At 33.3% G+C, this 72,089-nt stretch overlaps 1 protein-coding gene and 1 non-coding gene across 2 annotated transcripts; both read left to right on the top strand.

The window, feature by feature from the left end:
- Positions 1 to 56,460: 56,460 nt before the first annotated feature.
- TRNAG-GCC (transfer RNA glycine (anticodon GCC)) lies at positions 56,461 to 56,531 on the top strand. Its single transcript has one exon. It is a non-coding gene; the product is annotated as a tRNA-Gly (tRNA).
- Positions 56,532 to 56,969: 438 nt separating this feature from the next.
- On the top strand, positions 56,970 to 61,367 carry LOC148302901 (vitamin K epoxide reductase complex subunit 1-like protein 1). Its single transcript, XM_088270869.1, has 4 exons — positions 56,970 to 57,095; positions 57,341 to 57,556; positions 59,039 to 59,148; positions 60,465 to 61,367. The coding sequence occupies exons 2-4, from the start codon at positions 57,351 to 57,353 to the stop codon at positions 60,680 to 60,682; spliced, it is 534 nt and encodes a 177-aa protein (XP_088126995.1). The 5' UTR covers positions 56,970 to 57,095; positions 57,341 to 57,350; the 3' UTR covers positions 60,683 to 61,367.
- Positions 61,368 to 72,089: the final 10,722 nt, after the last annotated feature.

Genomic DNA, 72,089 nt, shown 5'->3' with positions numbered 1-72,089 from the left:
TCCACGTCAAAACTCTGTTTTTCTCACATTACGTCAGGCGAACTCGACGGAACAATAAATTACTAGCGACGTGACTGACAGATCGTCGGACTTTTCAATCCGGTCATTGTTCAAATGACCGGACAACATGTAAAGGGGTTACGAATGTTAATCGGTTATAAAAGTCACGCGTATTAGTGGGATTGGCACATTGTTGTGCGGGTCGTTCGTTTGTAATACGGGCGCATACCTTTAGTTTTCACGCCTGACGAGCGTTACAGTGCCACCGCTTCTGGGGGTAGTCAATTAATGAAAATACCGAAGCTTTTGTTCCGCTGGCATTGTTGTAAATTCAATATGTTTATCGAATAATAAACACATCAAGTGCTACCCAAACACGGTTAATGTGGTTTGAAAATTCATACGTTGAAACGGACAAATAAAATAAAAATAACAGGTATGTAGGCAGTACATCTAAAAAAAATGAAAAATCATGTTCAGTTTTGAAAAATTAATTAAAAAATCATAGTGAAGGAATAAAAAATATATGCAAGTTTGGGTATTTAAAGGGCTAATGACGTGTCATAGGCTGGTTAAGAGACGCCTTTACACACGTGTTAGATTCACCTATCTTCCCACGATTGACAACCACAATATCCAAATTTTTGTAACCCCTACATATATGATCAACCTAATGACACAGTACATATGAGTTCACAACAGCAATCTATGTTAGTTTCAGAAAGCTTTTATTTAGCAGAGACCCTTTATTTTTATTTTTTTCAATATTCTTTTTCATCTATGACGAGATGTCCAAAAATTCAATAATAACCCCATGTTTACGAAGTAGAGAAAACCCAGATTTGTGAACAAGTATTTGGACACACTCAAAATGTTTACAGTAAAAAATATTCAAATAACAATATTTTACATTTCGGAGGGCATAACGTTCAAGCGATAAATTAAAAACACAATACATATTGGTATTCTAGAGAAAAAAATATATAAAAAGGATTCGGTTTACATAATAAGTAAAATAATCCGAATATAAATAAACTACTAGTTTCATGTATGCAATCGGTCAGTGCAACATATTAAATAATATTATGAGGCGTATTTTCGGACCGTCGACTTTATTCTTAGTTGCAAACATCTTAATCATCCGAACTAATGTTAACAAATTGAGCTTTTCCAGCCGCGAACATAAAATAAATTTCAATAATGATTGAACTGGCACAACGCCAGACGAGCGTTGGCAATGCCACGGGCACTGGGATCTACATATCTTAAAGAGTTACCATTGTACGCAGGTGAGATGTAGTTTTAGGCACTGTATATCGATTCTTCAATAAATCATTATTATTAATAAATCAGTTATTATACAGACCTGAATGATGGAAGTTTAACTTCTGAAACATGTAGTCTATAATAATACTCAAGTGGTAAAAAACGAAGTGTTTTCTTTAATCATTTCAATAAATCACATGGCGCATGAGAACAAAATGGTTAGCAAACACGGACCTAACTAACTAACTAACCATCCCGCCGCTTCCCCGCAGGGGTAGGCAGAGAGAATAGAACGCCACACCACTCTGTCCTTGCAAACATTCTTCGCCTCTCCCACGTTCATGCATCTCCTCATACATACCCACCGATTGTTACGACTCCTAACCTGACCACTTTCAAGTATTTGGCATACCTGATCGTGCCATGTTTTTCTCGGTGTTCCTCTGCTCCTTTTTCCAATTACAGTCGCCTCAAACACGGACCTTACTCGCTATAGTAAAATTCAGTTAGCATCCGGCAGCGCTGACAGCTGGACGTCAGTTCACGCCCATTTTATTTAGTTTTTTTTTTAGTAAATTGAAAAATATAAAAATATTTTTAACCCCTTTTCCTTTAAACAACTCTTTTCTTTTCAAAACCATATATTTATGTTGATAGAAAAACTTATTTTTTCAACATAAAAACGGTGTTTTAAGAAGAAAAAAATTAAGTCAAATATTTCCTGGGTTTAAAGAACGAAACATTGAGTTGCGATTTATCGCATACGGAGCTTTAAGAATTTTTTGACCGATAAACATTTTTTTGACCATGTAAATGTAGAAAGAAAGTGGGAGAGGATTTAAAAATTACATCGAATATTATTAGGGCATAGAAATACTAATTATTAATACGTGCTTTTACATTTTTTAAAGGTATTTTCTATTGCCCGCCAGACAGTAAACAAAGCACCTACCCACCAACGGACGGCGAATGGTGACGTCACCGGCCTCGAGTGACGCCGGACATTTCCGACCTGCCCGAACCGAAACGAAATGGAAAATGTATTTTCACGAAAATATATTATTTATTTTCCGATGTTGCCGCCGCCAGTAGCGCCGAGGCGCTAAAACAGCGTCGCCGTTGGACCCGTGACAGTTTAATCGGTATTCTAATGCCGAGCGGACGAATGGCGTGATTAATGATGCCATGAATTGTGACAAAAATTAAGTGTTTGGTTACGCCTGACTAGAATAAATTGTCGAGTAATCAGGTCGTAAATACTTGGCGATATTGAAAAATTAAGGTTACTTGTGAAACAAACTACTGGCTAATATCGTAAAACCGTTATAACGTTATATGCTGATGTTGAAATTAGGAAGGTGTAATGTTAAATTCTAATTACACTGATAGTCAAGGCACATGTATACATGTATTTAAACTCATTAAAGTGGTATATTCAAGTGTTTAATTTTAATAAAATAAACATGTTTTTAAACATTAGGTGGAGACTGACCGGAGCCGTTTGGTCGTAACGTTACACGTTACGATGCGAGCATTCCGTATGGTCTTTACAGCGATCCGAGCGCTCCATCCATAGTTTCGGATGCTCGCCCCGAGCGATGTTACGACGTTACGTTACGACGAAATGCCCCGGTCAGACACCACCTTTAGATTTAGTATGTTAAATACAAATGATAATCAGCGATATAGTGTAAATAAATTAATCATCATTAAAAGTAAACGTCAAAGGTTTGAAACGGTTCAATTACACTAATAATAAACAAGTCAGATAAATTTATACCGTTAAAAATATTTTCAGACGATGAAAATAAATTAAATATATTAAGTGATAAGAAAAACTTTATTATTAAAATCAATAGGTATTTTTGTTAATTAATATATACAATTAAGTAAGATAATATACATACCAAATTTCTGCTACGGAAATCTCTTGAATCATCGTGTGAATTGCTATACGGATAAAAGAATCCGTTACCATTTATATAAAAAAGCGATATTATCAAATTGATTTCTCATCACGATGTTAACAAATATGATCGCCAGATAAACATTGTGGCTTCATAAAAAAATGCCACGTCACAATTCCACGAATAACAACTTCCCATTTAAAGGCTGATGCTTTTCGATACTCTTGAAAAGGCACAGTTAACTAGAAAACCGGCATGAGGATAATGTGAATTCAGCGGCGATATTCCTCAGTTAAAGTTCACTAGAGATTAAACAAGCCGAGGCGAGTGGATACACGCAACTCGTCCCGAGGCAGAAATAACTACCAGGAGACCAAATAGACGAGTCGGTAGCCGGAAGATTACAGTCCGCCGGCCGTACACTGTACCTACACGACTTATGATATTGTTTGACAGTGGTGACGGGGCGGGAAATTGATCTACATTCTTTGCCTCGGTGACAAATGACCACTTCATGTTGTGCTCCATAATACAATGGAGGCCGGCTAACCTTAGAGAATACTTATGTACCTACCTGTTATAATATTCTGACAGAATTTCAAAAAAATTCTGAAACCGAGTGATTAAGTGTAAATACACGAGTATATTTAAAAAACCGGTCAAATAAATTATCTGGTCAAATTATAAGCTTAATAATAAAAATGAAAATGGTATTTTCTGGCGTTTCTCATGTGTGTGATTATAATCCGGGATTCGGATCTCACATACTAATATAAGAGTTTCTGCTTAATAAAAAGCTTCTTTACATCTCACCGATAGATGTCTCTAGTGAAGTTTTAGTGATTCATGAATAAGGTTTCTAAATTGGTTCATATATACAGAACTTCCAAGAATTTGAGTAGTGTGGTTGTCAATAATGGGTAGAATTGGTGAATGTTACACGTGTGTAAAGTGATCACTCAAACCAGCCTATGACGGTCGTAAGCCCCGTAAATGCCCAGACTTCCATATTCTTCTTCATCTTTGATGAGATGTCAAAAAATAATATTTAAAAAACCGATTGCACAAACACACACATTATACCGCATGTAATTAAAACATAATTTTACAGCATATTTATTGATATAAGTAGGTACATATTAACCAACTAAAATATATACATATTTATAAAAATATATATATATATATTTTGGGGTAAATTCATAACAACAATTTAGGCAGCAATCAAACTATTTATTCAACCAATAGAGCCACATAAAAATTTCTTGATCTTTTTTTCTAATGCTCCTAACCTTCACCATAAAGATGAAATTTATGTAGTGTAATAATGATATTTAATTCCTTTTTTATTGCACATGTAAACGGCGGGTTAAAACGAAATGATTCTATTAAATTATATTCATTAAAAAGTGTGCATAAATCTACCTAAATTATTATTTTTAATTTCATGAATTGTTTCGTTAAATATGTAACAAGTTTTATTATTCGTTTAATATTCCAAATAATGAAGCGTTAGTAGACGTATTGCGAAAACCTTTCCGAGAAAAACAAATTGAAGAGAAATTCTTGAGCATAATAAATTAAGTATATAAAGGTCTCCCGCCGGGGTTGACTCCTTACTCCTTAGTAATTGTACCAATACACATAAGCAGTACCGAAAGAGAACTTGCACTTATACTTTAATGCCAAAGTATACTCGCGTTCAAAGGTAAAACAAGACAAGTATTTTTATTACGGCATTCAACAAGAGAACACGATTAACTGAGATATGTATGTGTTTTAATACATTTCAAAACACGAACAAATTTCAAATAATACAAGCTGCACAGAGACACGCGGTATTCATGTCAAATCCTTATCCTCATATATTATTTTCTTGCCCAATGCTGAATACCATTGAATAGTTTATATTTATAAATTTCCTGATTATTATTATGGTCCCGTAACCCGTAAACCGTATATGGCGTAAATGGCTATGAATATACATAATTAAAAAAAAATTTCCTAAAACTCCCTTGTTTGAGGCAAGGCAAGTTAATTGATGAATACAGGATGTAAAAAATATATTTTAGAACCAGTCTGATGATGTCGGTAACGACGAAACCCGGTCGCTGGTCAAATAAAAAAGTGGAAAAGCTAAAAATATTGGTTTTAATCTAATAATAAATTAAAAATGCAATTCCATCACGAAGTATCAGTGGATAATATAAATCTATATTTTAGAATATTTTTTTTACAGCAATAGTAAATAAATATTTACTTGCCACATAAAATCGTATTTCAATATTGTGTTTAAGTTTGTACATATTATCGCTAAAGAGCTTTGTCGATAAGTCAAAACAGAAACATTTCGATCTTATATTACATATTTCGGTAAGAGCGTATTGTCTATTTATTGCTTTGTTTGACAAGTGTAAACAAATTTATAAATACAAGCGGTCTAGACTCAAGCTTTTATTTATATATACACATTCGAAAGACCGCCGAGGATGAAAAACCTAAAAATTAAATTCAGAATTTTAGGAAGAAAAGAAGTATTCAAAACATGAAAGCAAATTCGATACTCGAAATACGATAATTTATTACATTAATATTAATTTAAAAAAATATATATAATTTAAAAAAATTAAGGCACATATTTTTTTTTTAAATTAATAATAATAAAATAAAACCCTTATCCGCACCCCAATGGTGCATAGGGCACTGCTTCATATGAACACAGTGTTATCTTGATCGTTTACACACGAAGGAAAGGTGATCAGCCCTCCGCTTCAGGTACCAGTCCAGGGTAATATTAAATAAATATTACAGTGAAAAAATCACTTATATTTATTTGACCCCCCTGGGAATCGAACCCGGGACCTCCAGAACGGTAGCCGAGCGTGCTGACCATTACACTACAGAGGCGGACAAAAATACATAGTAAAATTCTTATTAATGTGTATGGATAATTCTAAGTACTAAAATAATGATTTCACGCTAAAAAAAGTGTAGGTATATAGTTTTAAAAAAAATGTAAAACTACAATAAAAAGAAGTAGGTAAATTCGGTAAACACAAAGTTGGTTTTACGTAAAATGGAGTAGTCCAAAACAAGACATGAGCGTAAAAGCTGTTCACAAACACATAATAGTAACATGAAAGTAGCTATTTACCAGGGGCATTACGCCACACAAAGCTCGCGCGGCTGATGGATTCGTTACAAAGTTACTCCGCAATACTCTTAGCGGATTTTATTACAAGCGGAATCTATTCGGAAATCGAAATTGTATTGTGAGAGGAATATTGCGCTACCTAGAAAACGAGCGGAGAAGTCATAGTATGTTACATTTTCAGATGTATACGTTTAGTGACGATTATTTCTAACTAACTAACTAACTAACCATCACGCCGCTTCCCCGCAGGGGTAGGCAGAGAGAATAGAGCGCCACACCACTCTGTCCTTGCAAACATTCTTCGCCTCTTCCACGTTCATGCATCTCCTCATACATACCCGCCGATTGTTACGACTCCTAACCTTACCACTTTCAAGTATTTGGCATACCTGATCGTGCCATGTTTTTCTCGGTCTTCCTCTGCTTCTTTTCCCGCTAACATTCGCCTCATAAATTTGTTTTACCGTTCTTTCCTCACTCATTCGTTCTACATGTCCAAACCATCTCAACACACCTTTCTTAATTTTATCAATAATGCTTATCTCAGCTTTGCATTCCTTCCTTATTTCACTATTCGCACATCTATCATACATCGTTTTGTTACACATTCTTCTGAGAGATCGCATTTCGACTGCATTTAGTCTACTTTCATCCTTCTTTTGCCAACTCCATGTTTCACTTCCATACATTAGAGTTGGAACCAGGACTCCGTTGTGCACTGCCAGTTTAGCTTCCGCTGATAGGTTTTTATTTGCTATAACTGATTTCAGTGCACCATTCACTTTGTTCCCAGCATTCACTCTCACTTTCTATGTCTTTATCAATCTTTCCATCCCTAGAAATCATACTACCCAAATACACGAAATCATCTACCTGATCCAAAATCTCTCCGTTTACCAATATTTCACATTCAGATCCAGAATCGAAATTGTATTGTGAGGAATATTGCGCTACCTAGAAAACGAGCGGGGAAGTCATAGTATGTTACATTTTCAGATATATACGTTTAGTGACGATTATTTCAAATCGTTAATTTGACATATTGAAGGAAAAGAAGACAAAAGAAAAAAATTGAAGCTACAAAAATAATCCCTACAGTTATTTTTGTAGCTTCAACTTGCTATTTGCTTCATTTTATTACTATTAGCTTTAAAAAAACAAGTCATTTTATTCGTACAAAGGAATATTTATAAATCCAAAGCTCGAAAGTTCAATACAGCAGTACAAAAATAAAAACAGTCAAAACCTACAAATATGGATCAAAATTTATAAGTTGTGACTGTTTTTACTTTTATACTATGGTATTTTCGAGCTGTGGGTTTAATAATATTTTTTACGAATAAGATGTGGTTATGTAAACTGAGTAAATTGTAAAGTTTGAATAAGTAACATTGAATGCGCCTTTGAGGTTGTATTTTACGAAAATGCGCTATTTAAACTATCCAAATATTAATATTATTATGTTTGATAATAAGACAAATGTTTTATTGCATGACAAGGGTTTGAAAATACTATTTCAAAGATTAACCGTCACAATTGAAATAATTTGACGTGCTGTATGGTTATTATGATCAAAGACAAGTTTTTGAGAGGGCCATATTTCCAATAGTTTTGTTTTATTACCAGAAGATGCGAAGTAGACATTAGTGCCCGGAGGCGGACGCTGCATTGTGTGCGGAGTGTGGTACTTCCCCAGAGGAGAGGAGGAGGGGAGGAGGGAGAAGGAACAGCGGAACAAAACACTAGGAGAACAGAACAGTCGCGGGGGACGCGGACGGGCGGAAATGGGAAAATAAAGGAAGTGAGCCGAGTTCAGAGAGACTCGGGGCTCGGAGACAGTACTCTAGCTCTAGGACTAATGGCCCGGGGATGGAACAACTACAATAAACACGACACAGCAAACTAAATACGGCTAACCGCTATTCAGACAATTACTAAAGCGTTCTTTGTAAATCATCTTTTTCCTAGCTTTTTGTAACGAAATACTTTACGTGTAATTCTTGTGAATTTGCAAGGTGAATTGTGTGGCTTTCAACATATTAGTCGATTGAAACTAGTATTTTATTTTTAAATTGAGCACACATCGCACAGTTAATCGCATTTCACGCATCATAAGTGTAAATAATCCACAAACAAATACAATATTGTTATACCTCTACACCAAAATCAAATCAAATGGAAAAAAAGTATTATGAGCAAAAGGAGTAAAATTATTAAACATTTTTTTTAAAAATATGATCGAAATGATTTTTTTTAAATATGTACGCTTTTGGTGAAATTACAAGTTCAATAAAAAAGCCCAACGAAATTGAGCCTATTTGAAAACATCCAATTAAATTCAATGTGTACATAAAATGTAATTCAATAGAATTATACACTACAGCAATTTTGCATATCCAATGGTAAAAATTTTAAAGTTCACAATTCATAAGTCGTTATCATATTGTTTCCCTCCTGACTTACTACCGGAACTGACATTTTTACAGGATTTCAGCTGTATTTCGATTATATCAGTGTTCATATGTTCTGTTCACTACATACCCGTATCATTCACTAAGTAATAGGTATCTAGTATTCAAGGTAGAGTTATATCTAAGATTTTTATTGAAATAAAAAACTCTTAATCTAAAAATAACAAATAAAATGAAACTTAAAATAACAAACATAATCAGACGCCCCAACACATAGTTTACATTTCAGATAAAATAATGGTAAAAACGGTAAACCGTATAAAAAACAGTCAGGAGAGCGATAATATTTATGGACGAGGAAAAATAAAGACGATATTGTGCACGTATCGATAGTCCTTCGTTGCTTATGGTAGTAATTAATTTATAAATATTACGGCACGTAAATTAAAAAACTCAATTCACACAAAAGACAATAAACGTTTCCTACCCAACAAACAATAACAAAATCAATGAACGTAATGGCAGAGTAGGTCTACGAATAATAATTTAATCACGCCTAGTTGAAACATAACGGTAAACAAAATTGCTCTTCTGAATGGATTCCTGCGGTAAAAATAAACATTTATGTATTTGAAACTTGCCGACCAGACGGAATGGAAAACTTTGGAAACTTCTTGTATGGAAAGGGGCGCAGAGCGCAGATGTTTTGTGGGAAATTGAGTAAAACAGCTTCGGCTCACTGTGTTAGAACACGCCATATAATATTACACAATTATCGTTATAGGGAGGGATCGCTTTTCCCCTGAGGCGGCAAGTGTAAAAAAGAAAACGTGTTCTAAAAACGAACAAACACATCAATGGTTAGAAAATATATTCATGTATAATAGGGAGATAGCTTTTGAATACACTGGTACACGTATTCACAAATCCAGTTAAAATTTAAACCTTTTAAATAAAAGTCAGTACACAGGAAAAGGGCTTAGGACTACGCCTACCTCTTGAATCCTACCCTCATCAACCGTTGCTCAGTATACTATGTGGTCAAAATTAGTGTAAACGCAGTCTATTTTGACATTTTTAACGACAAGAAGTTGACATTTGGACAGTCTACAATTTTTCGTACTATCTCTGTGGTCGCGTTGATTCAAGAAATGTCAGGTTGACAGTAAGCTTTAGTTGGAATATTATTTACTTATTAGTAAAAAAATCGTTAGACTATCTGATAATGGCAAAACACGCATTACCTTTTTTTTAATGGTTCAAAATTATGGCACAATATAACAAAGTGAAGGCGAGTGACTCGAAAGGGGTGCGTTAAAAAAATCTTACCATTGTTATATAATAGACCGATATGTATTGTCAAATAATTAAAAATGGTAATGAATGCATTTTCAAGGTGAAATAAAGTTATTCTCAAAAAAACGACAAGGTTCTGTTCAACCGTAAGATGTATTGTCGTTTAACAAACGTTCTACTTAGGTGTACTCCCTTATCATCGTCAAAGAGACACTGAATTAACCTGCGATTCATTTTTAAAGCTGGGGGGCATGATAAAACAGTCGCAAATGTGAGCGGTCATTTAGTGAAAAGTGGATGCATAAATAATAGTGTGCCGATGCCTCCATACCATTTAAAATAACATTATTATACGTGGCACTGGTGATAATGAGTTTTTTTCCATGCAAAAAAAACAACCGGGGGGAATTCCGCTGCCGCGCAGCGCAGGTAACAAGGCAGGTAGGATATAGGATAGGAAACGTAAGAATCCCCGATTCCCAACAGAAATTGCTACATCGCGTGCATTCCAAGGTATATTTGTTTGCATTGAGAAATTTTCTCCACTGTTGCGAACTTCTTTTTTAAAAATGCCAACACTTTTCAACTGTTGTGTATTTACTTGAAGTTCATGTTAGCCGATATACAGGAATTTCCGCAGGTAAATCTCTCTACGAAGAAAATGTATTCGTACGAAAATAATACAAACACCGTAAACTAAACCAATATTTGGATAAGCGTTAACAAATAATATAAGGAGAAACATGTTAGTATTTAAATTGTATTCCAGCAACTTAGTATGCTCTCAACATGCACATGTAATATGGTAATTATTACTTACTAACAGCATAAGATTCACATTATGCGAACAAATAAAAAAGTATTTTTATATGTTCATTGGAAAACGGTTTCCCGCTGGAATTATGAAAACGTTTTCAGTTAGCTAATATTGGAACGAACAAGTTTTCCGGTAAACATAACTCTCTAGACAAAGTTTTAAAAGAAAATCAGTTAAAGCTTTTATATCTAAGGGAATAAGTTACATGTAATGCAAATTTGAATAACTTCTCTGGCAGGGAAAGGGAAGCGCGATGGTAGAGCGAGATACCGTCACTTTATACGGAATGTTGAAAGGGGGTAAATGGTAAATACATCACTTAGCTGCTCCCCGTCAGACCTTTGTACATATTTCAGTAACATCAATTTCATATATAATATTATATTTCCACGGTTAAACAATAACAACATCTATCCAGAACAAAACGCAGCATTGCATCAAAAATCAATCCCGTATCCTTAATAAAATCCAGGCACTCACAGTGATTTTCAAATACTCTTTGATAATTATTATATGAGGTTTTCTGTTTTTCGAAAAGATTTCAAGGCTAACCGTTGAATTCTGTGGTGTCATAACTAGTTTAATATATTATAATGCATTCTCAAGAATAAGTAAAACAGCATAATAAAATAAATAAACGGATATATCATACGATTACAAATATTTATTGATATTTGAATTGCCTAAAATAATGGTGAGTTTGGGAGGTTTAAAAAAATGCTGTTCTGTATTTTGATGTAAATAACGATAAGTAGTATTACATAAATAAATAAATAAAAAAACCTGTACACTACTACTTTATTTAAATACATTTTTTTAATTAAAAGTGTTAAGGTTGATATATTTTAGCCTTGAACAAAATTATTTTTCGTCAATCAATCGTCGATATTTAAATCAGCTGTCAACGTTATTTGTGTTAATCATTCTCAAATAGGTCCAGTAAAAATTCAGAGAACTTTTTTTTTCAGGTATAAAAAACCGGTACAAATTTTGGCTATTCACTCCCGTAAAACAAGTCAGGTGACAATGATGTCGATGAAAATGAAACCGCAAACACTTTGCGAAGTTATTCCACAATCACAAGCGATATAGAAGTTGAAGCGACAGGCGGGGGAGGGCGGGGGGCGAGCGGGATGAATGAATTCATAATGGAACAAACAGTCTCACGAACAATGAACGGGCGGATTTGTTGAAAAACTTTATCCGGTACCCAGTTTCGGTGGTGCGGTGACAAAGTGTAGCCAATAATCCCGCTATTGTGCGCTCGTCCAAAATATAAACTTCCTTCATCAAACTATCACTGGCTCAGTAAATTATTTACTAACTACTCTCCAGTTGAAAAATCCACAGATTTATTATTTTGTAAAATAAACTATAAAAAGATTTTTTAAAATTAGATTTATCTCAGTCGTTGGAGAAAATGTCATCTAAAAAATAATTGTGCAATCAAATGTGCGACATAAATTCTCTAAAAAGTTTAGTTATTTTTAATGGTTATAAAAAAACATTTAAATGTCAAAAAAATAATTATTATGCAGCTAATGTGATACTTTGCAACTCTCAATTTATAGATACATAAAATAAATAATGAAATCAGAACACACACCACGAGTTCATTAAATAATGATGAAAAAAAATAGTTAATTTGATCAGAAATCAATGTTATTATCTCCGTTTCATTACGTAGCAAAAATAGGATAAAAAATAAAACTTAAAAAAATCGTTGAATAGAAGAGAATAAATGTAATAATGGTAATTAAAAAAAACTATAAATAGACAAGCCTTATCCCTGTACTGCTTAAAATTATTGAAGGTGGACCTCTTTCAATCCAAAAACCCAAAATTATAATTCATTCCGGCAATAAAAGTCAAAAGCTTGCTATCATTAGCTAGGAATTTTAAAAACTATTCAATAATTTCCGGGCAAGCAAAAAACCAATAAAGCCAATTCCCGTGAATATTTCAATCGGGTGGTAGCAAGCTGGGAAAGAACTTTTTGTTAGGTAGAAAAAAATACCATTGATTTGTATGTTGTTTTTTTATTATGTTTTTGAACGTGAAACTGAAACATGTTATCATAGGGTTTTAAAAACATTTATTAAACAAAATAACTTATTCAGCCAATTGCTAAGTGGATACATGAAAATCAAATTGAAAAATATTTTTACTATCAGCGAATGAATGTATATAGCTCAAATATTTTTATTGAATAATCTGCCCTTGCAAATATCAAGGAACTAACGAAGTGATATGATATCATTGAACAATCTCAAAGGGGGAAGTAATGTAAATAATGCGAATGGATTTGAATACGCTCCCGAGTCGGATGCATTTGTGTATATCAATATTGACGTAAGGTAAATGTTTCACACAATAGAGCCGGGTATGTGTTTAGTGTATATTGTGTACCAGCTGTTTAATTTGTCAATCTAGTATTTAAACAAGCTCGAGTGGTAAGGTATTACGGAAGCCGAGCATTTTATTATCAACAGCGTATTTGACTTTGAATTAAAAATATCACTGCACTAAAAAAATACTTTAAATACAAATTCATTCATTCGTTGGGAGGTAGAATAGTTGCTAAACAGTGAGTAAATATTGTTCTTTATTTATTTATTAAAAATTCATGTACAGAAAAGAAATAAGTACACTGGCGGCTTATCGCTAAAAAGCAATATCTTTCAACCAACCAAAAACAGACTAGTGATATTGGTCAAGCGTTGAGGGAAGGAGGTAGAGGAAAAACCAAGGGATGAAGTTTGATGGATAGTTAGTATTCTAATGATAGATAGTATCAAAAACGTACATTTATCTATATTTTAATTTATTTTTCAAATAATTTAATAAATGGAAGGTATTTTTTTCCCAATTTAAGAATTCTAGTTCAAGTGGGGTATAAAATTGAAAAAAATGTTTCACGTGATTTAACGATAAGATAATATTTTGAATGTAGGTACATACTTGCACAAATTCATGCGAAAACAAACACACCTTTATTATCTGTCTAAAATTTCACAACTTAAGCCGTTACAAATTCACTATTTTCTCAGAGAAATGAACTGTCAATTTAAAAAAAATATGAGCACACCCATGTAATTTTTTTTTATATTAAAATATTTTTACACTCTACAGCATTTTAATTTTATGATTATATTATAGTAAAACTATAAACTATGATATTACTAACTATGAGCGTTGTTACATAATGTTATTTTTATTTTAAATTTAAGTTTTGTTCGGTGCCCAAGTCCATTATCACATTGTCATCTAGCACTGACTATATCTAATATATAATAACTAAACTTTATTTTAAATAAATTCATGTCTGTCAGCATTACTGATAAGGATTACAGCCAGTATTTTCATAAGATTTTTATATTTATTAAAATATACATACATTGAAATCAATTTATAAATCTGTTAATGATTAAAAAATCAATAAAAATGTTATTTATAACAAATGTGTGGCACAAACAAACATAAGATTTTCTGAAATAATTAGTAGTACAAATAGTGAGGATTTATTACACATCTGATACTGGAACGAGTCTCGGCTCATTACAATATTACGTGTAGAGCATAAGAGACTTTATTAATCAAAGCATCGCCTTCGGGTTGAAACGCGTCGGCGGAATGAGCCGGGCGACGGGGACGCTGATGTCTCAGATTTATATCTGCACTGATTAATATAAACGAGAGGGGTTTAATGAATGCAACAAATCAACGACCTACAGTGCGTAGGAATGCCTCGAGTCAGCCGGGCATCCGAGCTCAGTTGGATGGATGCCGTACAAATTGACCGGATCGCCGATCCACCGCGTCGACCGTGCTTCCTTCTTGGCAATGCGTAATGTAATCTAAATTCATAATGCGGACTCGAAAAAAGCTGTTCTTCCGCATTATTTACGCTTGATAAAATAATTCAGCCTTTGCAGACTTTGTACGTAACGAGTTTAAGTATTATTTAATTTCAATTAACAGGTATACAAAAGTTCGACGAAGGTTAATAAATGGACGTTATTCAATTAAAAGTTGTAAAGGCAAATTTATCTTAAAGACGACTGCTAATTTCACGATTGACCATTCAAAGTGTTTAATCCAAAGTTGCGGACCGATCGTTGAATGGAAGTTCGCTAAAAGCTTTTCGTTTGAAGAAACGGATTAAAGATGTATCCCCGGGGGTGACCGAAGTACGGGGGTGAGGATATAGACGGAGGAATTCGGGGTAAATTAGAGCAATTACCAAACTTCCGAGTCACTTACATTAAAACTCTCGGCTGGGCATTGTTTTCGCCGGCAGAATTATTTCACGACCCATTTAAGCGAAGGGTAGAGATTAAACGGTAGCTAACAATGGGTGCTCGGAAACCGAATCGAAGATTTCGAGTCGACTTTACCTGCGCGATTCCTGAGAGCAGTCGAACATTGTTACTCGAAAAACTAAAAGAAGAGACCGATTTTTTTAGGAAATACATAAATAGCGTGATCGTAATAAACGATTGGAAAGTTTTTGAGAGAAGAGAAACTATGATAATAAAATCTGGACGACTCGACGGTCACAAAGTCATAATCCCATTAGGCGAATATGTCACAAATAGTTTTGTAGAGGTAAACGGGCCGTGCAGCGCGTGGGTAGCGGGTAGCGGGTAGAGAGAGCCAGCCAGGCTGGTGGGTGGCCCATAAATATTTGTACAAAGAGCCGCGCCCCCGGGGAGCAGACCCGCCCCGTCCTCCCCTCACAGTTAGGGCAAATGCATGGCGCCGTATATAATGCGTACTCGACATAGTAACGTTCCGATAGCTACACTGCAAGATAGGACTACAAAGACAAGAGTAATTTATCGATTAATAGAAAATGCAGCTTTATAAATATATAATGCTCAGAAGGATAGAGGATAGATGGACGAAAAAAGTGCTTGACCTATGGCCTATAACAAGACGCAGAAGCGTGGATAGGCCCAGACAAGATGATCCGATGACATTAAAAAGTGGTGGGCCTGCACTGGTAGAGAGTCGCGCCTAATGATAACTGTGGAAGTCCAAGAGGGAGGCCTTTGTTGTAGGTATACTGGACACAAGAAGAAGGCTAGTAAGTAATAAAGTAAGCAAGTAATACTCAGAAAAGCAACAATAAATACTTTAATAAATTAATTGCATATAAACATATTTTCCCAAGGACTATGTTGTAACGACAAAACCCTGTTCCCATCAATTGATTGAAAAGTAGTGGTATTTTTCAAAAATAATTATATGTTTCAGTATCTACTAGATATACTATTTGTAACGAAGCTTATAGAAACAAAAATATATACGCGGCAAGGGTTGCAACGTTCGTGTGAATATTCGACGGAATACACGTAAGAGGATTCGTCGAGTTGCGTTATTAAGGTAAAATGGGTTCAGCGGTGCGTAAGCTATAATCAAATCGGGCAGCTGTTGTGACTAACTCGACTGAGTTACACGAATGGATTATACGAAGCCGTGCACTTTATCGAAGATAACTCGTAAAATGAAATATGTAATATGCATCGTTATACGACACTGATCTTCGTTATAATAAATATAAAGATGAGATGAGGTGCATTAAAATCATTCTGAAGTAATTTCATATATAATAAGAACTCATGCGAGCAGAAGTACGTATAACGTAACATAATACATAAAAGCTCTAGCGTATAAATCTACAAATACTCTGTAATTTTATTCTCAAGCGTCTGCGTGTTATGAAAACTCTTGAACAGTTAGTGAATTTATTTATACCAAAAACTGATGCTTTTGTACTGTGTGAATTTATAAAACGCTTCGCCTAGGACTGGGAAAGCTTGTACTGGAATCACTTTGTATATTGGAATAATACGACGTGTACGAGCAATGGAATTGGAAAGATAGAGAAAAAAGTGGATATACATAGAGAAAAAAGTGGATATACATAGAGAAAAACGTACTGATATTTGTAAACGATTCAATGAAAGTATTATGTTCTTGAACACGCACTGCCATAAATAGAAAGCTTTAAACAAATATTATGGACATATAAATATCCTACCCAATACTCTGTTCTAACACAGATTATAATGTAGCAATAAATTATGCTTACATCGCGTTCATGTCTACGTAATAGTGAACATAACTTGTTACAATGAAAACGTGTCTCATTACTATTGTCGTAACTGGTTACATTATTATAACATGATAATGTAAGCACATATTATCCCCAAGATATAAATAATAACATTTATGATAACAATTGGTAAGTATTACGGATTATTTAGTTCAAAGACAAATCATAATCATTCGTCACCAAGGTATTTAAACAGGATAGCGAATTTGATGTCAATGACTCCATAAAGAAATTGTTAAATCACAAAAAAATAATCAAAATCATCAAGATCAGCGAAAATCACTCGAAAATTCCTTTTAATAATTATTCTGCTTCCGGAACAGATGACTCAGCCGATTCGATACTCCTTGGGTCGATAATCAGATAACTTGAGGGATTTCGTATTCCCTAAAACAGGTGGCTACCTGTTTAATAATTCCCCGAGGATTGTCAACACTTAAAGCACAATCTTTAATTAAGAAAAGTTATAGTAAAACTAACTAACTAACTAACCATCACGCCGCTTCCCCGCAGGGGTAGGCAGAGAGAATAGAACGCCACACCACTCTGTCTTTGCAAACATTCTTCGCCTCTTCCACGTTCATGCATTTCTTCACACATACCCGACGATTTTTACGACTCCTAACCTGACCACTGTTAAGTATTTGGCATACCTGATCGTGCCAAGTTTTTCTCGGTCTTCCTCTGCTTCTTTTAGAATTATATTAGCCTCATAAATTTGTTTTACCGTTCTTTCCTCACTCATAAAGTAGAAGTAAAAACAACAATACAATTTTAGTAATATAGCAGCGCTATATTACTAAATCCGAGTGTTGTAGTGGCTAGAAGTCGGCAACAAGTGCTAAATACACACGTCACATTATTAAAAAAAATGATATCAGCATCTACACGGCCTTGAAAATTAGAGAAATTTAAATATACCGACCATTTCTCGGCGGAATACCAAATACGCCAATTTGAGAATCAAATTGAAAGATTGTAGTTAAGAGTCAAGTATTTGGAAGACTAACATTTTATGCAGACGATAATAAACTTGTAATAAAACGCACTCGCCCCAATTCGTATCGCACAATGTGTTTCAGAGCGATTCTCCTCAACACGATGTATGGCCGAGAAAGGTTCAATATACATGATAACATACTTGTTATTTTAAAATAACTAAAATGTAAACACCGATAAGTTTAAATAAAATAAACAATCAACGCTAAATTGCCGTTTAGAAAATGAGTGTAATAAAAAAGCGAACACACCCACTTCCCACTTGTGAGCGATGGCGTGCGCCAGGCAATTAAATACTAACACTATACTATACGCTGTACACATTATCACCGTCGCTATATGTTACCATTCGGTAGTAGGAAATCAAATGATCGGATTGGAGTTTATAAACACCATACATGTAAACAGGTGTTCTCTCCTGTAAACGAGGTCACATTACACGGAGAGTAACACGGCGTTGATAAATAAACATTAATATTAATGCAAATACGGTTATCGCTTGTTTGGAAACGGTTGAGATAATTATTATGACATATCGTACAATGCCACTGAAATGAACGGTGAATAATTTGATAATTAATTTATTTATAAATTATGACGCGCTGTTATCTGCGGAGATAAATTTCAATATGTATCACTGACACAAAAGGCGTTGACATAAGCATTATTCAGGGTTCTGACAGATTACACGTAATAATATTCAAACCAGTTCAAAAATAGATACCGTCTCATTATCACTCCGATTTGTCAATGGAAAACAAATAATTATATACATATTTTTTAAACCAATGTTGATATCAACGAATTGTTTATTGCAAAAATACTATTTTCAGTAGACTGGAGTCGTAATACAATTCAAACAATTTAATTATTTATTCAATGTGATGTCATCCGTATCAATGACCACGGCCGAAATAAGTATAGTAGTAAATAGTCACGTGTATTGTGTTTTTTCATTGCCCATTCACAATGCGATGTTGAAAGGATGAATGAGTTGAATATTTCGAGTGACAAAAATAAGTTTTCGAAATAGAATATAATAATACCGTCCCAAGACTAAGCGTAAAAATTCTGGCGTCATGCCAGTGGGCGTGAGAAAGGGTATCCCGATCACCTTAGCATTTTCTTCCATCAACATAATATGGAGTACCAATTTCAGTGACAACCACATTTCGGATGAAAAATAGTATTTTATTTATTTATTTGATATGCCGTGCGCTACGATTAGCGGAAATAAATAAATATACACGAACGCATGTCCAATTAACACTAAAGACGCGCAGACTAATCGGCATTTGGCTAGAGAGCAAAACCAGAAGAGAAAAGGTTTATACCTGTGTTTTTTTCACATAAAGATATAACGTTTTACTGCTCCTTACCGTTATCCACATCAAATGGTGCATAGAGCACTGCTTTAAATTTATGCAATGTTAAGTTGATCAATAACTATATGAAGGGAAGGTGATCAATCGTGCGCTTCAGGTACCAGTCGAGGATTATATTAAATAAATATTAGAGTGAAAACACTGTTTTTTTTTTGCCTTTTTTAGAAGCTCGGGAATTAAACCCGGGCCCTTACCGTGATAGCCAAACGCGGTAAGTACTACACTGCAGAGGTGATAACATTATTTTTGTGAAATTATCATGAATTAAAATAAAATAATTACCACTAGCGAAGTCGGGCAGCAAATTTAAAATATGTTTAACACATAACTATCAGTGCCTTATCACAAATAACATTATTTAAATAACTTTTTAATAGCTTAAAATATACCAGAGTTAGCATTAAAAATGTCTTATACAAAGAATATCCTTATAATTTACTTGCTTAATACGACTGCTTTATTTCATTTAATATAAATCAAAGAATTTTTCTTATTTTAACAAATCTCTCCTACATAGAACATTTTCACATTACAAATCTACTTGCAAACTGACCAGCTGGCAAAGTATGAAGCTGTGCCAGTTATGTATGCCGCTATATCGACCGTTTGAAATAAAATTGTTACATTAATTTTACAATGCAGAAATTAAATGTTCGATTTCCTAGTTTAGTAAAAAATAAAATGCATTATATATGTTACAATACGCGGAGTAAGGCTTAATCGATTACCAAAGGAAGTATAAAGTCAAACACAAATTTTAATGCATTATATAAAACGCACATTCATCGTGTTTTCTTACTGGTGAATGAAACGAATGAAACGTACTCATCAAGTTGGAGATAACGTATCTATGATCAAATAAACATAATGGACTTGATTAGCTCAAGGTTCTGCGTTTGACAGAGCGCACAAGTGACTTGACACGTGGCCACACTCGGAGTGTATAATCCACTAGAGTCGCGAGTGGGTGTTGGCTTTTGGCTCAGAACGCCACCAGTGCTGTGGGCAGAAGTATCCGCGCACCGCGTGAGAACAAACGTAAATTAAAAATCACTCCTATGCACCTTCGGCGAATATCACCGGATGAGAACGTCGTTGGGTTTTTATTGGAAGGCTTAAGTATTGCGATCGCGACTGCGGATAATATTTTGACCAATATATATTTACCAGGTGGACTTTGAATGAGGAGTTTATTGAACTTCTGAATAAAAAAAAAAACTTTCAAACGAAAATCGTCTAGTTTTTAGGCATAAGAAAAAGACCAGAGGCTACGTTAGAAGTCTAAAAATAGTCCTAGTTTTAATTACATATTTCTATTTATATTTCAAATGATTTTCATTTTATTTTGTAATATTATTTAGTTATAATTAAAAAATGGCTTAGTATTGCACCCACCGTTTTCAAGCTGGAATAAAGATATTTTTATTACTATTACTTAATAATACTAAAATAATACTTTTAAATCAAAAACGTGGACAAGATTATTGATTGAAAACTATTGAAAAATCATTGTCTGTAAAAAAATCAAAATTGATTTGAATATAATTAAGTATACTTATGTATTAAATCGTTATGCTGAAACATATTTTTTACGTATATTTTCAGTACATTTCGCTCACAGTAACAATTCACACAATGCGTAAATTAAATAAAATTGTGTGTGTTTTTTTATAACGCTTCTGGTAAGTATAAATAAACTGGTGCATGTATAGTAATAATTGATCAGCTGGTATAAATTATCGGTTGTGTAAATCCAGTTTTGACAGCTGTCAGTAAAATGACACCGCTATTCCGGCAGCAAAAAACCATCAACTCCCCGCTAAGTCGCAATGCTTCGGTATTATGTTGAATTATTTTCATAATTATCTGTGTGTATAATATAATATGTGTATTTAAAAAACAACTTACATTAAACTGGTTTCTAGTTCACGATCAAACTGATGTCAAAAATATTCTTACCTGGAAGGAAAAAAACAATTAATTAATTATCGAAGTACATATGATATCATTTGTTACATTCAAAATGATTTATTTGTATGGATTTATCAGAATATCGTTTTGATTAAACAGTTGTACATATATTCATTTATTCTTCATTTATTTTTACTTTTCACATAAAAAAATTAAAACTTCTGGCGGTTTATTATTTATTATAACAATATATTTTTAATGAAACATAATCGTTAAAAATGTTGTAAATAAGTTGTTATTCATTATATGATAATTCATTAGAATAATAGATATTATTCACAAAAAGTGGGAAGATAACTTGCGTCGGGCAGTGGATCCGTGTTCGTGTCATTTTCATAATTTTCTCGGTTCGAACTACTTGATACCCTTTTTTAAAAATAATGAGGCGCTTAGACTTATATCGTAGTCATACAGGAGAAAGTGACCAAGTGCATTTTTTTACAAAAACGTGATCATTGACTATTTGATATCTTACTAGCTTAATATTGCCCTGAAAAAATCCAAAAGCGATTTTAATCTTGAAATTATAATCCATTGACTTGTTAAAAATGACTAACTGCAGTGATGTTTATTTTCTTGCCAAGCAAAAGTTACTTAAATGCCCCCCTGAACGTTTTGTTAGTTGGTCACTTTCTCCTGTACGACTACGATATTTGTGTATAAAAAATATTTGTGTGTTAAAGGGCTAAATTATTAGTTAATTATTTTTACTTTAAAAATATCTTTGAAAAAATATTTTATAAAACATTTCAAAAGCAAACGTATCAATAAGTGATTCCTAAAGACTTGAGAAATATTTTCCTGATTTATCGTATTCAAATGTTTTTGACAAGCTTTCCTTCAATTGTTGAGATCTGAAGCCTTAAGAAGAAGAAACCGGGATATACATAGTTGAGGACGATATTCATTAATTTAGAATCATTTTCGTACGAAATTTTACCCACCTAATTTTACTCGCCGATAAAACGTTTTCATAAACGGTAAATAAGATCAAGTAACATAAATTTCTGCTCGGGACAAAACCAAGATCACTTACTTATAATCTGTTTTGTCGGGGCTTTGTGCAAAATCGGTTTCCCGCCAGATTATCGGGTTCCCAGCGCCGATAGAACAGGGTGTTTCATAAATATCTGCAGGCTAGACGCGGCCGTGGCGGAGCTCAAAGTTCATAACACTGTTTGCGCGTTACAATATAAAACCTGTCGGGCGCGACGAGGGGGCGGGCGGACGGCGTACCCTCGCGGAATTATAGGAATGCCGGCCCGGGCGCAAGGCGGGAGACGAGAAATTTGTGTCATCGAATTACGGCTGTCCAAACTTAAAACACAGTAAGGGACATTTTTTCAATAGTGAGTTTTTTTTTGCATTTTTGGACTAAGTAGAATCTACTTAGTCCAAAAATGCAAAAAAAACGTACTACAAAAAAATGTCCCTTACTGTGTTTTGAGTTTGGACAGCCGATTACTCCTGAATGTAAAGAATTTTGCACCATCTCGATAAATAAAGGATTCATAATGTACACTATCAATTCACTTCAAATCCCCAAAGCACTGATGGTATTATGTATTTATAATAAAATTTATGTTTTGCACTGACATTTCTTGGTGGAACTGCAATTTATATAATAAAATGTCGGATTGTGGTCCCGTGGTTAGTGTCGCGGACCAGTTTCTGGGTTCGAACCCACTTTACCACAATTTTATACCTATTTTTAATGAGCCGCTCAGGCTGACAGAAATAGTATGAAATGGAAGTATTTTTGTGAATAATAAAAACAAAAAAAGTATATAGTTCTGTACAACATAAATTTTATTTGACCAGTGACCGGGTTTTGTTGTCACCAACATCATCAGACTGGAAATTTGTTGTAATGTTTAATATTTTAAATAAAAAAAAGCTAATATTACGGTTTTCAACCCCTGCCTTGTTGTGTATAGAATTTTATCTTGCCTCATACCAGTTTGATGATACACCTCACACCACTGGTCAAAAAAACTATATATTTCGTTATCTTTAACATTATATTAAAATATCCATCACAAACATGCACTGTCGCACTTTAACCTGAAACATCTATAATTCTCCATTTTATATTTTTACTAACAAAGCAAATAATATGTGTTAACAATTATTAAAATAAATAAATAAACAAACAAACAAAGACGTAAGACAGATGAATTGGTAAGAGCCGTGGTGTATAGGCTTTCATAGATCATTTGTAATTGGACATAATATAGCTTTTTCAATATCTTAAGTACGAAGAGAGGAATGACGTGTAATGTCAGATGTACGAGTATATTTTTAGTTTTTCTTGCTATCGTCTCTCCTGACTAACTATCGTAACTGACATTTTATATAATTTTCTAAGCGTGCACGTGCTTCAATAAGAATAATTTTGAATCATTGATACAGCGCTATTTCCGTAAAATATTGACTCAAAGGCGATTTTCGCAGTAATTACGTAATAAGCTTCATAACATTATATTTCACAGTTAAACAGGTATCGAATTTATCTGTTTGATAAAATAATAATAAAAAGAAATTCAATGATAAATTTTGCTTTGCTACAATATATCGTGAAAATGGACCATTTAAAAATTACATCACTCCAGAGCGCATAGTTTAAAAATAATACGATTATTAAACCAACGGTAAAAAAACGGTCTTATGCATTTTTTGTGGGAAGGTAGATACGACAGTTAGTCAGGAGAGCGACGCTAATGACCACTAATGACTACGGCTAGATTTCACTTTCAATTTCACGAGCACAAATCAGATGAGATTTAATTTCAAACATCCAAATGCCTCTGTCTACGAGTCAGCGAGGTCACATCGTAATACTACATCTCGAAATGAGAAACATCTAATGAATATTATTTATTAGACACTGCTCATCCCGCGCCTCAATAAACACACGAACACAAGTTACACATAATGAGCGCTACAAACTTTCACAAGCACATTAAATATGTAATCAAAGGGGTAGAGTAGATAAGTTAATACTTTAAACAGTTATAATTAAGTTTTCCAAGATCAATACGAAACGGCGAAACTTGGATCGTACGGTGAGAGAAATTCGCCCGTTTTAATATTTTCGTCATGCCTTAAATATTACCCGAACAAGATTTCCGAGAACCCTTTAAAGAAAAACTATAAAAGCTTAGAGCTCGCTACGGCACCTCTTATCGGAGCCGGTCGTAAATAAGTTGATAAAGAGTAACTTGTATGAATTCTTCCCCCGCTTGTACGTGACTAATGAAATTCTTCACCGTCAACACAGAGAGACTTTAGAGGAGAAAAAAACTGAATTAAATAAGACGTAAAACTATCAATCGACAGTGACTTGCACCGCTTCGAGTCAAAGTAAATAGTCTAACATTTTCTTATTGAAAAATACACTAAATACCTAATCAATTATTTGACGCCTATGTTTATAATTTCATGGTCTAAATGAACATTGAATTTAAATTATTTTGAGTGTGTCCAAATACTTGTTCACAAATCTGTTTATCTCCAAATTATAGGAGTTATTTTTCATATTATTTTTTGACATCTCATAAAAGATGAAGAAGAATATGGAAGTCTGGGCATTTACGGGGCTGACTACGCTGGTTTAAACCAGCCTATGACGGTCGTCAGCCCCGAAAATGCCTTGACTTCCATATTCTTCTTCATATTTGATGAGATGACAAAAAATAACATTGAATTACTTGGTAGAAATATAAGCTAACCTTGTATGTGTGTAATAAAATAGTAATTATAAAAATACGATAGATAATTTTGGATCATAAAGCATAACTACCATATAATACTAGTTCATCAAAAACGTGTAATCAAAATGCAGCATTAAGTATTGTATAAATCAATGGCACGAGAGTTGCACCATTGTTAAGGTTGTATGGGGAATGATGTAACGGTATGCTGATATATACTACAAGAGCTAAATTATGCGATAAAACATTTTATTGATTCTCCCAAGATGCCTAATTTTATCAAGGCGAGTTTATAAGTTAATTTTTGTCGAGGGAAAGGTTCGTATTTTACGATTAGTTTTTTTGTTATAGTTTTGTCATTCCCGCAATTCAATTATCTTTATTAAATCATAGTTATATCTGTTATGAGTTATCCAAGTTACGAGGCGAACCTCGACGTAAAAAACTAATGATCCGACATGAAAACTGATCATGAACAATTAAAACGAAGCAAAGTTATCTTCGTTAATACGTAAAAGCTAATCATTTCTTAAATGATTATTTCAGATTTTTGTTTTTATTATTTTAAATATTGCTAGTTAAAAATTACAGTGGAATTTTTAATGAAATTGAATGAAATGAAAAAAAAATTAATCATATTTTTACGACATTGAAAATAGTTAAAATTCAACGTTTTTTTAACCTTATTTCTATTTCAGTTTTGCAAACAATGCAACATGGTTTTATTAAAATTGTCCATCAACGATTAGTAATAGCTTTTTTATTTATAATATCGCAAAACACGTTCCTTTTTAATATCAATATTGAAATTAGCAATTGAAAGCAGATTTTATTGTTGTTTTAAAATAAATCTCCCACTGTTAATTTATAGAAAACTTTATATTTTTAATTGAATTCATTTGATAAATAAAAAGCTTAGCTACATAAATGATTAATCTATTGAAAAGCGATAAAAATTAGAACTGGCGATAATTTTAATGTATAACCGGTTCCGTTTCTAATCCGAACCACTGATATTTGCCGTTGTACAAGGTTATGGACCACCAGCCCCCACTTTTTGTGGACAGGAAGTTAAAAAAATGAAAATCCCCGTACCAATATTAGAATGGGCCCGAATATCGGGTCGTGTCGTGGTCCAAGTATTGTGTATGTATATCGATCTGGCCGTGGGAACTCGTGGCCCGCTGGGGAGGGGGCGGGGAGGGGGGAGATACCGCCGAGTGCATTCACTCCTCCGACAAGATATGGGCCGAGCGTGTAGCAGTCTACACTGCCCCGGGTTTATTGCCTTCTCGGCTCCTCGGGCTCGCGGCCGGTCCGCACTCCGCGTAACGGGCTTCGCGCCCGAAACGTGCAGGTGATTGATCGGCCGATGGACGTAGCCGTCCTTATCCGAAGATTGGAGTAAGATAGCCCCGGTGACATTTCTTGCGAAGATAAAATCAACTTGATCAGAGATTTTGAATGAATGAAATTTTACAATATTGGCTCTCCGATTTGATGGTTTGCCAAAGATATGGTAAACGATTAGGCTGATAATTATCTGGAATAAAGTATTCATTGGAATTAAAATAAATATATATTGATATAGAATTTTAATAAACTTGGATTAAAATTTCAATTTAAGGCAACAAGAAAATTAAAAATAAATGAATATGGTGTTTACCATATATTCATTCCCGCCAATTGCAAAATAAATCAAGAAAAAATATTTACAATTATCTGGGTGTTTGTGTTGCATTTTTTACATCTACATTCCCTATCCTTACAAACCTACCTGCAAACAAGTCTCTATTCATAAATAAAGAGTCTTTGACGATCATTCCTCAAGTAAAAAACTGCGCTTTGAGGTACTTCTTTTTTTTTGTAAAGACGGGTAGATTATGAATTCTTTATTTCACACGATGATTACGAAGGTGAAATGATATAAACACGAAGAACAATAATGCACTTGGAATGTTGAACACCGGAGAAAGATTATAACACGCAATTAAAAATTATTTATGCAGTAAACAAAGTAACACGCCAACTCTTTTGTATTGCATGTCTATGAGATTACCACCGAAACAGTTTTAAGTGCTTGTAGGTATTAAGAGAAGAAGAAAAAAAAACAATAAACCGACAATAAAACTTTACGATAAGAAAAGCAATCAACATAAACATGAGCATTATACACTTTTACTCGGTGTCAATATTTAACTTAAATGGTGATCTAGCTCGGGCGAGACGTTTTATATCAAGATCGAGACAAGAGACGGGTCGCCTGACTGCCGTTAGGAGCTAGCTATCGTCTCCCTTATCCCGGTGAAGCTGGAATGTATGAATGGCGTGTTGCCATCTATAAATTACTATTTATGACGGAACAATAAAAAATAAAACTCTTCTAACTTACGATAAACGTACGCGAGCATTCTCATTCGTATTACGTTTTTCATCTGACGTATCGAGGGATAAATAATTCAATTCACCGGAATGTTTTACGAGGCAGCATGTGTCTTATGGGAGATTGAAAAAATGTAATGTATTCTTTACGTACTCGCGCGAGATGGAATTCAGTGATTTGTAATATTGATTTACAAGACACAAGTGGTATTCAGTAGGTGCCGAGCTTTTATAAATGTTAACCCGTAGAAAAAAACAAACATTTTTAGCTTATGTGTCCAAAAAAGGATAAAACGCATTCGACTAGCGCTATTTGCAATGTGGTTTCATTATGCAGGTACAAACGAAATATACATTATTTACGGACATAAAAATATGCCAACCGAGATGGAGATAAATGATTTCAAAAACAAAATAAAACCGCAAATAAAATACAAAAGCACAGGATGACCATCATGCAGTGGCTACAGTGCGTTCAGGGGCCAATAATAAATAACGTCCTACGGTACAAAGAAGGGCTGGGCAGCGGGTAGTCGGGTAGTCGGGTAAGGGTGGAAGCCGACCACAGTCGCAGGCATGATAAATACATCAAAGGCGCGCATCGCCCAGGTGCGATGGGCGTGAAGTGATGGAAGCCCCTGCTTTAGGTGTACGACTACCGATCAGGGCGGTTGCCGATCACTGATACTAAATCAATAACAAATAGGCAAAGGACTAAAATAATAACGTAATAAGATTGCTAACACAATTTTGGACCATTTGCGCCATTTTTGCAAATAGGTCCTGCGCATCGAATAAAAAAAAACTGACTTTTAATGTTCTTTATTTTATTGATTGAGACCGGTTGATCTGTTATGTCTTTAGACGATGGTGCCTTCTGCAAATGGAGGTATCATCGCTACTGTTGAGGCCCAACATACGATAAATCGCAACTTAATTTTCTCTAAATCAAGGTGACATTTGACGTAATTGAATATTTTTCTTAAAACACCGTTTTTGTGTTGAAAAAAAAGTTTTCCCTCGAAATAAAAGTACGCTTTTTAATAGAAAAGAGTCATTGAAAGCTAAGGAGTTTACAAAATAATAAAACTATTTTTGAATATATTTTCTAAAAAAAGAGCGCTGAGAGACATCTAGCCCTCAGCGTGGCCGACCGCGTTCTAATTTGAGCGTTCGAGATCTCGGCCTTAACCATCCATTTCTAAGCGGTTAAATTTTTTTTTTTTTTATAGTTACCTGTAGCGAAGGACTGATCACCTTTCCTTCATGTGTAAACGATCAAGATAACACTGCGTTAATATGACACAGTGCCCTATGCACCATTGGGGTGCGGATAAGGGTTTTATTATTTTATTATAGTAAAACAATTTGTGAGTAAGTACATTCTTCACCTACATACTGCTGAATGTTCGTGTTTAAATTCAAGTGATTTAAAGATAAAATATACAACATTTCTAGCATTACAGGACGCTATCTGACATTTATGGAAAATAATCAAATGAAAAATATGCAAGATAACAAGCCAAGGTTTGCCCATTGTGTGGAAAATCCTAAAGAAAGGAAACGTCTCATGGAGGAGCTACTCTAAGTAAGAACCGGTTGGCTCGAACCGAGCGAATGAATTTATTCACATTCTCCGTTTATTCCATTATCTTAAGTGCGGAATAGGGCTACACTAAGCTAATTGGAAATATATACTCAAATCTAAGACTGTTATAAATGTTATTGAGATGGCGAAAAAAAATATCCATTTATAATGATCTTAAAATTCGCATGGTGATGACAAAAAAGTATATTGATTGATACGTCAAATACGAGTATATTGATCTCGAAATCCCATTCTTTGAGTGTAATGAATACCCTGGAAGTCCAATATTAGTACAATTTAAGTACAATATTAGTACAATTATAACCAAATCACTAAGCATCACACCGCTTCCCCGCAGGGGTAGGCAGAGAGAATAGATCGCCATACCACTGTCTTTGCAAATATTCTTCGCGTCTTCCACATTCATTCATTCCTCGTACATACCCGTCGATAACAATTATTGTCATAATTTATACAATAGATGAAAGTTTTTGTATCGACAGTTTAACCACATACAGAAAGCTTTGTAATAATAGCATCACAATAAAATACAAAAAAGTTATAATTTATTTTTTATTTGTTTTTTTTTCTCAGGAACTCATCAATTATTTTCTTTATATTAATTTATGAATAATAAGTAAACAATAAATAACTTTCATTATGTTATAACCAGTCCAAAGGATGGAAGAATGAAAAAGATATTCTGAAACCAGCATGAAAAAAAATTTCAGGGTTAAAATCAATATTTTGATATAATACCATACTATAAAGAAGATAACGCCTCTATTGTATATATAAAATAAAAATCTAACAACTTTATTTCCGCGCTGCCAATCGACGGATCGCCGACTCCATTCGCTTGACGCGCACGAAAGCAAAGCACACGTTGTATACGGTGGGTATACCGGTAGTTCTCCGGTGATATACGTGTCGTGTAAATTCAAATTAAATTGTTCGCCTGCCACCGGCAAAGCCCATTTTTAAACGTCGCTAATCCTGCCGGGGTGTCGGCAAACACGTAACGCTCTTTGTTCCCATACGCCGAACGAACTTGTTTACAATTTACTAAAGGGCGCTCCGAGCCGATTGCGTATTTAATCCAATGTGTTCGGATTAATTAAATTCTGGGACATGGCGCTCAGTGGGGTGGATCCGGGACCGGGAATCGGGAATTCGGCAAGATAAACTCTCGAAACCTCATGTCAAAGTCACTGACTACATAAGTTCCGGATTTCTAAACTAACCTTAAATCCAATTGTACAATAATTGGTCGTTGATAAAAACAAATGAGACCGACTGAACAAAAAGTGTTGCAGTATTTTAGGTAGCATTAAATTGATTTATTTATTTATATAAACATACCGCATATTTACATAAGTCACATATATATAATATTCCCGATGTGTTATTTCCATTACTCATTTTGGGACATTTATAGGGGTTAACTAGACTGAAAAACACATATATAAAGTATTTTTCAGTTCATTCTATTTGGATCCCTAACTGGGTTCTATTTTAATAATAATCGAGTTCAAAATTGATCATAAAAATCATAAAACCTATGACGATATCACAGCTATATAAACGTGGTGAAATTGAAATGAGATAATCACTCAAACACGCCGCATTTACCATAAATAAATATTTTTATTCACGATACTCCTCACTGAATAAATTTTACATGAATGAAACACTGAACGGCATTGGTAATAAAACACAGCATTGCGAGGCATATTTCAAATGCTTTAAACCGTGTTAATACGAGCGTGTGAGTTGTTCAGTAGTTTAACAATACAATGTCTACAGAATGCATAATGCATATGTATTTTTTTTAAATAGACTTAAGGTCTAACTTGGTATTGAACGCGCACCGATATACAATAGATCTGACAGTTTTTTCCTCCATTTGGAAAGAACTTGGTTTATTAAAAAAAAAAACAATTAAACGATACCTTTTCTTCAAAATGCAAAAACAACAATTTCTGCCCTGTAGGGGGTAAATATTAAGTTAAAAATATGCCGCTTTTGCTGGGATATAGTACATTTTCTGGGCATTCCGAATACATACACAACTGAAAATTTACGATTTTTGATATATGCCGTTGTTGAAAGGAGTGAGCGATATATATTCTCCAATCATGGGGCATATCTATTTCATCGTAAATAGTACATAAATTTTAAAAACGTATACTTTCACGAAAAAGTAGAGATATTTGAAAAGTGAATACGTGACATGTTGAATTCTATACAAAGAATGCAACATATTAATAACAACATAAGTATAAAAAAGAAAGATGTTTTTGTTGTAAGTTGAAGGATGAATACCTTGATAGGTCGTCTCGCTTTCGTGGTATCGATTTCCCCGCGGGACGAATGCTCGGAGGGAAAGAGAAATCCGATATAATAAAGCCGAGAATGCAGAGGATATGCGACTGCACGCGGGTGTCGAGGGGATATTTCTCGAGTGCAATTATTATGCTTCTTATACACGAGACATACGAGCACGTCCCATATCGAATTATTAAACCCACACCATAGTATCTGTCGAGAAATGCGTATCGCAGTAATCTTATCTTGCACACCAATTTATGTACGCTAATGTAGTGCCTATAGAATACCCCAAGTTAGGTGGAAAAGAATTATTCTTTTTATCTATATAAATAAAAATTTAAATGTTCGTTTGTTTAAAATCTTAAATCTCCTTAAACTCTTCAACTATAGCTTTGAAATTATTATAATCTATAATTTATAAAAATGTAACAGGTGCGAAGTAAAAAAAAGTTATTTTATTCAAAACAGTGTTTTGACCGTAATGGCAGTGCCATCTGTTTAACGTAACAACGGCACACGCAATGCTCAACATTACTCACGGTTGAGCTTCTGTCACGCATTTTCAATGTTTTTGATTGCTCTGATTCATAGAATTTTAACATTTTCATTGCTTCATAAACATTGCAAAATTATACAACGTGTGCTTTCTATTTTCTTACCTTTCTACTTTACCAGACTGAGCCATAGCGAAGCAAGGCCGGGTACAGCAAGTGCATAATAATACTATTACTAACGAATATATATTTATTTAATGATTACCCTCAAAACATTACTTTTACATGAAGGTTTTAGCAAAAATAAATATCCATAAATAACATACTTTTTGATCTCACTTTTAGATATGGGAAAACATATAAATATACCCCTAAAATGTATGATTATATTTTAAAATAAAGTACCTTTTTAATCACAAATGAAGTAGGTATATTAAACAAGAGAATTGTTTTATGTACATTTTTAGTAGGGACATTTTATTTGCATAAAAATGTTAATCTCGCCATATTTATGGGCAATTAAATATGTCAAAAGTCGTAGTACAAACAACTTAAAAGTTAAATATTGTTTTCCACGGTGCCCGTGATACGATAACTCTGCAACCATGCAATATTAGCGCAATTAAAAGATTCGCCTTCTGGCGGCTGATATTTACACGCGCACATAATAAAGAACTCATGCGGAATGAAAAAAAAAATGAGTCGCAGAAAAGAAAATTGCGATAATTTGGCGGCTTTAGACGTGAAAAGAAAATATAAAAACTTTGTGTTCCTCTTGTACATCGCACAGTATAGGGGTATGCCTGTTCGATAGTTTTAAGGAACGCGGAAATTGACCACATGACTTTCTTAGATATCATGCTTTTCATAGCTAAAAAAAACAACAAAAGGTTGGATTTATAATTTTTTTTAAATCAATCGTTATGGGGAATGTGACGTCAATATCTTCTTCACCCAATCCATGGAAAAATTAAAATTATAGCATCTATTCGCAAATATAAAATACTCAAAGAAAAGGCTGTATAGTATGTCAAAGATGTATTTTTTTGATACACGGTGAAAAATCTTTCAAAAAATATAAATTTGTGGAAAAGCTTTCAATGTACCTTTGTTCAATAATGAAATTAAAATAGCATACCACGGCACTACGGAAAATGTTTAAATAATAAATTTGCATGCGTAGATTTAAAAAAATAAATTCATTAATTGATTCGGCAGTAACTTTGTGGTAAAATCCATCCATTTTTAATTAAAATTTTACCTAGTAAATACCACTATTTCACTAGAAATAGTGGTATTTACTAAGCAAAACTTAAATAAAAGAAAATAGATAATAAAGCATTGGTCACATGTGAATTTTTTGGGAGCTATTTACAAACAAGATTCCGTTTTTAATGATATTCGATTATGAGGAATGTAATGAATGAAAGTACAAAGAGAAATTACAAAAAGAGAAATTATAAAAAAGAAAAGTACAAAGGACATTTGTTTGATAATGCCCTAACAAGGCGAAACAATTGTCACAATATAATTTTTTATGTGTTTTTGTTAATAAAATACAACTTAGTAGACTCAAAAAATCTGTATTTGATTTAAAATTAATACATAAAACAAAGAGAAATGATTGAAACACCTATTAAAAAATCTATTCTGGTCATACCACCAGGAATATATATCTCAGGTTGAATAAGTTTTTATCGAATATGTAGAAAAGCTAGAGGCGTTCATTTAAAAATCATCATAGTGTTACGTTTTCCTTGTCGAGTATAAATGTGTCGGAAGGGATAAATTCTCTCCCTTATACACCATAAGAGCAAAACTGTGTTTCTTTTTTTCAGAAGGCAGCCAAGTGTTTAGCGATTTAAGAAATCTCCATACTGTCAATTTTCACTAAACATTGAAAGCCAAGAAAAGCTTCTGAATAAGTTATGTTCCTAAATAGGTTCCCGATTTGTTATAATACAATACAATTACGTGTACCATAACTTCTGCCATTTATTTGTGTTTAATGAGTTTCTCATTCAAAATAAATTTAATGCTCACAAGCTAACACACTGTTTTCATTGGCACACAATTTATACGAGAAACTGAGAAGTTCGGGGAAAGTACATTAATTTCTGTTCAAACAATCTGCATCGAGTTCCCCTTTCCGCGTATGTCTAGTTTGTAAGCGTGGCACGAGGTCACGGGGAGAGGGTCGGGGGAGGAGGAAAAGGTAATGTGCTTCATCGACATCCAATTTAGATCGGATTACCGAATATGCATAAGGGAATTAGGACAACCTCGGTAATTATGCATATGTCAATGGAAAACATTATAATAACGAAAAAACAACCAATATATAAGTAACTGTAAAAAACTGATTCGTTACCAAATTGGTAAATATAGGAAACTAAATTTTAGAAGAAAAAAAACCCGACTCTCAAGACTTGTCCAATGGGTTGTACGAGTATATAAGAGGATCTAAGCGTGAAGTTGAACTAAATTGAATCACAAAACGAAACTACCTCCAAGACCCTACACCCGCATTGATTCTCCCGATTTGCATTTTCATTCCGCACAGCAGAGCGCGGCGACAATGTCTCGGGTGATCCGTTCGCCTTATCGGGGATATAAGTTAATCAAACAGAACGTTTATCCGCTTCATCTATCAGTCTCTTGCCGTGAATTAACGAGCCGGCCGAACGTTACTCGATCATTGTTCCAGTCGTAATAAGCAATGAATATTATAGTCTTTAACCAGGCGTCACGGCGCCTGCGCGCGTCCTCCCCGCGGGCTCTACCCTCAGTGGCCGAGTAAAGAGTGGCAGAGTGAGGTCGAGTGCGAGTGCGGAGTGAGGCAGAGTCCCGCCGTGAATACAGATAGCCGAGTTACTTAACCAATTAAGTCCGACGTCTGGAAGGGTGGGCGGAGGGCGGGAGGAGGGGGGGGGCTCGGCGGCGCCTTCCTTCGGTTCATAATGGAAGATGGAAAACGTTCATTAATACTTTAAAAGTTACCGTGCCCGATGAAATTCACAAACATCGTTACAAGGCAAATTGATTAAGGGAGGAAGAACAAAGTTCAAAATGTAACACTTATTTAATAATATTAGTATTGATGAAGTAACGAACCTTGAACTGGAGTTAAATAAAGCTATCCATAATCTGCATCTAAGCTTTCGATTGAAGCGACGACTCTTATATCTTATTAGTAAAAATAAAAAAATAAAAAAAATAAACGTGGATGTGATTGATTGTCAACATTGCAAGACATTTTTAAAAAAATCTAAGATTACGATGCAAGTAAAATTCGGCTAGAAACATGGATGAACGTTCTCAGGTACACGTTACAAGTTACAGGGAACACAATAGTTTATTGAAGCTATTTGAAGAATGCCACACACGAGGCGCGCAATAAAGCGATCAACTTTCCATTGTACACGAGCGGTCCACGGAATAATTATTATAACATAACGTCGTGTTTCCAACATTTGTGCGGGGACCGGGGACTAGTTCGGGCGGCAAGACAAGTAGCCGACTAGCGACCAGCGATCGGTCGAAGCGGGCGGACCGACATCGGCGTAGAAATAGAAACTAACTGCCGGGGAACACGACCAACGGACCAGCTAACGTTGTACGGGCACTATTCTACAGCCAGTACTGGTATCAAATTATACAATCACATGTATCAAATTAATACTCACGGGAGCGGGTTGGAATTGTTGTAATCATTCGTACATAATCCCGAGTTAGCGCTTTCGCATACTAATTCGGGAAAGGCAAACAATACAAACTTTGTCAACTGATTTGCCCTAGGTACTCTGTGTATTATAACATAACTCATCGATGCAATTTGCTGCAGGCTGTTTCAAATTGCATGACTAGTAATTACATATGTAGGTACATACTTCATTTGCCGTTGGTAAGAGTCTATAACTAATGTTGAAAAAAATGATATGTGGCAAGTTGACCGATTTCGAAATAAACGAACCTATTAACAAAAAAATGTTTTTGTTTTTTGTAGTAATGAGTTTTTTCCATGATCCTTTTTTTTTATTTAAATTTACGTTGTTATTCCTTCAATGTTTATACTATGGACTTTATCGTATTTCCCATTTAATTTAACTTTTCGAATATTTTTGTATTGGCTTTCGATAAGGAGTATTTTGTATATTCTAGGAAAATTTTTTTAATAGATTTTCTATCATAAATAAAACTGCAAAAAAACACTGAAAAATACTAATCCATACAAATTTTTAAAAAGAGTTGAAATTATGTTGAATTTGATTAAAAGTACACTATATAAAACGAGGAAAATGATGGCTATAAACCAAAAATTATTTAGTTTGTTTTCGTTACCTACTGACTTTTTACAATTTTTTTTTCTTTTCCTAATGTACCTTCTCAAATCATTATTTTAAAAAGATTCTGGAAGTAAAATAATAATAATAACTAGCTAACTAACTAACGAACCATCACGCCGCAGAGGTAGGCAGACAGAATAGAACGCCACACCACCCAGTATTTGCAAACATTCTTCTCTTCCACATTCATGCATCTCCTTATTTATACATACCCGCCAATTATTTCGACTCCTGACCCGGCCGCTTTCAAGTATTTGACATACCTGATTGTGCCAAGTTTTTCTCGGTCGTCCTCTACATATTTTTCCAACTATATTCGCCTTATAATTTTTTTACCACTCTTACTATATCTTTCTTACTCATACGTTCCACATGTCTAAACCCATAACTAGTAAGTAACAGAAAAAAAATACAGTTCTGTTTTGACTCATTCGATTCACGTGGCCAAGCCATCACAAATTTGCATCACAGTGATGGAATATGTATAAAAATAGACGACGTGCAGTTCATAGACGCGTATTAAGCAGGATGGAGCCGTGCTGCTACTTTCAGTGGTTCGCTCACCCGCTCCGGCTCCTGACACAATAACTAAAAGTAAATTACATTTTAAATTGCAGTCACGGCTCCTCCGCGTCCCCCGAGGCGTTTGCCAGAAAATGACGTCACTCTAGCCGCGGTGAAAATTTCGAAACTTATAGAATTATTATTATCTCAGCTCCAAGAAGCGTGAATATTACATTACTATGGTAGCATGTTACGGCAAATGGGAAAGTAAAGTATTCACGGGTTAAGTATATATTTTTCAAACGCATATAAAAAAGCTCTAAATCTGTAAACCTCAGGAGACTGGTACATATTGGATTACACAAACTTGTACGATTACGGGTATTGAATCCCGGGTGGCCCAGCCATTGCTGCCATATTTCTTGTTTATTTTCTCTGGCATATAGTATTCGTGTCCTTTAACATGAGCTCCTTCGCTTACGTCAGCTTCATCCTATTAAAAATATTTCGCTAATAGATCCAAGAATCTGGAAAGCAGGATTGATCACCTTACACCTCACATAATTAATAATCGTGGTAGGCGCCGATTTGACATACTACCCTATGAACCTTTTTGTGGGGATAGAAAAACCTGTGGTTATAAAATAAGGTTAAAAAAAGCATGTAGATATAGGGATAGTAAGTAAAACATGCGTAACGGATGTAAGTATCTTGTTAATATGAGTAGACATTAATTATGTAGGATGTAAATTATGAATTCTGAACATTAAAAATATGTACCTACGTATAAAGTGAAAAGCAATTTTAACGTTAGCTTATAATATTGCTGGGTGTTATTACAATGGATTTTACATCTTACGAGTCGTTAAATATGTAGAGATACCTATTAGATTTTGAAGTAAAGTTTTTTGATAACGCTTACTTAAAAAAAAGAGTACCAGACCGACTTACTAAAGGAGAAGATGATAAGCATGGTAGAATACAAGATTTACGGCTGGATTTATAATAATTAACTGAGATATTAGCGAATTGCAAAAACCACTATCAAACACGTTCTCGCTGATGTACTTTCTCATTGTGATCCCCGGCCTCGACTCGTCATACCAGGGTTCTGTGCTGCCAGAGATTGCACTATGGAGTACTATTATGGCAGCCATTACGTGCACCTAAACCGCCGTAACTCGACTAGACTAGACTCCACACAGGAACAGTGGTGCATTTGCATGCCGGGCTGCGTATATCTCCGCTTCCCTCCCGCTGGGCTTCCCGTATCGCCGGCACGTAGCGGGTAGATCAAGAGTAGCTACTTGCGGAGCGTGTAAATCAACACTCCACAACACGTCGCCGTGGATTTAAGGAGTCTCGGCTTAGCCTCACGTTATCGAGTGAGGAGTATGAGTTTAAACATTTTATATCTGTCGTAATAAGGCTTTTTTTTTCATTTAAAAAAATTGCAGATACTCACCAAGCCACCTTGTGTATCTTGTCGGTGGAGTTCTTTTTACATACGTTTTTATTTTATTTTATTATTTTAAACTTTATTAACATAATACACACAAAAAAATAAAGATAAAATAAAAAAAAAAACTATTTTGCAATTTTTATAAAATTAACTCTTGATCATTTACCCATTCCTTTATTTTGCCTTTATTCCATAATTTATTTTGACCTCTTATCTCCGTCGGCAACAAATAAAAAATGTTTGGAACGATATATTAAAGTGTTAGACTCCCAAATTTATTGTTAATTCTTGGGACTATCAAACCTTCGTTCTGGGTAAATCGTGTATCATGGTTGGTTGGTTATTGGATTATTAGGATATTGATGGTGGTAGAATCATTGTGAAATCGTCCGCCTTCGTAATGTAATGGTCAGCACGGCTACCGGTCCTGGAGGTCCCGGGTTCGATTCCCAGGAGGAAGTCAAAGAAATAAAAGTGATTTTTTCACTTTTTATATTTAATCAGTTGGACTGGTATCTGAAGCGGAGGGCTGATCGCCTTTCCTTCATGTGTAAACGATTAAGATAACACTGCGTTTATATGATGCAGTGCCCTATGCAGCATTGGGGTGCGGATAAGGGTTTATTTTATCGCATCTAAAGACGAAACGAGAGATATCGTTGTATTAGATAAATTCATTAATTATAAATAAGTACCTATATTTACGCGAAATAAGTAAGCTCTACAGCTTAATTAGTATGTTACACCGACATAAATCTCATTAAGGGAGAGAAAAAAGAAAAGCACGACGGGATGGACCGATAGTGTTGATGTTTGTGTTGGGTTTTATGTAAGCGCCGGAGCCGGCGGGGGTTTACTTTGGTCAACAACTACGATACAAGGCAGTGTGGAAACGTATTTACCCGCTGCATTATTATTGAGGTCAAGGTGTTAAATTGATATCGTTTATTAAATATATCTACGTATTATAAAGAAATGGATATCAGGTTTTCGACGGACATATTTTCTTATGATCTCGATTTATATAATATATTGTAGTGAAACGATTAAACTACGAAGCCTTAAGGCAGATCAGAGTGCATTAAAAGTCATTTAATGATATGATTATTTTTTACAAACGACAGTAATGGCTACAACATTTACAGAATGAGTTTCATAATTTTTTTTTTTTACATTCTTAAATCGTGTAGATTGAAACGTTATCGAGTGAACAAACATTTCAATTATTATTTCACAAAGTTGAGAATGAAGAACAGAATATTAATAACGGACACCGAATTGAGCGAAGAAACAATAAAGCCATTAAAAGTCACAACGAAAACTTGTAGGAAAGCGATAAATCAAATAATAGGATGAGTATAATTCTTAAGTAAGCAACTCAACCCGTTGGCAAGAGAAAAAGGAAACCACTATTGGAAATTAAAGTAGACAAGATCACGAATAAGTATTTGTAAGATTTCATAGCGCAAAACTAAATTACAAATATTTCAATAAGAATATTTTCTTGCTATTAAAAAGTATGAATTATCTAAATTGAAGCAGTTGATAACTCATTTTCCTACATTAAATTGCGATTATTAATTATGGTTTTAGCTTAAACGTATTACTATATTCGAGTTTAAAGTTATGAATTATCTGTTGATGGGAGAACTCCTCTTCCGAAACTAATTGGTTGATTAAATCATAAGTAATTACGAAACGAAACAAATAGAATGCCGACACATTATTCAGATGGTTCATTTGCTTTTAACAGATTCTTTCCCCTATATCATGTCCTTGCGGCACAAAATCAACTGTTTTTTTTTAACCAAATTATCTAAGTATACAATTAAACAGATTCAAACAAGGAAACTTTTTAAAAGCAGAGTTCCAAGTGACAAATGAAGAATAATAAACAATAATTTAATACAAATTTAGGATTGATTCTTCTAACAATTGTTAATAATTCCTACTTTTCCTGTTGCCGTCAACGATATATCATTGAATTAAAAAAATGCAACTTGTATGACTTTTTTCCGGACTAGATTACAAATACCCTTACTACGTAGTGTGGATAAATAAAATTTTACTTTTGGACTTTTATTAAAAAAGGTTTTTGCATTCAAAAACCAATTTGGGCTTTAACATAAGTAAAAGCACGTACGATTGCTATGTAATCGCAATTCTTAGGTGAAATATATTATACTAGAATGGTTATTTAGAGAATGCACAATATAATCTGAGAAGGCATTCAAATTACATACATTATCACATTTCACAGTGGGAATCGCGCAATTATTTGTCATACTTGTTAATGTTACAACATCCAAGAAGAGCTGTACGCGCGTGTGAAAAGAAGGTCGATAATAATAATATACACTTAATAACAAAGCGAAGGATCTCTAAATAAATTATGCTCGTTGTACACACGAGAAAATTATATAATATAAAGTATAATCTTATACGTCATCTTATTATACAGAAAATAATACAACTGTGGAACTTCATTGACTTCTAATAAGAGGTAAATAACCTTTGCGTGCTTGTTAGGTGAATTAAATTTGCAACCTTTTAGTATCAAAGAGTAGAGTAATTATTTTTTTAAATCCGTCGACAACAAAACCTAAATCATCTCGTAGTATGCTAGTAAAAACTGCCGGATTTACTTATGTGTTTTAAGTTCTCTGGCTTATCAAATAAATCAAATAAAAACTCCACGTAAGTATTTGTAACATATTTATCGTCAAATAAAACAATGGTTTTAAGTGTTAAGCATTTCAGGTAAAACAAAAAAATAATGAATATATAAAATATTATATAAAGTAAAAACAATATGAAAGAATTATATCTCAGAAAAAAGTAACAGCCCGCTCTGGGACTCGAACCCGGGACCTTCGGACGTCGCGTCCGGTGCTCTACCGGTAGACCTTATAATTTTATACTATTGGAATCATTTCCTCAATTAATAATTTGTTCCCTTTATTGGCCTCATTTCCTTGCACAAGAAATATGAGATACTAATTTTAAGTAAGGTAAGGTAAGAGAAATCAATTGTATTTATTACACAGACGGATTCAATTTTCGGAGACACAAAAATTTGTCTTGTAGTAATTTCAGTATGCTAATTAAGAATCTGAAATATTCATTTTTCAGAAATTTCGCTAATTTAAAGTTTATGATCGATCGACAAGAGGTTTCAGTTCGTTAGAAAAAAAATATATTACTAACAGAGAATTAAAAAATAAACGGTCACAACACCCAAACATCAACATTGTTTATTTGCACTTCAAACTAAATCAAAATAAAATATAAACATCTAAAATAATTTTATCTGACTTGGAAGATATGATACGATTGTATTAATAATAAATTAATAAATGTATTGATTCAAATCTAATGCCGATTAGGTACGTATACGTTTAGTCTATAGCACCGATGATCTTAGTTTTGGTATTTTAACAAGTCCCCATCTCCGTTTAAACCTTCAAAGCGAATATCAAATTTATAATAATTATCGCGATACCTCTCGAGGTGGAAAATTACACGATGCCCGCTCGTTAATAAAACGTTTCGTGTCGAGGAGAATCACGTAGAATTCTACCGCAAAACCTCGCCAACTTGCCATCTCAGTCTGTAGTGACACGCCATAAACCACCCCGCGCCATCTCTTCTTTATAATATAAATACGACGAGCTTTAATAGGGCGCTATAAAACCACCCCTACTCCAGCGCGCGCGGCAATGAGAAATTGGCACGCGTGCCTGGGAGCATAATCAAACCAGTTCCTATAAAAGTCGAGAGAAAGGGTACGTAACCGCAGGGCAAAGAATGAATTGTACCGAGCTATGTAAACTGGAAAACCCAGTTGTAAATTTATGTTTATTATGGAGGTAAATAGAGTAAACTTTTTTTTATTAAAATTATGTTTAAAAGTGAATAACAAAAAAAAATCCAGAGAGCGGTTGAAAGCGGACAATTTAATTCACGGATTCACCGCTTGCCATACAAATTTTCATTGCGATAAATTATTCAAACACTTTAGCACGATTCGGAAAGGTTACGGACAACTGCCGTAGACTGCGGGGGATACCATGAAATTTACATTGGGCTGGACGGCGGGACAACTTTTCTTGCTGCCTTTTGTGTGTGCTTAGTTATAAGCACGGAAATTATACCACAGTGAAACCGACGTTACAGCGAGCGGTCCAATTACCTTTTTGCCTTATTTCCACGAAACGGCTCGGCTTACTTAAACCTTAAATGAAAGGATTTACTACCGCGATAAGACGGTTCAACTCATATTTCTGGTAAGCCCTTTGTTTCGTTAAACCCTCGCTAAATTTGCCGAACATATTTTGGTTCGTATTCAAGATTGTGAAATTGCTACCATAGCTGAGAGAGGGCAAACATTGAAAGGTTGCGTGACATCATCAATAAATAGTACAAGAGTTCAAACTAACTATTAAAGTTACATTAACTAATAAATTAATTACCACATATCAAATACCTAGTGGGCAATTATAATTCGAGTTAACGTAAATGACAACAAACTATGGGAAACAACATAACTCGAGAGATATTTTTGTCCTTAATGCAGAGTTCTATTTTTAAGAAATACGAAAAAAGGTATAATGGGATTTCACTTCCGAAATTAGCAGTGTAAATTTAAAAACCAAAAATAACATAACAAAGTTAACAAAATAATGAAAAAAAATATTTTTACTTAACAAAAAAAATTGTTACAAAATGCCCCAAAACGGCCGGCGTATGTTTTTAAACTCTGCTTGCATTTTATTTTACAAAAACGTAAAGATTAATTAATTATATACCTACGATGAAATAATTTAACAGAATATTTACTAATTTTATTAAAAAATACGATACAAAGCTTGAAATACATAAAAAAGGTAAATAAAAAAATGCATATGTATATCATATTTTATATGTAATACACAAATGCGAAAATTTCTATATTCAACGTCCACGGAGCAATCTTTACTACAAGCAAGGAAGTGTACAGGAAGTATGAGATTATCTTAACGCGGTTTAAATAAAACATGCAAGTAGCCCCTGAGAGACATATTAGCCCCAACCTTCCCTTATCCTGTGAAGGCTAATCTCCTTCCCCACTTTAATAATTAATCACACAGGTAAGTCGAGTGCGCAAAGGCGGCAAATTACGCAATCTCCATCGGGGTAAATCACTTGCTGTAAAATAAACGTAAATGGGTAGATATGGCCAAATCGGACGTATCATTAAAAGGCTAGCACGTTTGCTAACTCGGAATGTCGATATTATATGGCGTTAAATTCTAATTCAAAAATGCGCCATTATTTAATAATACTGGAAGATCCGGGTTCGATTCCAAGTGGCGGGTTAAATAAATATAATTGATTTTTCATTCTAATATTTATTCAATATTACCCTGGACTGGTGCCTGAAGCAGAAGGGTGATCACCTTTCCTTCGTGTGTTAACGATCAAGATAACACTGCGTTTATATGACGCAGTGCCCTATGCACCATCGGGAGCGGATGTGGGGGTTTGAAGATTAAATAAGAATATAACGCCATTATTAAAATGCACTGGTAGGCAGGTGGTATAGGCAGTTACTGGATAAAATACTGTTTTTTAATAATCATTTTTTAACTGACTAAACTTGAACGAAATTGACCCTGAGCATGGTAATTAATTGTAATAACACGGAAACATAAAAACGTATTTAATATTCACGTATAATACCTACTTTACAAAAATAATAATGTTATCGAAATAATTAAATGGGCAGTATTATTGGTGAAAACAACACAATGAAACAGAATATGTATAATGTAATAAAATGCTTCGCCAGATTAGTTCCCACGCTATAAAAAAACATACACAAAAGAACGACAATAGCGGACCGATTGATTCGTTCCCCTAACCTAAAGAATCGCTCGGATTGGAGTACGTAGGTACTAGGAAATCAATTCCTTAAGAAATTGAACAAAATCAATCTATCAAAATCCCCAAAGGATAAAGGAACCGCTTTTTATTGTAAACCTCACCCCAATCGATGATATTTTTATTTTCGCATTAAAGAGCACATTTAAGAAAAATATAATAATCACTTAATAAATTGTAATTATAATAGCGTGTATTTAAAGCCCAATATTTTACCAAACAACTGGGCAGAAAACGTATACATAATATAGGTACAATGGAATACTTATTCGGTTGATTGCATTTTCGCATGACAGATGTTCTCTACGAGTCAAGTGGTTCATAACAATATTTGTATGGAAATGAATAAAATAAAGCACGAGGAGAGAATATTACAAGAGCGTTAAATAAACCATACGGTGGGATGTTATTATGCAGTCAAACCGATTGTTATAAATAAAAAAACAGATTAGTCAAGTGGCTCTCAAGAACTTGCAAATGTATATACTTATAGAGTTTATTTTTTTCATATTATGTGACGGTAACATAACCAATAAAAAACCGAGTATTATACTTTTATTTGTATTTTTTACTGCGACATAAGATTTTTATACCTAGTGCATTTTTTAAATTTAACTTTAGTTTAGTAGCCCTACTTGTATTTCTGTAATTTATGATTAATTTTATACCTACAACCGATTATCATGTTCACCTTCTTTTACTGATTTAGCAGATAAAATATTATTTCTTTTCTAGTTTTACCTTTTTTTAAAGTTCAACAATAGTTATTATTCATGTTTACCAATTTAATTTTATTCCTTTTCTTAAATTAAACTCTTCTTCTTCTAACCATTTATCCGCACCCAACAGGGCATAGGGCACTGCGTAGCATTGACGCAGTGTTATCTTGATCGTTACTTACATAAAGCCAAGGTGATCATTGCTGCGCATTGGGGACCAGTCCAGGGTAATATTAAATAAATATTAGAGTGTGAAATCACTATTATTTATTTTCCTACTCCCCCCTGGGAATCGAACCCGGGACCTCCAGCGCGGTAGCTAAACACGCTAACCATCACACCACGGAGGCGGATTAAAATCAAACAGCACGGACTATTTTGGAAACAATATACAAATAAAATAAAATAAACCAGTTCTTGCCTATTGCTGCACATAAAATGTCAGGAGACGACAGTATGTTTGATTTAATAAAAAATGATGACACAATAGACGGTCACAATAGATATCGACTAGTCTGGCGGAGTCACTGCAGTCAATTAAACGCGAAGTTGGACGCACAGAGGCAGGGAAACTTTTCCGGCTAGTCGGAAGCCGGACACGGCGATAGGGAATACGGACAAACGGGACAAACAAGCGGTAATCCCTCTCCGTCAGAGCGCTTGAGCACTTACACGGAATTTTACTGTCCAGCAGTCCGGTTAGCATGAAAAAACAGATGATTGGCTTGTGCACTTGTCCTTCTTTCTCCGGATCGGTGTGCTCGATCGGTGGGCGATCACGGTGCACGTGAACTTGATCACGCTAAACTGTCGTAGTCGCTTTTATTTTAATAAACCGGACTGCCGGACAGTAAAATTCCGTGTAGTGCACAAGCGCCCAAACGGGACAAACAAGCGGTAATCCCTCTCCGTCTGTGCTCACACGGCTCACGTGTCTGCGCTGCGTTCCCGGTACAGGATATGATAGCAAGACAGGATATTATAAGTACTGGATACTTCCCCGTCGGACGTCTGCCTCGGTGGTCACATAATATTTGCGCATTCGCTCGACAGCTGTCCGTTAATAACGAAAGTTTCGTCGATAACATACATTTTAAATATCCACAAGTTCATATGTAAAATTTATGTTCCCTACCGGCACTTATTTATTTCAACATACCATAATTCTTACAATGCTTAAAGTATGAATAAAGACATCAAAAACGTTATATTACCCATGAAATTAATGTTGAGCATGTTCAAGGAAGATAAATGCACACAACCCTTGAATTTTAAGGGGTGGCTACAAATATGGTTACATGAGCTTGTACTAGTATAAGATGCAACCTTACTGCCGTAACCATTGATGCTATTCTCATTTTCCTCATCTTGATCAATAGGACCAACCCTTTCTCTTCTTTTTCCATATGACGATAATGTTCTTAAGGGAAGAGAAAGGAGACGTTTCTGGAGAAATCATGTGGGAAAAGCAAGTTCGGATCGAGTGGTGAGAATAGTAGCAGACAGCAGTATAAGAGGTAACAGGCCCCCCCCAGAAAGACCACCTTGACGATGGAAAGACAGCTGGTCGTCTACCTCTTAGGAGCGGACCGGAGAATAACAGGACATAGTCCTAAATAAAGAAAAATATAATGTTATTCACCGTGAGCGTATTTACCACTTCTTCATCATTATCTTATCAAATATATTCCACACCTAGACCCATGAATCTGAAGCGCTTGACTGATCACCTTGCTTTTATATAATTAGCGATCAAGATCAGTTGCGATGCCCTGTGCACCATTGGGTACGGATAGGGGTCAGAACATTACCATCAAAATAGTTAACAATCTAAGTTTAATTAAATACATGTGAATAGAATCTCCCAAAAGAGAATTAGAAGAGAGTAATCTTGCCTAAGCCTGCCGATAACACGAATAACATTTGACCATAATCCGATCGACCCGACACCGGAATGACCAGAGTGAGAAACGTGTGGTGTACAGCCACGGGCTGTGTGATGTATGACAGTGTCCAGCACCACATGTAGGTCAGTGCACATTAACTAAACACAAAACTTATATCTAGGTAGCCGATACGAGAGTCGTTGCGCAAAAGTAAGCTGGAAGTATTTTAAGTGATAAATTATGCTACAAATTTGAAAGCCGACAGGCACAAACAAATGTATGGCAACTAGACTTGTACATTTTGAAGGCATATTGAGAGACGCTAATGAACCAGAACTGTAAGTCACGTGTTAACCAAAACTGGTCTACTTTCAACAGGAACGTAGTAACACCAATAAGTAATAACGTATGGATAAACTGAAATATAAATAATTCACTATTTCTTATCGTTAGATTAGTATATTCGTAATATCGGAGCAATAAAATATTTCATGGATAAAAACAACCTGTTTAGACAAATATTTAAAACGACCGCGCATCATAAATCAGTTACTTTAGAGTTACGCCATGTTTTATATGAAGGCTTATCGTTAGACTAAAGCATTGAAGCGCTTATCGTTAGACTTGGTGCAGTCTGAAACATGACGAAACGGGAGAAAAAAGTACACAAACAAGCAGAAGAAAGCGCCCTTGAGGTAATATTTTACGAAAATGGCGCTATATAAATTATTCAAATTTATTATTATCATTTAAGAAATAAAGATTCAGTCAGTAACACTATTGAAATATACAAATAATTATCAAAAAATGGTATTCTCTATAATTTGTGCAAGGAAATACATCTTGCAAAAATTAGAAGAGAACAGACTTCTCGTTATTAAGGACAAATTTTAACAGCAATTCTGAAAAAACCGTACATTTATGGGTACTTCTGGTAAGTTTAATAACTAATGGAGTCGAAATAAATCATTTTCACCGCTATGATGACATTTAAAGACTATATTTTTTCGACGAAATAAAGACGTTAATATTCTTATGATAATAAATATTTCAATTTAATATTATTTTCAGCTATTATGCGGCTTGCGTTTGAACATAGCTTGAGAATAGGGTCGAACCACCACACTAACCGCAGGACAGGAACCGTTTTCATTATTAAAAAATACAGGCCAACCTATTTGTATCTCCATTTGATTTTTAATATATCTACCAATTTACAACATTGTTTTAATATAAGACGGAACAAGGTATAATTGAAAAGATTAAGAAGAGTTCTTTAAGGTGGCGTGGACATGCGGAGCGAATGGATAGCGAGAGAATGACTAAGAAAATATGTGTGGCAAATGTGAGCGGGAGAACAGGACGAGGACGGCCGAAAAAGACTTGGCACGATCGTAATCGGAGGGCATGTATGACTAAATTTATGGATGTGAAGGAAGCGAGGATTGTGTGGCGTTCCATCCTCTCTGCCTACCCCTTCGGAGAAATGACTGGTAGTAGTAGTACTAGTAGTATATAATAAAATCACAAGTAAGTATGTATTTCTTTCTAAATGAATTTTATGTGACCAGCAACCGGGTTTCGTCATAACCGACATCATCAGACTGGTCCAGACCACATACGGTGTTTGAAAATGATGCGGAATGCATCGAAACACGTGTCACAGTAGATTTTAAGAAATAGTGGTATTTACTACGTAAAACGTTAATTAAGAATGGTCCAGACCAGTCCGATGATGTCGGTTACGACGAAACCCGGTTGCTGGTCAAATAAAATTTATGTAGAAGTAGTAGTGTTCTTTGTGTAACCTTATTCAATGTATACTATATATTACGGCCAGGATCCGGAATGCCACAAAGGCTTCGGGCGATAAGCGAAGAGACTTCAGAATGAAGTCGCGATTCCTGTTCGGGAGATCTAGGTGGTAGGTGTTACAAAGGGAAGTTTTGCCATATGTTCAGCCGAAGCCTCTCCGGCAGACAGCGACTAAACACACACACTGGGAGACGTACACACATACACACACACATCCGCATCCACGCAAGACGGGGTACAGAGTACAGCGCTCGAGCACAAAGTACAAGAGAGAGTTCGCTCACTAAACTCAAAAAGTTGGGCACGACTCGGTCTCACTTCTGCGATTACTTTAACTTGGCCAGACAGCGGTCTCTATTTAAACGAAATATGTTAATAGTTCAAGTTGTGAAAATGGCATAGGTAGATAAACACCCTGTCGGCTCCTTACAAATAACCAAAGTCGGGTGAATAATACGCGAGATGTACTTTCTCGGCGACTTTGAGGGCAAGGTGCGCGACGATGCTATTACAAATCGTCGAAACACGTTTCATTAATTACTTGGAACAATAAGATAAACAAAGATTTGTGTTTAAACATATATGTATATGATCCGCATTACAAGATCCGCAAGTTACATTTAAGGTAACAATATATTTTACTGACCACATTTTAAATCAACGTAGATCGAATAATTTATTTTGATTTTCCTTAATCTAAGTTAGTTATTGTTACTGTTTTTTTTTTCTTTCTGTATATCCTCTTATATATTTTTTATTATTATAACAATGTACTTTGTTAGTAAGAGCCAAAATCACCGCAACCGAGTAGAGGTTTACAAAGAAAAAGATAAATCTGTAAGAGTGTGGAAAGTTTTAGAAGAACGAAAATATTATGAGGCTATTTTTACTCAAATTTTATTGATAACTTGAGGTGTATAATATAATTCAATCCGTTTCAAACACAAAAAATTTCCCTTTTTTTTGAAAACAAATTAAAACATATCTCTCTTTTTAATAGAAGAATAGTATAAATAGTTTAATTTTTAGAGAAAAATTGAGTAAATTGAGTAGGTGTATATTAAAAATACTGGCATAAGAATGAACCAAGTGTCAACATTTGGGAGCTAAATATTATATTTCAAGGAATTCGTACACATTAGCTTACACAAGCTGTGCGAGTATGGTTATGCAATCTCAAGTGCTCCAGCCAGACAGAATTATCCTTTGTACCCTTCTTTTCCTCTTCCATCACTTTTCTCTTGTAACAGTTATCTTCTTCACCCGGAGATCCTTCACGTATGTCTATAATTCGACAATTTGTCTATCCGACAACTCGAATCAAAATATAATAAAAAGCTTATTATAAGATAGATTATTACTTTGAAATGTTTAATATTCCTTTTTCATTTCTTTCGCATATTTGTAATTTTCAAAAGAACGATCCATGCTTAAATAAATAGATTTTAGTGAATATCTTATACCATTGTTGCGCAAAGTGTGTGCCGCGGCACACTGGTGTACCGTGGTGATTAGTTGGTGTGCCGCGGAAAAAAGTCTAGTTTTGTGAAAATAACACAATTTTCCAAATTTTGATTGCCTGTGCTCAGTTAAGAAGCTTACATTTCGCATTAAACATAATATGTTAAATATGTAACCATAATATTGTAAATATGCTCCTCTAAAAATTCTTAATATGGTAGGTGTACCTTGAGTAGAAAAAGATTGCGGAACACTGTCTTATACCATGTCAAATGGAAGTGTTACATCTTAATTAATGTTTACACTTCAAAATAATATATTTTTATAAGGTTATTAAAAGGTGAGTTTTTGTTAGTAATTATTATTAGTAATTACACACATCTCTACGCTAAGGCCTGTCAACAGAAAACAGAGTTATAAACAGTGAAGTAGCGTAATTTCCTCGTTAAAAAAAATATAACTGAAGAGAATCAAACCCTATAAAGAAATGCAGCTGTGTATCCGATTACGACTTACTTGCCTTTTAGAATTGTTTGAAATCGTATGGATAAAAATCATGCATATAATAAATAAAATAAAAACTTTGTATAATTGATTAAACGAGTCTTAAATCTCATCAGATGTAATGTTTTAATAACAAACTGAAGCAAAACAACTTAGTAGATATTATGTTTCGTGATGTATAAATAATACAAATATTCATGATCGTAACTCAGTAAAGTATACAATATTTATGTTTCCTAATTTGCACGTAGTTAGCATATATTGAAGAATTATTTAAATCATAAATTCGTTTACATATTCAATTATAATAACTGCCAAGATATGAGCCGCGATTAAAAATATATATCATTAAAATAATGATAAAAAATGTTAATTTATATCGAACCATTTTAATAGAATAGTAGGATTTAAGATTACATTAAATTGTAAATTTACATATTAAAATTTTGTGTTGTTAATACGTTTTATACGAGTAACCGAAACCACGTAAATAATAATAATAAAAATGTCACGTGCAGGTATGTTGAAAGGATCAATCAGCAGAATATTTCATATTGAGCATTATAAATAAATTTAAGAAAGGTGTGTTGAGATAGATGCTTTGAAAGAAATGAGTGAGAAAAAAATGGCAAAACAAATCTATGAGGCGAATGTAGTTGGAAAAATGAGCATAGGAAAACCGAGGAAAACTTGGCATCATCATGTATGTCAATTACTTGAAATCGGCACGGCCAGGAGTCGAAATAATTGGCGGGTATGTATGTGGAGATGCATGAATGTGGAAGAGGTGAAGAATGTTTTCAAAGTCAGAGAGGTATGGCGTTCTATTCTCTCTGCCTACCCTTGCGGAAAAGCGGCGTGATTAATTTATATTTCATATTAATTTGAATATAATGATGAAGTGAAGTTAATTTATATTTCGTATTAATTTGAATATAGATTATCTTTTTCGTTTAATTCTTATTTGGATTTTAATCCCACTAAAAAGTGTTGAATGAAACACGTCATATTGGTTATGTTATTATACCGGGAGTCATTGGCACTTATTGCCAACGTTTCGGACCCCTTTCCAACATCTGTCATCAGGAGGATTAGATCAATAAAATCACATTAAATTCATTTTAGTGTTCCGATATCGAGACGAAGATAAATTCTTAAATTAACACGTTTTATAAACTAGTGAAAAAAGTTTTAATTTTATTCAAAGTGTCGTAAATTTAAACCTGTAATAAAAATATATTGGCCCTAACATTGAATGAAATAAGAACAATAATAATTTATAAAATTTATATTTTATTATATTTTAGTAACCATGCCACTAAAAATTTATTTTTTTCACATAATTTGGAAATTGTTCGATAAAGCAGTGAAATCGTTAATTTATTTGACAGATTTTAACACGTTCATTCATGACTGCATCATGAATATAAAGAATATCAATGAATCTTTATAATTGGTTTATGTATTGCTCAAGATAAAAATCAATTGAAAAGCAGATTCCTGTCTACAAAACCGTTATCAAATTCAATGAAGCCAAATATATGTGTTACCTAATAATTTGACAACTTGATAACGTGTAATCATCTAAGATACGAAGATATAATTCAACGATTATTGTCTAAATAAATTACACGAACACGCACGGTAGTGACAAGTCAAAACATTATCCGGTGTGGAACCTCCTGTCAAAATATAACGGACTATTATCATCGAAATTGATATAGCCAAGGTGACAGGCGCTCCTTCCCGACGGAGAGTCTGGTTACTAGGTACTGCTACTATCGTGGATATATTATACGCATAGATATACACCAATCTGCACTTCATTACAACGTTCGATAAATATCCCATTTTTATGGATTTTTGAGTTATCATTTCAAAAAATATATCGAGCCTGTGAATATCATTACAACACCGAATACAGGCGGAACAATTTTATAAAAAGGTCTCAGATATCGAAGAACTAAATTATGGAGAACAAAGGATATCACGTAAAAATGACATATTTTACGCAAAATTAACCGGTAGATTTTGTAAATTATTTCATTCAACAACACGTAGAATTGCGCAAGCAGAATAGCCGACAGGAATGTAAATAAGAATGCTCGAAATGTTTACATAAACAAGAAACAAAGAATTGTATGAATGGTGGTTGACAGATGGGGCACTGGCGCTTCGGTGACGGGACGGAGGAGCGCACGTTGGGGGCCGCACGAGAAGGGGTACCGACTTACCTCGAGGTCTTCATATGTGCGGAAGGACATTATGGCGAATCCGTCGATGATATCCTCTTCGCCCATGGGCTCCTTTGACTTTTTTCTTCTGACGGGTGGTCTGGGGGGCTTCTCTCGGGCTGGGGACTCGTCTTCCGCGCTGTCCCCATCCTTCGCCTTGCTTTCTCGCTGTGCTTGCATGCGCTGGGCCCTCTCCCGTCTCCTGTTCCTTTGATTGCGCTGCTTCACTTCGTTTTCCATCGTTCACACATTATCTATCGCACTTATCCACTCTTTCGTCACTACACACGGGTCCGCACTGCACTTTTGAAGTCACGCATTATTGTTAAATCGAGTTACCACCGCGATATTTGACAAAATACGTAAACTTGCACCTGGAGAAAGACACTGATTGTTTCCAATGGCGGAACATACACGGTTGCCGCATTGCAAGTAAAATGGCCGCGTATCTCTCTGTCGGCTGTTTTGTAGCCTTCACACTTATATATTCACGACATTTCACCGAAGCACTTATCACTACACATTTTATTAAAACTCACATCTCGCGATTTTGTCTTTAAAAACATTTAAAGCATTATTCCTGGCATTCACGACCAGTCAATACAATGAAAGATGTCGCGTAACGCGCGCGCCGCGTAGCGGTCGCGATGCCGAACTAATGCAGTACTGCCAGTCTGCTAAAATATTTTTCCATGCGACGGGCGTAGCCGAGAGTCAAAATCAACCTTTTTGCAAATAAATTATAATTTGTTTTTTGAATATAATTAAAAATTGTGATTATAAAACAGCGTTGGATTGTCAATTGTTAAAAATATTACGTTTTATTTGTTTTAAGCGGATTTTTCGTAAGCCAACTTAAAATCTGGAATCCATGTTTTTTCGTACATGTAACATTTTTCGTCTGATTTTGTTTATATGACGGACATGCCTTGTTGATGTTCGCTTACTTCGTCTGTCAGGAGGTACTTTTGAAATAATTATAGGTAGAAACTTTGTGCGGAAAAAATGTTATGCGTTAATTAAATTCTAAGCGTATTTATTTTTTTATGGCTAAGAAATTGACTTAATTTTAATTAGTATTTGCATATTCTAACTTCTAAATTACATTTTTGTTACATGTATATATGTATAATATAAAGATTAAACTTATTATAATTATTATTATTTATTATTAATCGAAAAATAACTTGACTTTTACAAATTAATAATAAAAAAAGTTTTTGTCATAGAAGGTATATTGTTTGTAAAAATACGTAGGTTACTAGTGCCAGATATGTTTTTTTTCTCATGATGATATTTTTAATTTCATTCACTCACATAAATGTAGATGTAGGTACATAAATATGTATATGCATATATATGCATATATATGTATATATATATATATATATATATATATATATATATATATATATATATATATATATATATATATATATATATATATATACATTTTTTCAGGTTTCAAAAAGGTAGACCTCTAGCTTAACACAAGATAGTCATTGAAACCTTCAATCCTTCATCCTTATGTGCGTATGTATAATATATTGCGTATGTATGAAATAATTAACTTAAATTAATTCTAAATAATCAATAAAAAAATTATTGGTACTATTATTACTACTACTACTACTACCACCACCACGCCGTTTCTCCGCAGGGGTAGGCAGAGAGAATGGAACGCCACACTCCTATGTACTAACACACTTCTCCCGTCCTTTCACATCCATACAGCTAGCCATACATGCCCTCCGGTTACGCAGACTTTTGACACCACCAGGTTTTAGGTCCTTACTGATCTGATCGTGCCGAAAGTCTTTTTCGGCCGTCCTCGTTCTGTTCTCCACATTCGCCACATATACTTTTTTTGTCATTCTCTCGTTATCCATTCGCTCCATATGTCCATACTACCTTAAAGAATCGTAGTTTTATTCTTCGCTTGTACCTAATCCTGCCTATATGATGTCACTTATCTTGCACCGAGTAACGAGTTTATTGAGAAAATAAAATGGATTCACTCGAACTTGTTTTTTTACCATTTTGACTATAAATAAATAAACGTAGTTAAACAAAGACTGATAATTACATTTTTTCGATACAACAGGAATAATTTTTAATTATATTTTTTTATTTACAAAAATATTATTTGTAACTAAAACCGTTAATAATTTCGCAGATTGCACACAGTGATTACAAATCTGGGGGGAGCAACGTATTTCTCCCGCTTGTGAAAGGCGAATTTAGGGGAAGTTCCCCTCCCCTAGCTCTCCTGTTATAGTGCCTACTCGGCCAGTGCTGTTGTTGTCCTGAACAAATGTGTTTAGCATAACAATCATATTTTTACTAATAATTCCAAGTCTAGTGTTTGTACTTACATTCTGCATACCACATGCCCCGTTTTCAATAACTACATAAGATGTATGACAAATTAATATGCACCAAATTTTCTTCTAAATAGTAATATAGTTTTAAATTGAAGAGTTATTGAAAGGTAAGGAGATAAAAAGAAATAAAAAGTTTTTTTGTATACATTTACTCTATAAAACAAAAAAAATCCAATCCACATTAAAAAAAAAAAAATCGGACCTCGAAAGACGTGTGACCTCTCTGATGGTCGGCCGTTGATTGAATTTTGTATTTGCGAGTAAGACCCTAATTCGTAGGTCTCACGTAGGTCTTGGCAGTGAGGTGTAATACAGAGGGAGGTCACAATATACCTAATATGGTTGCAGTGACATAAGGGATGCAAGATCCCTTGACCTAAAAAAAAGCCTTATTGGCGCTGAAGTAGAAATAGTTACTATTTCTTAAAATCTACTAACTGTGACACGTGTTTCGATGCATTTGATATAATATGGTGTTTGAAAATTATGTGGAATGAATCGAACACGTCGTCGTGTCACAGTAGATTTTAAGAAATAGTGCTATTAACTAACTAAAACTTAAATAAAAACGCAAAATGTTACCAGGATTTAGAGAAAATTAAGTTGCGACTTAGACTGGGCCTTAAAGATGTGTCAAAATAAAATTAATTTTCAATTCGAAAACTAGAGTATTCGAGTATATTCACAACGACTTTCGTCAAAGTCAAAAGTGATTTGAAAGTATTATACAAAAAAAACGAATAAGTGGATTTTCTTCCCTATATCCTACCTTAGGCATGGATTCCATTCGGAAGTTTTGACTTTGTATGTTATGTAGTTTACATTAAAAATACATCAGGACTTTTATTTTAAATGACTGACATGTTTTAATTGGTTTTCGTTTGGTCTTGTAAAATATTCAAATCATTGCATTTTTTAGTGAATTAAGGATTTTACCGAACAAAAAAGTATTACAATAGTTATCTTCACAAGTGTTAACTTTTACATGTAGGTAATTAATGTCTTGGACTTATAAAATATTTCTAACGTCTTTGGCCTTTTTGGCGCGTTTTCATAGTTGTCTTCAAAATTTTACCTTGTACCAAAAAAAAGCGGTTGCACCGTCCTCATCCCATGTATCTCAATCTCAAAAAGCTAAAATCTTTAAATGAACTTAAACATTATTACTTTTTACAACCTAGGAATGAGATTTCACTCAATTATTATCATTTTGATTACGTACTTTCAACATAATGAATTGAGTTACGTACTAATAATGAAGAAGGATAAATTATATTTAGTAAGCTAGAAAATTTGTATATGTCATAATTTTTTTCTTCATTTCTTTAATTTGTACAATATCAAGAAAAATTGTACTGATATATTGTTAATTCGCATGTAACACATAGGCATCGGTGGTTCAGTGGTAGAATGCTCGCCTGCCACGCGGGCGGCCCGGGTTCGATTCCCGGCCGATGCATACCTTTTTGTTTTTTTTTTAAACAAAACATTATTTTTATTTTTAAATAATGTAATGAAAAAAAAGAAAAATAATTTAAACACAAACAGCACATGTCTCTCATCTTAAACATCCGATTGGTATGTAAAGATGAGAGGAATGAATTTGGGGACAGGCGCTTGGGATGTTTTATTCTCTGTCTATATAAGCGGGAAAATTGATAGTGGTAGTGCTAGTAGAATTTATTCAAAAATAAATAAAAAAAACGTTTATTTTATTTAACTTTACTAAATTTATCATGTACTTTCATCTTAGTTTCTTATTAATTATATTGTTCCCCTGCCTTCTTTGATACTCGAGATCTACTATATTATAATATACAGCTTGAGAAAATAGATTTATGTAAATGATGAAGAAAATTAATGTTAATCTAAGTCCAACGTCCGATCAGATTAGTTCCAGGAGTGAACAATAGGTGTGCCTACTGCGCAAGATCAGAACGAGTCTTCGTTTTTCGATTTTAATATTTTTCATTGTGCCGCGTCGCGTTATCAGGTCGGCTGCTGTGCTACGTTTCGCATTTCGGTAAACGTCAATGTGTTTTTTTTTACACTTTGTATTACAATTATAATGTGAAGGGATGTTAATACGACAAATACTTACTATTTAAGCCTAAAATGCAATCTAGTTAGCGGTGTTCAAGTGCATTTTTACTCGTCTTATAACGGAAAAACAAAACATATGTTATTGTATTCAACATGCCCGATAGATTCTTGGTCTTTCTTAATATGTAATATATATTTTTAATTGTGTTTTTTTTTCAATTATAGATTGTCAACCATGCCGAAGAATAACGCAGAAAAAAGCGCCGATTTTCAATCTACTGTTTGTTTTTACAACAGAGCTTTACTAATCACCTGTTTTACCGGCGTAGTTGTGTCAGCTTACGCTTATCATGTAGAGATGTCAGCCGAGTTGGATTCTAATTATCAGGCTATGTGCGACATCTCTGAACACATGAAGTGCACTAAAGTTTTTTTGTCTGAGTAAGTACTTATCTATTTAAAAAAAAAAACTTTATTGATCCTTCCTGAGTCCCTTTATTCAACATTGATTGAATTTTTTGCCCTAATCTGCTGGTCCACAGCTCGCCGCATTAACCCTTTGGCTGAGTTTACATGAATATTTTATTTGGAAAAAGGGTAGATGTTTTTGTTTGCAATTTCTGCTAATTAAATAATTCATTATTGCAAAGCAGTTAAATTAATTTGCAATTTTTTTTAAATGTTCAAAAAGATAATTTTTAACCACTCTAAAACTGATCTTAGATACACAAAGATTTTCCGTCTAGTATTTGGGTGTCATTATCAAATATTTTCTTGAAAATGGTTTATTATTATTAATTAAGACATCAGAGTCCACTACAGCTCATACACATAGACCCGCTCCCCGAAAATAATTCAACTACCTCATAAAATAATACGGTTAACTCAGCTTCAGCTATTTTCTTGCCCAGAGTGTCCGTATCAGGTACGGGCAAATCACCAAGGTCCATTTTTTGCCCTTATGTGGTACAGGGAAAGGGTTAAACCTTATACCTGAGAGGCTTAATCTACCCAGTGGTAGCCTGATCATTAATTGCTTAAAGCAAGGTGCCATACTTCAGGGTTATAATACACGGAAAAATCCCTTGAAAAATCACAAAGTTGTTTTAACCACCCTGCGAATCTAACCCTAAACATTTAACACGGTAGCCAAATGTAATTACTACTAGACTACATAGTAAACGACACAATGATTTTAAGGATCTTTAAATTTCGTATCTCAGTATGCAGTACCTAACAGCTAGCAGCAAACATAAGTTTTGTTTAAAATATTTGTTCTTTTTTCCAAGAACCCTTTCTATCTACTAGCTTTACATGAAAATATTGCATGTTTTCTTCTTCTTTTTACTGGTCGTATTATTCATGACTGATGATCGTGACTTTCCAGAAATCTCAGCTTTCTTATCTTCCTCCATTCTTTCCTGTCCTCAGCTAAGGATAGAGGTGAAAAGCGAGCCCCCAGTCAGATCCATTACATGGTTTTAGTGTCTTGGTAACCCTTCTGTGGTCTTGGTCTTTTAATTTCTAAAAATAACTAGACATAATTTAAGATTCTGTTAAGATCCTCTCAAGATCGCCATCTAATGTAAGGTGAATGAAATTTACAAAATATTAAAGAATTTGCCAAGAATAAATGGTGTGTGTATAATTGATATCCAACTCTTCCAAAATGGTAGAATGGACACATTCTTTGTCATCCATGGAATTGGAAACAAGCCTTATTGTATATTGCAGATTAGCCAGCTAGTATTTCTTCTTCTGCTTGGTGTAGGACTTGTGGCCTGTTTTTGAGAGGCATTAGCCTCCTGCGATGTCGATTCTTAGCTGTCGTTCCATCTCTTTGGTGTTCTGCCCGGGAGTCGTCTACTTCGGGGTTAGTTAGTATTTAAGTATGTATAAAAACGCATGTAATTTTGATTTCAGATATGGCAAAGGATTTGGAGTCTTAGGAAAAATGTTTGGTGAAGAGTCCCCGGTACATGTACCAAATGGATTGCTTGGCGTCCTTTTCTATTCTTTCATGGGATTATTGTGTAAGTTATTTTTTTAATGTTAATAAATTATGTTAGCCGACAAACTAGGGCAAGTCCTCATTCCAAGTTAGGTTTTCATATTATGTATTTCCGATATTTCAATCACTTCTGTATTCCTCTTATCAAAAATATGAATCCAATTATGGCAATATTGGGTCTAACCAAGGACCTCATAATGAAACTGCGCAACCCTACCACAAGACAATAACCCAACTCTTTGCTTAGCATTTTGAGATTTCCTTTGCTTGGTACATCTAGTAAACAGTTACGACTGAAGCTTATTACCCTTGGAAACAATTGCAGTATCCATATTCATGAAAGAAAAACACATGTAAATACGTTATTTAATGATTAGGCATATTTTTTTAAAATAACATGATGATTTAAATATTAAGATACACTTGCTTTAGACCACTTTTTGAGTTCATTATTGTTACTAGGTTCGTAACTGTGACTAGTTTCGAGAACTAAAGATGTTTTCACACTTTGTATTTTCACCTGTTGAGTAGTTCTTGAAATTAGTCATGTTTACAATAATAAATCCAAGAAACTGTTTTAGAGAAATGTTTTCTTTTTATATTTAAATGTAAATATGTGTTGATATAATTATATATAATTATATTTGTAAATAATTGTACATCACTCTGAACTACACATTTCGGACCGCCTGCGGACCTCTGGCAACAAGATTTGATAATTATGTACATATAGTTAAGACCTTAACAAAGAGATTCGTAAATAATATTCATACATATAACATTGCATAGTTCGTTCCTTTCTGCCTTTGAAATGCGGTCGGCGCAGATGGTAAAAATACCCCTCCCGGCATCAGTCGATCTAACGGGTAGAAATACTTTTCCCATCCATCCTAATAGGCCTTTTTCAGTGTGCTAAAACAGCTTATTTAGGTTGGATCAATTTAAATGTTTGACATTACATTAGCATGTATTCATATGTATAAAACTTGGTGCTCATTTTCGGTCATTGTAAATTGCACTTCAGCTGTCCCTCTTGTCATCGGCTTGTAAGTCACGCTTGTTCACATTTTTAATCCACATCTAGTGTTTTATCTTTTGACTAGTTATATTAAGGGATTGAACTATCTCAACAATTTATTATTACTTTTTATTATTTAGTTTTAAACTGCAGAACAGCATTTATTTTATTGTAATGCTATTTATTACTATCATGGTACATTACCAGTCAATATTAGTTACTTCTTGATTGGGAAGTTACTATTAAATGTGTCTTATATTTTTTGTTTTATTTTTTTTAAATTTTGTTTTACACAACTAACTAAAATGATTTTTTTGCAGGTTTGTCTAATGGCATATTCATTGCGATGGTGCAGTTTGGACACTCCGTTGCATCTATTTTGGGATCCATATATCTTGCGTTCATTTTGTACTTCGTTTTGTATGATTTCTGCATTGTTTGTGTTACCACATACATTCTCAATTTTATAATTGGATATTTTTCATATAAAAAAGTGAATTTGATTAAACATAGCCCGGACAAATTAAAGAACTGTTAATTTTACTGTCTTGCATCGGTGCCAGTATATTACAAATTATTATAAATATATTTGGGCTTTACTATATTTATTTATTTATTTAAACATAATGTACAGAAAATCAAAAAAGTACATTGGTGGGCTTATTGCTAAAATTATAATATTCCTCATTATTTAATTATTCTTAGTTTTTCTTGTGTTTCTTTCCAATTCTTTTTTAATGTATTTCACTGTCTTTCATGCAAACATCCATAAATAATGGGAAGCAAAGATATTCATATACTTTTTGTAAAACACTTCATTAAACAAGATGATCTACACTACTTCTGAAAGTTTCTTTATATGTATCGTAAATATACAATGTAACCATATGGGCGATTGTCTACTGCTCGGAATTTTACCGTCCGGCATTCCGGTTTTGAAAAATGTAAGCTACTACCACAGTTTAGCGTGATCGAATTTACGCACAATGTGTTCACGCACCGATCAAGAGCACCGATCCGAAAAAAAGATGAACAAAAGCACAAGCCAATCCGAACCAATCGTCATTTTAAAACGCTAACTGACGTCCCGGACGGTTAAATTCCGTGTAATTCCGGGTAGTGGACAAGAGCCCTTTGTCTCCTACCTATTGCTGCCATATTCCTTTTCCTACCTACTACCATATTACTTTTGCATTTGCTAATAAATTTTCCGCACAATTATTATTATTATTTTTTATTTGTTGTCATTTTAAAGGTATTTGTTTCATCAAAATTATTTTTTAAATGTTTCTTTTAACACATAAGTAAACACACAAAAAATAATAAACAAAATTTACTATTTTATTTATATGTATTTTTTATCTAGGGCTTACATATTATCTTGTTAATTATGTTTTTTTAATCAGCTCATTGGATTATTGTATAAATATTTGAAAAATATATTAACTCAATAGATCTCATTAAATGTTGCATTTAGTATTATGAAAATGTATTTTTTCATGTATTTTTATATATTATATAATTGCATAATAAATTTAATTTTATTAAATATAAACATGCAAACATTATAAGTATATTGTTTTATTACTGTAAGACAATTAATTCATTTTATTTATAAATTGATAATAAAAATTATTGTAGTTATTAAATGTTATTGTTAAGTTTCAATATTTTCAATTTAATTTTAGGTATTAGTTTTATGAATATCTTTTAAATTTTGTAGATTTTTTTTCCGTCACAAGAAATATGTAATTTAAGGTTTTAGAACTTGTTCCTATAAATAAATTAAGAATTTTCATTAATTTGGGACTACTTTTTCCTTTTGGCAATAATTTGTATTAATTATTGAGTAATTTAATGCAAATACATAAAAGGATAAATACATAATGATTTGTATTATAATATAATTCTAGTATAGTTAGACATATATTGATTTTATTAAAAAGTATTTTGAACGATACATTACATCGACAGATGGCAGTACACATCTACACAAGTTAAAACCCATAAAGGGGGAAAAAAGATAAAATATTATTTGGATACTGAAAAAATCAACTGTTTTTTTTGCTAAATCTCCGTCGTAAAAAAAGGAACCTGAGAATACAATCAGGAGCTTATAGTGAAGGATTAGTCAATTAGTGGGAAAGGAAATGGAGGAGTATCATAGGCGTGGAAAAGGAAAAAATAAGCATTGGCAAGGGCACTCTTGATTTCATACCTGTACTCGTAATAACATGCGTAAGTTGTACATTGGTAATATGTACGAGTGTCTTGATAATTTGTATAATATCAATATCAAATTAAAAACAAATGGATATGGACTTACCTCACCTTAAGGAAACCTTTTACACTCATAGCATCATTTTTCTTGCACGTTTTCAATTTTTATTTTAATAATACCTTACTATAATTCAAATATTTTTTTCTCTCTGTTATACCAAAAAAAAACAAAAATACTTGTATTTTATTTAAGTATGTTCAAATTGTGCAGGTTTGTTATTTCGTTTGAACACAGGCTGTCTAATGAGCCAAAATACACATATCGCTCACTCCTTTCAAGAACGCCTTAAACTAAAAATCGTCAGTTTTCAGTTATGCATGTTTTCGGAATGTCCAGAAAATGTACTATATCCCAGCAAAAGAGGCACATTTTTAACTTAATATTTACTCACTACAGGGCAGAAAGTGATGTTTTTGCATTTTTAAGAAAAGGTATTGTTTAATTATTTTTTAAACATACTAAATATTTTTCTAAAAGGAGAAAAAACCTTCAGGTTTTACCTAAAAAGATCTGTTGCACAGTAAAAAGTTCAATAAGTGGTTTGATATTTATTTTTAATACATTGTATTTAAACTTTAAAAACGTTTTCCTGAAAAATAGTTTTTTGATTTATGACGTTCTTGAAAGTGAGTGAGCGATATGTATATATGTATTGTATAATTAACTGTAATTTATTACGTGAATAAATAAATTTATTTATTGTTTTTATTATCATTTTTTAAAATATTTATTTTGTAAAAGATAAACGCTTGTTTTTTTACCACTTGAGTTCATTTTATTATGACAGCTAGTTTCGGAAGCTATGCTTCCATCTTCAAGTCTTAACGTAAACTAAAACATAATAAATAATTATCTGTGTTTTAAAACCAGTAATTTTATTTTACAATTTCATCATGTTTTACCGCAAATTTATTGCTGAAACAATAAATAATATATTTATTTTGTTTTTCGCGCACTGCTTTCAACAACGTCATATATTAAAAAACTTGATTTTGCTGGATAAAGGACATTTTCTAGGCATTCCGAAAACATGCACAACCGAAAATTGACAATTTTTGATATATGACGTTGTTGAAAGGAGTAAACGTGTTGTCATGAATGGTTAGTGCGTCCTTTCCCTCCTTGCTACTAGCTACTATACAAGGTAGGTACAAGATATAAGTGAGATCCCATTAAGCTGAGGCTATGATTTCGGGGCTTTGTATGGTGAGGAACAAAACGTACGCATCATTAAAGTGTGGGAAGGAATGTCACACAGGTCCATAATGGCGAGAGCGCGGATCCACTGCCTCCGCACGAATAGCAACCGACAACGGCGACGCAAAATACTGACGTCATCATATTTATGGTGCGATTTTCAAAAATGTTTTTATGGTGATTTTTTTTTTTAAATTTTGTATTTTTCAATATTACCCTGGACTGATCACCTTTAATTCATGTGTTAATGATCAAAATAATACTGCGTTTATATAATGCAGTGCCCTATGCACCATTGGATGGTGATAGGGGTTTACCACTACTACTAAGTTTTGTTCTGACCGTTCATAGTGGAACTGCATTTTATATAATAAAATAATAACTATATATTTTATTTGGCCTGCGATCGGGTTTCGTCGTTACCGACATCACCAGTCACCAGTCTGATGATGTCGGTAACGACAAAACCCGGTCAGTGGTCAAATGAAACATATGTGGAAAAAACTATATACTTAAGTAGTTGTTATTTTTTTATAGTAGTTAAATTTTATAATAGTAGAAACAATTTTTGTGCTTATGTAATTACAATACATATTTATATAATTCGTCAAAATGATAAAATATGGTATTGAAATGAATATTTAAATTATATTTGAAAACATATTTTTTTTGTAAAAAACTTGATATGAAGTGAGTTCTGGGACGTTTTTGTTTGAAAAAGCCCTGATTATATGTATATAAAGTACGTGCATATTTATGTTTGCAATAAAATAAATAAATTCTTAAATGAGTATGGGCAAATATATCAATTTATTACTTAATATTGGCTTTATTTGAAAAATATTTTCATATTTTGATTTGTTCGCCCCGCGATCCGAATTGCCTCGTTCTTCTACATCTTTGTTAGTACATATATTTGATTGGAAGTTGGTAATAACAGAAAGTTACCCCGCAATCTGAAAAGTTGTATTTCCAAAAACGAATCGATCAGCTTTCGCGATCTGGGTTGTGATACTATTATGTAATCCATTCCACTCCAGTTTACTCATTTCACTCGCAGATCTATATATTTTTTTACTATTATAAATCAAACATTAATAAACATTCTCTTCACTTAGTAAACGCAGGAATATATCAGATTTATGTTTTTTGTATAAAGTTATAAATAGTATAACTGAGAGCCCCTATCTTCTTGAGCAGATACCTTTTCATTGTCCAATTAGAATCAATAGACATAGTCATACCTTTTATAATCCAGCACCATCAAATAACTATTTAAAAAAATCCTTTATTTATCGAAGTAGTGGGAAACCTAATGAATGTTGTACCCACCTTGATATGTTCTACTCCAATCTTTCAAACTTTAAAGCTAAATTGTTCGAAATCTTATAAACCTAAAAAGGTAATTCTAATCCCTGTCCTATCCTTTTCTTCTTTTCCTATCACTGCCATCTCCTTTTCTCTTTATCCCATTCTTGTCTCATGTTTTTCCTTTATATAGACCTCTATTATACATAGTTGTCAAGAACTATATTTGGTACTCATGATTTTATTTTTTGTATTCTGATGTATCATATATTGTAACTGTTGTTCTTCCTTCCAATAAAATAAAATAAAATAAAAATAATAATAACGATAATGTACATAAAAACAATACATAAAGGATCTCCTAAAAGGTGAAAATTAATTTGGAAGACATCTCATAATACGAAAGCGGTTCTTAAATTACTCCATTTTTACAGCTTCCAAGAAGGTAAATTATATGTTTGTCAAATAACCAGATTTTCTTATGTAACAAACAACAACTTACTACTTTACTTTTTTCCATTTTCATTTCATTTACCAGTGACCGGGTTTCGTTGTTACCGACATCATCAAACTGGTAGATGTCTTATGTCTGTTGTTGTTTTATTGCATAATTTATGTTCCACCAAAAAATGTCAATACTAAATTTAAATTTAATAAAATCAGATTCTTTACTCTTTACGCATATCGTATTTAATTTTAAAACGATTTTTATACATTCATTATTTTGATTTCCAAATTAAAATTAATTCATTATGGTATTGACGTCATCGTGTATATAATAAGTATTCAACAAGAAGTGTATAAGTAGTTAGTCTTTTTGTATTATTTTATTCTATTTTCATTTACATATTTTAACAACTGATAATCTAATTCTGAGAGCACTTCTATTTTCAGTGCTTTTAATTAAAATTTCAACCCCAAGGATTTACGTCATAAACTTCGTTTTAATAGTTCCCCTTGACTTACAAGGGAGTAAATACATTTAAAGTCTTTGGAGTTAGGTTCGCTAGTCGTCTGAAGGAAGTCACTCGGAAAATGAGAACTGAATGCTGTAGATATAGATTCCAACGGATGCGGATGCGTTTGACCTTTGTGTTATATTTAGGCTGTGTCAAGATGATACACGATTCGGGCCCCGCAAGGCTGTGAAAATTAATATTCATTGTGCAAATCTACGTTATACGTGTATATTTAAAAAAAAGATATTTTGTAATATAAACAAAAAACCAACATTTACTAATGTGTGACCAAAAAAACTGTATACAATAATCGAATACTTTTTAAATGTTATATTTTTCTACAAAATCGTTTATCACAATAAAAAAATGTTCATTTGTTTAAAGATTTTAACCTCTCACAGTAATTCGCCGATTGCTTTGAAATTTAAAATTTAAATGTTCGTTTGTTCAGAATCTTAAATCTCCTAAAAGCATTAATTGAGTCCTATGAAATTTTCATATAAACGTTTCATTTAAATACGCGTCTTTTTATATTAACAGTTATTTTTATTATGTAGTTTTACCATACATCCTTTTGTACATATATCCTGTTTTGTTTCCCATACTTTTCGTTTTTATTTAGTTTTCTAAAAACACTTTATACCGTAATGGCAGCGCCATATGTTGAATGTAAGAGCAACACACCCAGGACTAAACATTGCTCGTGGCGGGCAGTAAGGAACTTCACTAATTGGAATATCCAACTTTAAGCTTTTTAGCATCAATCTAGCTAAGAAATAAATTTGTTTTTGTGGCATTATTTTATGTATTATGAATAATTTATTATAATTGTGTTCACATACATTAAGTAAACTTATTAATAATAAAGCACATTGATAGATCAACAGAGATGAATAAGTTATTGACGCGGGAATATTGGCTGACTAACTGTTAAGATATCAATAAAAAGTATATTATATAAATTGATTTTTAAACCAAACACATATGTTTTGAGTATACTAAGTTGTATTTTATTAAAAACACATACGAATTAATATTGTGACAATTGTGTCGCATAGTTATGGCATTTTCAAACAAATGTGAAGATCAAACGGACTGACGGTCCTTATGTAGCTATAGAATTCTTGGTACTTAAATGATAGTTTTAACATGAGCAGCAATAATTTTTAGAAGACAAGAATAGTTAATGGGGGATGTAGCTTCATAATGTAGTTAATTTAAAAATTCGGATTCGGGTTTGGATGTAGGTTGATTTAAAAATTCGTAAATTAAAATGGAGTACTACAAATTAAACGCCAAATCAATAAATAAAAAAGTATAACTTCAGCGTATCCCAGTATTTTTGTAGGAAAATTTGAACACTTTTGAGTATGTTGAATTTTCGATATTAATTTGATTCATATACGTGTTGTGCGTGTCACACGTAAGTGTCTTAATATTATGATATATCAAGTAACCTATCAAATAATTTATGTTCTAGGAAACTGGCAAAGGCAAACGAGAATATAAACATAAATTGATATAAAATGAAAGAATGAATTATTATTTTAGCATTGTTTATTCAGATAGATACATACGAGTATATAAAACAGGAAATGATTTATTTACAAATTATATTTATTGTAAAGTATTTACAGCAAGCAGCACGTACGAGGAATCAATTAAGACCGATGTTATTATTTATTAAGACAGGCATTTTTTTGTGTTCGAAAATATCCGCACGCTAAGCCATGTTTTAATTGATAATTTTGATTGTCATTATAATTGATAAGTTTGAAATACAAACGCCTTTTAACACCTATAGAATTTGTAAGTATATAGAAATGTATTTTGTATATTAAAAGCATTGAAAACTTTGTGGTATGGTAATAAAACACCAACCTCTCCTTACCATCCATTGTTTACTTTGTGTAAAAACAGTTTTTAAAACACTTATTTGTGACTACCGGTTTCGGAAAATTATTCCATCATCAGGTCATTTATGTTAAATCAAAATTATTACATTAATGTAATAATTTTATTTCAATTTTAATGACCTGATGATGAAATAATTTTCCGAAACCGGTAGTCACAAATAAGTGTTTTGAAAAAGTGGTACTGCACAATGTATACAATCGATGATAAGGAGTGTTTTATATAGAAATGTATTCATCTACACCAAATTCTTTGCTTCAAATAACTATAAATATATTTTTATACGATTTGTTATAAATCGAAAACTCACAGGCAAACAAATCGACGCTAGACTCCAAAATTGGCGTCACGTTGTGGTGTTCAGTGTTTGTAAAAACAAATATATGAGATCGATTTTCATATTGTGTATTTTTCGTACCTTCCTTCCTTATGTTGTATTTCTTAATGAGTGTAAATCAATTGTTCACGGTTCATGCGAGATTAATCAGTATATCAACAATATACCTATGTATAAAATATATAAAATAAACATATTTGTAACATTTGATTAGTAAAATACTGTTCTTTGGTAGCATTTATTAATCTCGTTTAAAACTGTTAATGGTTTTAAATTAGTTAACTTATGCTCATAAATCAATTCATAAAAAAAACTAACGTTAGGTATCGAATAACTGAAAATGTAATTTATTTTCACATTTTACGCAATTATTTACTAGAATGAACAAAGACAAAACTAACAGGATGAAGTTTGTTGAATATCCACCTTGACTCAATATTTATGTATCTACAAAGTGTATACTTGAACTCAGACAAGATAAAAATATACTTCCATAAACGGTAATAATAATATACTCGTATTCGTAAAAAGTTTACGAGTACCCAGATTTTGTAACAGTATTGAATATGGGCATAAGCTTTTGTACTCGAATGATTGTATTACCTTTTATTTTTTCATTTCGATATTTACCATCTAAAATCTAGGGGAATTAACAATAACTGCTTCATAAAGAAGAATAACCCTAAAAAATAAATTCATGCACCCTACTTATAAAAGAAAATGTTGGAATTAAACCCATTCAGGAAACCATAGCCAGTGCAGTTCTTGAAGTAATGGTGTTGCTTCAAGATGGTTGAAGCTGCTTGTCACGTACCGGAACGTGTAGAATAATGATTCGTACCCATTTATTGCTTCTAGTCATTTGACGAGTACATTTATACATTACACGTATCTAGAATTATGTGAGTAGGAAAATGATACATTAATGTATAAATGTATGTTTGCACTATATATATATATATATATATATATATATATATATATATATATATATATATATATATATATATATATATATATATATATATATATATATCTAGATTTTTCAGGAGAACGTTTTTAAAGTTCAAAAATATAATACAATGTATTAAAAATAAATATCAAGCCACTTATTGAAACTTTTACTGTGCAACCGATCTTTTAAGGTAAAACCTGAAGGTTTTTCTCCATTTGAAAAATATTTAGTATTTTTAAAAAAATAATTAAACGATACCTTTTCTTCAAATGCAAAAATAACACTTTCTGCTCTGTAGCGGGTAAATATTAAGTAAAAATATGCCTTTTCCTGGGATATAGTAGGAACATTTTCTGGGCATTCCGCAAACATCCACAACTAAAAATTGACGATTTTTGATTTATGACGTTCTTGAAAGTAGTGAGCGACATGTATACCGCTCTTCTTCTTTGTCCCCATTTCCATCAATGTTAGTGCCTATCATATGATAATAAATAGACTGGATATCGAAAAGGTAAAATGAAATGCAACCGATTTTTCTAAAATATGTTGGAAACTAGAAAATAGAATAAGAAGTATCTACCAAATTCTAGTAACGAGTAATTGTTGAACAGCAATGTCATCTGAATCTTTAATTACGCGAAGAAAAGGTGTTTAGTTTTGCGCTTTAGATTAAAAATAATTATACATTATATTATTTTTTTGACATCTCAACATAGATGAAGAACAATATGAAAGTCTGGACATTTACGGGGCTAACGACCGTTACACACTCAAAATGTTGATTATATATTGAATAACAAGTGTCTCTAAATACATTATGGACAAATTTCAAATTTGTTTAATTTCACAAGCTTGTTGTTCTACTATTCTATAGCGACTGTCAAGAAGTACGCTATACTTTATGAGATGTGTCTAGTATTGTGTATATTGCTGTTACGTTTAACGGATGGCGTTGCCACTACGGTCAAAAAATATTTTTACCTATCACAGAAATACACAAACATTCGCGTATTTGAATGCAATATTGTGTCAACATTTCAAAGTAATCCGTATATAACCTAAGGAGATTTAGCATTTTGAACAAACGAACAATTACATTTTTAAATAATTGATTCGGCAGTCTCTTTGGGGTAAAATCTCTCCATTTTAAATTAAAATCTTACTTAGCAAGTGCCATTATTTCTTAAAATATATTTTCACATGTGTTTCGATGCATTCCGCATCATTTTCTTTTGCGGTGTTAGAAAATGATGCGAAATGCATCAAAACACGTGTTACAATAGATTTGAATAAATAGTGGTATGTAGTAAGTAAAACTAAATATTAAAAAAAAATTATATATATATATATATATATATATATATATATATATATATATATATATATATATATATATATATATATATATATATATATATATATATATTATTTTTCTCTTTCCAAGATAAGAAGTTAATGCGCTTCGTAAATAATAACTAAAAAAATAAAAGTCGTGATATACCAGGATAACATGTTCATGATAAGATGTTCATGAATTGAGGCGTGATTGGATTTATCCTGAGCACAAATACCATGATTTATTTTATGATAGTACATTATCCATAAGTGCGGAGTGTTAAAGGTAGGTATACAAAAGAATTTATGATGGTTCATCCGGTAATTAGCCGCAATAAATACATACCTATGTATGTGATGCATCGGAAACAAATCAACTTCATTTTATAATAAAGAAATCGAAAAAAACTGTTTGCTTGGGAGAAATTATATGTAGAACATTGCCTACTTGCTGCATGCTACTTGCAGGTAACGTGACCTAGACTCGTATCAAATATTTATTTTGATTTGATTTCTATCACACAAACATTGAATGCACAAAATACCATAATTGACACATTAAGTTATATATATATATATATATATATATATATATATATATATATATATATATATATATATATATATATATATATATATATATATATATATATATATATATAGATATATAGATACGTATATATATGTACATATATACATATATATATATATATATATATATATATATATATATATATATATATATATATATATATATATATATATATATATATATACGTATTCGATTCCTGCAAATTGAAAAATAAATTCAAGAAAGACTTATTTTCAAATGGTCTAGGTATTCGTGATGTATTTTTCACAATTCCTTTCCCTATCCTTAATATCCTACCTCCAGATAAGCCTCTTAAAGTAGAGCTTTTGCAGATAATTGCTTTTAAAAAATATGGAAATATTGATGTTCAATAATAGGTAGAATGGTAGAACGTTACACAAGTGTATAAAGTGATCATTCAAACCAACTTTTGATAGGCCGTAAGTCCTGTGAATACTCACAGTTCCATTTTCTTCATCATCCATGTTGAGATATTAATATAAATAGCTCCTAAATGGACAAACCCAGATTCGTAAACAAAGGTTTGAATACACTCAAAATATTTTGAAACGATAAATATATCGATCAATTCTTTTTTGACGCCAACAGAATTTTTATATCACCCGTGATGGATATTTTGAAGTGGTCAAATTAAATGTAAATAGTATGTTTTTTTTTGACAGCTTGAATCATAGATCATCACCAGTTCCAGGTATCTTCCAGTATACTCAGTTATATTACAGGCCAGTTCAGTGGCATGACGCATCACCTGTAGGCTATTGGGTAGCCCAGTGGTTCCCAATTAGTGTTTGCTGACACCACTTCATGAAAGACCTCCAACTCGCTTACCTCTTTTTTACAGTAATGATAAAAATATATGAAATCTGTTTTATTTAACATTTATTATCACCAAAATATGTATTACTGATTAACTTATTTTGGTCAGAGATTGCCGGGTGTACTTGTTGAAACTTCTTGTATCCCTGGGGGTAAGCGTACCACTAATTGGGAAACACCGGGTGAGCCGCTACCTTCGTATCTCACTGTACGATGAGTCGGGTGTT

Source organism: Brachycentrus maculatus, unplaced genomic scaffold, assembly GCF_059751285.1.
Source record: "Brachycentrus maculatus isolate JH-2025_06_01 unplaced genomic scaffold, ASM5975128v1 h1tg000399l, whole genome shotgun sequence".
Classification (NCBI taxonomy): domain Eukaryota; kingdom Metazoa; phylum Arthropoda; class Insecta; order Trichoptera; family Brachycentridae; genus Brachycentrus; species Brachycentrus maculatus.
Note: the sequence above shows the minus strand (reverse complement) of the source record. Positions and strands in the feature narration are given on the sequence as shown.

Bases quoted from the DNA above. Each gene is read 5' to 3' on its own strand.
- LOC148302901 (XM_088270869.1), top strand. From the start codon at position 57,351: ATGCCGAAGAATAACGCAGAAAAAAGCGCCGATTTTCAATCTACTGTT. The intron at 57,557-59,038 runs GTAAGTACTTAT...TTTTGATTTCAG, and splicing joins ACTAAAGTTTTTTTGTCTGA to ATATGGCAAAGGATTTGGAG. The intron at 59,149-60,464 runs GTAAGTTATTTT...ATTTTTTTGCAG, and splicing joins TTCTTTCATGGGATTATTGT to GTTTGTCTAATGGCATATTC.